Raw genomic sequence first — 59,197 nt, forward strand, 5'->3', positions numbered from 1 at the left:
TATCTTCCCATATCTTCCACTATCTTTATCTTGCTGAGGCTGTACATGGCCGCCTGTCTGGCCAGCTCTCCTGGTCTAGAGGTGTATTATTCATGGACATTTTTCTGTGCTCCGTTGTAATGGCAGCTCACTGCAGCAGTGGTTGTGTCTGACGGAACACAGATGAATAAATAAATGGGGACGGCAGAGCCATTTGGACGTTTGACATTTACTGATGAGACAATTAAGCGAGCGGCGCACAAACAGGAGCGGCGAGGCTGGAAAACACACGCCCACACTTCCACAAACAGGAAAAACACACATACGCGTGTGCGCTGAGCACACATTAAAAACCAAAGCTATAGTTGAGCATATGGAAATGCACAACAGGAAAACAATCCGAAGCATAACAATGCCTACATACACCAAGTATGCAAACATGATAATTGGTTCTTCATAATTTCCCTTTGAGTCTCTTTGAATTCTGGATGACACATGGACTCAAAGAAAACGGGCAAATGCTGGTACAACTCGTGCATTGTATGAAATGCCGTGCTCATGTGTCTCCAGACCAGTTTTTTTCTCTTAAACACATTTTTTTGTAACTTTAATTGATTTCAAGGCTTACGCCATCCAACACAAGACTGGACAAGTCTTTTATGATGCATATGCAGACCTGTGAGGAATTAACATTTAATTATCTCCCCACAAAAGAACACTTTATTGTTCTTATAATAAGACAGTTTATTATGCTCCAACTATTTGAGGATATTAGCCTCCCATAACGCACCATAACAACGAAACCCACATCACTCCCAGATCACTCGAGTGTATCAGACTATTTCTCTAGAATTCTCAAAGTACATAGGTTCTGTACAGTGCTGGCAATTTCTCCATGTCTGAGGCAGCAAAGCGTTCTCAAAACATCTTACTACTTGGCGTGCTTGGGGTCAATTACGTGATGTGCATTGTTTTGATTTCACCAGGCATAAGGAACCCATCCTGTTAAAAAATCTCAATTTTTAAGTCATTGTCCAGTAACCTATCTGGGAGTCACGTTATGATGGCATTAAACGCGTAAATTATTCATCCGCAGATTCTTATTCATTCTATTTCGAAGCACTTGGTTCTATCCGATAGGCAAAATTCTAATAACTCTTGAAAAACGGGGCCTGGATTACAACCTCCAAGCTAAAGAGAAAGCCATCCACGCCCCGCCCACAAAATTCGGAGGATGGAAGAGAAAAAAGGCTAGCAACAATGTGACAGACATCCAGACAACACCGAATGTGCAGCCTTCGCGCATCGGGTTTTACAGCGGCGTGCAACCGGACCAGTGCTCTTCCAGCTCGGCTGACGGGAGTAGAAAACGGACAGTTGCTTACCTCCAGCAAAGACAATGACGACGGGAACAATTTCTAGGTATGGCTTTGTTAACTCACAGCATACGCGGGCAGTTTCTCATTCTTCAGAGCGCTTTGTGCGAACAGCCCGCGAAACGTTGTAGCGTCGAATAGTAACTGGTGGAAAGGAGATATGGCTTGGTTACAATGAGACTTAACCAGCGGACGAATTTTATTTTAATCTATCAGTGAACAAATTAATTACACAATTCTGAAAGACTGTTTTTATACCAAATGAGTACCGTGAACGTTTGTATCCTGTCACGTTCAGAATAATAAAAGAATCATAATAGCCTACTGCACCGAGATGTTTTCTACGCTATCATCACCAGACTACGTTAATGGATTTAGAAGCTTGTTACAGCCTATCTGGGACCATGAAGCATGATGGACAAGCTTGTGTGGAAATATTCCGGACAAGCCACACATTGAAAAGATAGACCGCTTTATAATTCGTCTCCCAGCAATGGAAATGCTTGGTTGTTCACATCAGTCTAATTACATTAGCCTACGCCTTGTGCTTTATTCACTCATTCCTCTGAGTTTAACGCAGTTGCTCGTAAAATAAGAAACTTGAGAAAAAAGAGGCAATTAAATTTTCTTTGCCTTCATGTTCAATTAGTGATATAAGGTGCGGAGTTCAGCAAATTAATCACATATTGTGTGTGTGTTTGTGTGTTGTGACACGCTGTGGCATAAGAATAACATTTGATTACGCAGGAAAAACTCAGCTTGTTTAGGTCAACTGTTAGAATGTTTTCCTCTGCACACAGACACTTTCTTGAAATTGGTTTTACATCCCCAAACAATTAAGGAATATATTAGACCATGGAAAATAAATCCGGTCTAAATGGGCGATTATTTGGCCTTTTGCAAGAGTCAAGGTTGGGAGGGGGGCAGGCAGTCCAGTGGTACCAGTATCTGACCAATAACCGAAATACTGTTAGATCGAATCCCTGAGTCAACAAGGTGGAAAACCTTTAGTTGTGTCCGTTAGTGATTCAGTAAAATCCAATTGCTCCCAGGTGGTTGCTGATAATAAGAATGTGTTGTTACGTTTCCCAGGTGAAAACAAAAAGGATGAGCTTGTCCACTGATGTTAGTCGTTCCCTGCTGTAATGTAGTGAAAGTGTTGTTCTTGATTTGTTTTATCGAGTAGCCTTGATTGTGTGTTAAACCTGTATGACAGACAGTCCCTCCTGACCAGTGACACCGACTCTGGTTAACTCATACATCCCTGTACAGAGTCTGCGTCCTGGACAATGCCGACGGCTCTGCGTTCCCGTCCTGTGGACATTCATCCCATGGTTGTTTTTGGCTCAAGGTCGTGACCAGTGCCAGGAGTTGTCTGATGAGAACTGCTTAGATCACATTGTTATTGACTTCAGCAGCTGCTTGAATCCAACCCAACAGTATCACATTCCAAAAAGCCATTAAACACGGCAATGACGTTTTTTAGACACAGTAATGTTGTTTTTTTAGACATGGTAATGACATTTCTTTAAGACACTGTAATGACGTTTTTTTTTAGAGAAATTATGAGTCGGAAAGGATGCAAATTAGCCCTTTAAGTTAGATAACTGTTGGCTTTTGGGAGAGTCTTTGTCACTTAGATCCCTTTTGAAAGGGCCTGACTTCTTGCTTCTTTGTTTTGGATCAACTGTGTTGTCTAGGTTTGTATCAAATCAGTGAGTAATTTCTATGGCTTCAGTTTGCAAAAGAAAAGTAGGAAGGAAATGCAACTTCTGTGTTACATATATTCAGCAGCACTCACTGTCCCTCTCAGGACAAACTGGGGCTTTTTTCCAAAGGTTATGCGTGATGGATACAAACACAATGACTGGTACAAAACAAAGGTAATGCGTGATGGATACAAACACAATGACTGGTACAAAACAAAGGTTATGCGTGATGGATACAAACACAATGACTGGTACAAAACAAAGGTTATGCGTGATGGATACAAACACAATGACTGGTACAAAACAGTGTGAGTCACAGACTACTATTTTGAAAAGGGGCGAGGTGAACCCTGCAGGCCCAACTGATGGCAGCTGATTGACACCTCGCTTCCTTGCATGTTCTTTGCAGTGTTGTGGCAATAAAATAATTAGCTCTGTGAATTGCTGTGGAGTGTTGTTTTTGACAATGACGTGTGTCATAGTGTGGACAGTATAGTGTTTTTGTGATGGCTGTCCCTCAGCAGTGGAAATAAGTGAGTCATCATGTCATCCATAACATCCCGATATTGGATAGCCCTACAGACACCGTGGTTCGGCATAGAATTGCATTATAAAGTCACATCACCCTGCTTGGTGTCATGATGTGAGTATTGTATTGTGAGGTGCTGGGACCCCAGACCAAGGTTATCTTATGGTTGTGATAAATGCCTGGCCATTGCCGTGTATATCTCACTGGTTGACATTTTCGGGTTTTGACTGGAACAGCGTAGTTGCGCTGACAAACATGGGCACTTAAAAGTAAATGTACACTTTGCCTTTATTCTAACCGAGTGAGGCAATTGGAGAACAAACTCCCTTTTCCAACTTCGACCTAGCCAATGGCATGACGGTTGCCAGACAACACCGGGTTGCACTTAAACACAAACACAGTGTCAGCGACAACGTCAACCAATGTCCGACTGTTTTTCTGTAGCGAATGTTCCTCTTGATGTGCGGTTGCATTGAGGTCGGGCGAAGCAGCGTCACCGTTCAACAACGGGAATATTGCTTGTGAGAATCTTTTCAGACATGGACACTTGTTAATGAGGCTACAATAAGCCTCTATGTCCGGGCGTGTTGGGAAATTCACTCCCGATGGGTGAAGACAATGAAGAAGACTTTACACTGGCCAGGATGAAATTAAATAAACCAATGAGAAGAAACGTGTTAAGGGGCTTCCCAGCCACTTGTCAGCTGGTCCAGTGGTCAGGCCTTGAACCCGGGCTGTGGTTGTCAGTCTGAGGCAGCCGGCAGGTCCGTACTGTATTTGAATTAGGGTGGCATTTTGAAATAGCATTTGTGGTGTCTTCTATATTGTTTCATTCAACTAAATCAACATAGAGCATCTCTTGGTTCATCCACTACATGGAGTGGAGAATAAACCTGTCTGTGGTCGCTGTTTCTTTGGCTTTTCTCCTTGTCTTATCTTTTGCTTCTTATTTTTTTTTCTCTCTCTGTCTCCTAACGGAAGTAGCTCTTGCTCAAATGTCAATTTCCTGTGTGATGTTATCGCACGGTAGACAACGCAGGCTCTGATACAGAATATTTGCTTCTGTGTTTTAGCTCGTTATGGTTTCTTCATTATGGTTGGAGGTTTACATCTTTCTCTCTGTAGCTGGCTGTTTGTATTGTTGAACTGGCCTCCTTCTATCTGGGGATGTACAACACACAGGTGTGTATGGGTAGAACCTTGCCCCTCCACCACACACCAGCAACTACCCCCCCCCCCCCCCCACTGAATTGCCAAACAATTGAATTGAAATTTCTCAGTCACTTGGTGGGTGTGTCAAGTTCTATGATATATAAAAAGTTTCTCAAAATGAAAATAGTAATAAGCAGGGTGGATGCAGGATAATTCAGGCCTGCCATGTGGATGGATGCAGGATAATTCAGGCCTGCCATGTGGATGGATGCAGGATAATTCAGGCCTGCCATGTGGATGGATGCAGGAAAATATAGAGCCTGCCATGTGGATGGATGCAGGATAATTCAGGCCCTCCATGTGGATGGATGCAGGATAATTCAGGCCTGCCATGTGGATGGATGCAGGATAATTCAGGCCCTCCATGTGGATGGATGCAGGATAATTCAGGCCTGCCATGTGGATGGATGCAGGATAATTCAGGTCCCGTCACGTGGATGGATGCAGGATACTTCAGGACCTGTTAGGTGGATGGATGTGGGAAAATGTAGACACTACATGAGTAGACATGATAAAGTCGAAAGGACAGTATTGACTGTGTTACCCGAAGATTCGACCCCTGGTAGACTTAGCGTAGTTCACATGAATTACCATAGCGTTTGAATTTACACCAGCATGGAGGAGAACCAGAGTGTAACTCGTGTGTACTGAACAGAAACCTCACACGGTTTCAACACAATTCTCTTCACACTTGCAATCCTCCGGGTGAAACTGTGGCACACGCTACCTCAGAAGGGGGTGTCTTGAGCTATCGCTATCTGCAAGTTTACACGACAAAATGATCTAGAGTCTTGAGTCTTCTTCGACGTGTGTGTCCTTTATTGGACTGTTAGCCCAGGGTTTAAGAGCAGCAGTTATGAAACCTGCCTTCAAAGGGGGACGGCTGCAGTCATCCAGACCAGCTGTCCCTCCTCCGTCTGTCTGGCTGTGGGACGACGGTGAGGAGTGGAGGGGGAGCTGGGGTGTGACATCAGGAGAAACATGTGGGAGAGATAATGAGCCAGTAATAACAGGTTATAAACACCCTGTGAAGTCTCATGGGGGCTTTAGTGGAATGCTTGTTTAGCTGTTGAGACGTTTCCCTCAGGTGACATGCGGTCTGTTTTTCCGTGGGGTCATATCATTTCATAATTTCACAGGGATCTTGTGTTTTAACAGAAATTAAATGTTGGTAATGCTAATCATATGATTCTTCAGAAACAGTTTTAGAACCATGTACGGGAGTGGGTGGCATTCTGGTCTTGTGCTTTTTGAGGTGCAATAACTGTTTTTGGAAAGGCCCAGTGGAGGCCATGTAACTAGAGCTGGAAAACTCACGTTCAAGATGCAAGTAGATGGCAGAGAGGTCAAGGCTGTTAGGAGAGGTTCACTGGCTGTGTTTAATGGTAGTGAAACCAGATTCCATGACAACCATGTCGCTGTCGGGTCATTTGAATCCTGTTAATGTTTTTCTGCTAAATAATGTTTGTTTAATGTGTGCGTGTGTGTGTGTGCATGTGTGTGTGCGTGTGTCCGTTCACCTCCAGCAATCTCAATGGGGCGATTTTTTTTTTGATTTTTTTTTTATTTGTAAAAAATGTTTATCTCAAAACATATCACCTCAGAATTAGCTTAGTGTAAAAGTTCCCATTTGAAATGCATTAACATGCATATAGCTTGGCCTCAGTCTCTTGTTTCCTTGACGTGTTCTTGTATCCCACCAATAAAAACAGTTACATTGAGACGTCATGCCGTTTTGTCACCACAGGCATATCCCAGCGTCCTGGCAACTGGCCGACCAAATGCAACCCCCCCCCCCCCCCCCCCCCCACCCCAGCACTCAATCACCCTTTCACACCGTCCTCCACCACACCTGGAATTCAAAGCCCCGTCTGACCTGAAATGACCCTATCGCTTGCCATGAAACCAGTGGGCCGGGGGGGTGGGCAAAATTGGTAGCGTCTGCTGTTGTTGACATCAGCCGCGTGGTTGCTTAGCACATTTCATTTGTGATATTTCGCTGAGGTCCAACTGTTTGGCATCTGCTGCAAGCTGTTAAATCCCCCCCACTCGCCTGCCATGTTAAGTTTCCGCCTAATCACCATATCATCAGAGTAGGAAGTTGCCTAGGTTGCCTCTTTTCCTGCCACCCATTCTTAGAAATCTAGAAATCAGAAACCTGCCGCTCAAGGTTTGATGAGAATTGATAAAACACGACCGGGCTTAAAATGTGATGCATTTATTAATATACTGATACAGTTCTAAACTCATAGAGATGTTATCAGAAGTCAGAATTTTAAGTTTCACCAGCGATATGCTACGTGTTTCCGCTATGTGTTCCTGTTGCAGCTTGTTTCGAACAGGTCCCAGTGGAGATGCTTGACAAACTGATCCATTCCTGTGACATCAGCCTGTCTACTGTCCCGGATGTCATGGTGATTCCAAGGATGCAGCCGTCAAAAAAGGAACAATATTCGGTTGTCTATCGGACGGGACTTCACCGGCCTTTCTAATTTGAGTTGAACTATTTAAAGGCAGAGTGCCAAGACAACCCACGCTGGCAAACAGGGTAACTATGGACTTACCTTGGACTTTGATCTCAAAGGCTAGAAACCTGGTGAAGGGTTGTACGATGCGTTTAATATATAATAAAGATTAATTCAACATCCAGGCACGGTTGAACCAACCTCAGAGCCCTGGGACCCACTCTTCTGTAGGCCTTATTGGCCAACCACCTGAGCAGTGTCATGCTACCACCCCATTGAAACACTGTCTGATGCCCTCCAGACACGGGGGGGGGGGCGTGGCTTCCCGTTTGATGTAGCAGACCATTTGTTGACAAGGTCCTGAAATACCAGCCCCTTATTAGTGGTGTGCAGTTGTCCTTTTACCCTCACTCATCCACAACGCCCTGACTGTGTTGATGGAGTTAAATTCTGACTGTCAAATTGCGGAAATTGTTCTGTAACATACAGTTCACGCCTGCATTAACCCAGAGGCTCACTGTCCAGAATGATAACACCATGAGTCTGGACAGTGAGCACATTGTGACTCGTAGACTAAGGCTGTGTCACAGTGTGAGTAAGTATATTTGTCATGTTATCTTATCACTTTGTAAACATGTCTGAAATAAATTCCCATAATAGGAAAGCGCCGGATGAGCTCACAGCGTTATAACCCAGTCATCCTACGTGTGTCTACCTTGTGTAACACCTGAAAGGTCCTGGGTGTCGGAGCAGACCCATGCTTCTGGCATTTAGGAGTCATATCTGTTCTCTCTAGCTCACAGTTGGTGGCCTTCAGATTGTAGTTCAGTCTAACGACAAGGCGAAGCGACTGCTGTTCAGCAGTAGCATGGGCAGCCTGGCATCAAGGGCAGCCTGGCATCAAGGGCAGCCTGGCATCAAGGGCAGCCTGGCATCAAGGCTGCCAGGGCAGCCTGGCATCAAGGGCAGCCTGGCATCAAGGGCAGCCTGGCATCAAGGGCAGCCTGGCATCAAGGGCAGCCTGGCATCATGGATAGCCTGGCATCAAGGGCAGCCTGGCATCAAGGGCAGCCTGGCATCAAGGGCAGCCTGGCATCAAGGGCAGCCTGGCATCAAGGGCAGCCTGGCATCAAGGGCAGCCTGTCACGGGTTGCGGGAGTAACGAACCAGGAGCAGTCCAGCGACAGCGGCGCCGGCCAGTCCTCTGCGGGATCTGGCGGCGGCGAAAGCAGGGCAGCAGGGGGAGCTGGCGGCGTCGGCCACCGGGCAGTGGTGGCAGCAGGGGGCGCTATGTACTACACAGGTCTTACCCTTCGGATGTGCAAGAATTGCGTAGCTCAAGTTAAGTTTTACCTCATAAAACCTTGACTTGTCGCTGAACACACAACCGTCATCGGCTGTGAACTTTGTTGTTGCTTTAGATTTAAAGGTGCCACAGAGACCACAGAGAAAGCAGCCTTGAGGTGAGACTGCTGAGAAAGGCTGTACAGAGCGTTGAGGGACGCTCTTCCTACCTGAAGTCATCATCCCTGGACGACCCTCCAGAGGATGATGGCAGGTTTCCTCTTAGTGTCGCTGCCAAATGCTTCCCCCTCCTACTGATGGGCCATGATGGGAGATTTAGTGTTGTTTTTAAGCTGCGTTTCCTTGGCGGGACCTTGCTCCTGGTCAGGCCACGTCCGAGAACGCTCAGCTCTCCGTGTCCGCAGCCCAAAGGCTGTCATTAAGAGATGTGATTTATCGGCGAGAGGATGCGCCGTGAAGGTTGCCACGTGAACAGACACCGTGCTAGACGCCAAGCTCTGACTGCAGTCTGCTCTTTGGAAGTCATTGATTAATGACGCAAAAAAATAAATAAAGACTAATCCAATTTGGGGTACTACTCTTTCTCCAACTGTCCTGTATTTATACAAGTCCTTGGCAGTTCTTTCTGCTTTGTGGACGTGATGGAGCACTAAACTGCGGGTGTACATTTGATATAAAACAGGGTCTACATGGTTAATGCTTGCTAGATAATGGCTTCTGTGACATTGTACGATCGTTATGGAAGACAAAACACTGCTGGGCTTGGCTGTGATTTCCTCTGTATCTGGGTTAAGCTGTTACAGTTCATCACATCTTGCAGTGTCTCTAGGGCAGTTTCTTGAGAAATACCGATGCCGTTTGGGCAACATCTGAAATGTGTACTGTATTGGCAGTCCAACAGTAATGGAATGTTTGTACTTGCCCATGATGAGAACGTCTCTGGAAGCTTGTTAATTAATCAATGAGTCAATGCTGTGAATCTGTCTGGCGTCTTACCTGGCAAGCAAGACTTCTGACTGACAAATGGCTGAGTGTGTCAGCAAGAGACCACACACACTGCATAATTAACACATTAGTAATATATTTATTAGGGATCAAAGTCTCCCGTTTGTTACTTTCATCTCCATCACCCTCCCTCTCACTCTCTCAGCGTCCCATCTGACTCTCTCAGCCCCCTGTCTCACTCTGTCACACTCCTGTCTCAGCCTCCCTTCTGACACTCTTAGCCTCCCGTCACACCATCCCGTCTCACTCTCTCATCCTCCTGTCTCAGCCTACCGTCTCACCATCCCGTCTCACTCTCTCATCCTCCTGTCTCAGCCTACCGTCTCACCATCCCGTCTCACTCTCTCATCCTCCTGTCTCAGCCTACCGTCTCACCAACCCTTCTCACTCTCCCAAGTCACCAACCCATATCACTGTCTCAATCTCATGTCTCACCAACCCGTCTCACTCTTTCACTCTCCCATATCACCAACCCATCTCACACTCTCACCCTCCTCTCTCAGCCTACCGTCTCACCAACCCGTCTCACTCTCTCACCCTCCCGTCTCACCCTCCCTCCCATCTCTCTCTCCCTCCCTTCCCTTCTGTTCCTCCACCGTTTTTCTAAATGAAACGTCCTTCTCTCTCCTAATTACAGGAGGTCTGTCCCGTTCCCAGGGAGGCAGACGGTCAGTGGTGGGTGGTGGAGGACTAAATTGATGCTGTGGGGTCTGTGTCCAGGTGGCTGTGTGTGTGTGTGTGCATGCGTGTGCGTGGGTGTGTGTGTGTGGTTACATGGTTGCTAAATATACATCCAGTTCCAGAGGGGGGACGGAGGGTGGTGGGTTTTTGGTTGAGATCACTCAGATCATTCAGACACACAAGAGGAGTTTGAAATCAAATGAAACCCAGAAAAACTAGGTGAGGAGACACATGTGCAATAACAGCCGCATGACCTGTGACCCGTTGCCACGGCGAAAGGACAGCTGGCTCGGGGTCTTAGAAGGCAGATTGCCTCAGCACTCTCTGGGGTGTTGAGGGATGCTGGACAGCGCTCCTCTGTGTTGTCTTTCTATAGCGACTCCTAGTGGCAGGTTGGGAGCCTGCAAGCTCAGTCATTGTGTTTGGCCAGAGAATGCGCTTTTCCTTTTGACATCTGGGTTCTGCCAGAATTTTCCGTTGTTTAAGATATGTTTTCAGGCATTTGTAGGGGTCATTTTGATGGACCTTTAACAAACATTTCACATGCCAATTAATTTGAGATGTGTGTTTGGGTAGAGGTGGGTTTTGATATTATTTGTTAAAAGCCTTTTTATCTAACAACCAGATAGAGCTTGAACATTTGGTGTGTGTGTCGGTCTGTCGGTCGGTCACATTAACCTGTTTAGTTTGGGGGAAGAGTGCAGTGGGTGAAGAGGAGAGATGGCTTCTGGCCCGGCCAACCCTCGGAGTTCTGAGTCACGGGTCAGGTGTGAATCCTGTCTAACATATGGGAGGTGATAAAATCACAGGTGGATGTGTGTGTGTCCAGGTGGCTGCTCGCTCCCCAGAGGTACACCGCTCCGTCAGATCTAATGCAAAGTACAGCGCTGGCCTCATGATACGTGTTTTAGAGGACTGTGTTTGGCGATTATGTCAATCGTGAGTTCCTCACGATGCTTTCCGTGGTGTGGTGTGGAAGAACCTCCACTCATACACTAAGACACTTGGTTTGGTAAAGGACTGACCTGGTGGATTGAGATTAGGGGGCTTTTAAGAGAGACTCAGTCTGTATATAGGTCTGAGAGGGCGTGTGCGTGTTTAAATGAGAGAAAGACTAAGCATGCTCTACATACCCACTGTGAATGTGATTAAATGAGAGACTGCTCTGCATATCTACTGATTGTGCGTGTGTGCGCGTGCGTGTGTGTTGCATTAACCCTTCGGTGTGTAGCTTGGGGGAAGAGTGGAGTGGATGAAGAGGAGAGATGAACAGCTTCATCACAGAGATCTGCTGCTCTCCGTCCGTCAGAACCTCTTTATCTTCCTCTTTCATCCTCCTCCTCACGCCTCATCTCTCATTCTCTGTATCACCTCCTCTGTCTCTCCTCTCTGTCCCTGTTGCTGTCCATCTCTCCTTCTCTTCTTGTTCCCGTGTCCCTCCTCTCCTTCTTCCTCTCCCTGTCTTCCTCATTCCTGTCTCCCCCTCTGTTTTGGACAGATCAAGGTGGTTTCCAGGCCGGCCTCGGAGGGCTCGTTGGGTGGAAGCAGGACGTCTCAGAATCCTTGTTCTTCTATTGGTACATTAAGATTTGGACCTGTGTCTTCGGCGCAGTGTGATTGAGTAGAAAGCCCAGTGAACTGTCTTTGTTTCCCTCTTCCTCCCCGTCCTCTTCATCCTACTACCCCTCTTCCTCTGGCGTTGAACCTAGATCCCCTTCAGACAGGCAAACCCCAACCCATTATTAACTGCGGTATTGGATATATTTCCAGAGTAATGTCACTTCGCTGACCCCTAGTGACCCCTGGTGACCCCTGGAGCAGGCTGAACCGGTAGGTGTGAGGCTTTGCAAAGGAACAGATTTAAGAGGGCTCCACTCTTCATGGAATTGGCAGGCAGGATATGATGTCATCAGTTGTTATTATTGTTATCATCATCAGGGTCTTATTCTCTCGTTCATTCTCCTTTATCTCTCCGCCTCTTTCGCGGTTTCATTCCTTTCCCATCTTCCTTAGAAGGGGATTTATTTAACTTTATCCTTTGCTTGCTGTGGTTAGTTAATTGTAATGTTATAACGTCTGTGCAGCTCAGGTGTCTGTTCTGCCGTGAACTATAAAGGAATCGATTCCCTCATAAATGCACACCTTCGGTCAAATCAGCGTCTCCTGTCATCTGAACTCCTGTCATTTGTACCGTTCCTGTATGAGGACCTGCTTTGGTTTCAGCCGCGGCTGTGTCATAGACTGTCCCCTTGTGTCTGGCAAAAACCGAGCACTGTGTCTCCCCTGTGTTCACCCGATGTGAAAGTTCAAGCATGGTTGTTCGTGTGATGTCCCAGGGGTGGTTTGCCTCATTAGGGCCTAGAAGGGATGCCCTGACTGAAGGAATGTAATTTTTTAACACGTCCTCAGGTTTTCTTTTTTCAGTGCAGTGTCTGATAGATGCAATGGTGAATGATGGAGAATGTTTTCCATGGAAGTATTGCCAAAATGCTCATGTTCGGTTTATTTATTAATAGGCTTTGGTTGAAGATCAGAATTTTTTTTATGACAATCCTGTATGAATAATATTTACTTCAGTTTTCCATAATCTTTATTTGGCCCTGTTCTCCCATCTGAATGCACACGTAGTCCCAAAAAAGGGAGTTCAATTATTTTTTAACAGCTTTGTCGAAGTGACAAATAAGCTGATGTGTGTAGAGTATGTGTTGGTTCGGTGTTTCCATTCACAGTTTTAGCTGCTTGAGAATTTATGACTGCATACACCCCTTGCACTTCTTCTCGTTGTTCATCTTTCTCTTTTTGGGTCTCTATTAGTTTCACGTTGAATTTAAGAGGTTGTATTGGCATGAGAAGCATTTGTTGCCATGGAAAAACAAACAAAAATAACAGTCAAATAAAACGGGAAATTAAAAAATGCTAAGTAAACATTACCCATGAGTCCCATGAGACTGTGTAGTCAAAATGTGCAAATAGTGATGAGAAAGCAGAAAATAATATCTCCAAGTCTCTAACTCCCTCTGTCTCCGTGGTTCACTCTTGGTTGCTCAGTCTCATACAATAGTTTCTTTCTGCTTATTTTGCGTCGGTGATTTCTCTCTCTGCGTGTCTCTCCCGTCACCCCATCTCTCAGAGTGTGGCTGTTCTCTGCCGTGTGAAGTCATGACCTCCATCTCCTGCTAACGTTTATCTCACACGTCCTCTGTGATTGATTCTGTATGTATGGAAGAGAATAGAGTAGCTGAGTGCTCACCTACAGGCTTCAGCTGGGATGACGAATGGAGAACTATTTATCACTTATCAGTTATCAGTAATTGCAGGCATGTTGCCAACATTGTTCATAAATTAGGCTCCATTTGTTGTATGAAATGAGTTAAATAGTAGTAGAGATTCATAATCAGACAGTCCCTGGCTACAATCATAAAACTAAGCAGTAATAATTTTAAGTAATTAAAAATACAATTATTGCACATTCATTTTATTAAGGTATGGTTCTATTAAAAGACACTGAAGACTACCTGATTAAGATGACTGGATCGTCTTTGGTCAACAGAAGTGGGCTGTGACAACATGCTTCCTGCATGAACTGTTGATGATGAATATTGGAGAAAGGGTTTATCTCCACTCTGGTACACTCAATAATTTACGACGAATGAAATGCTCAGCCTGAGTTTTAGTTATGGCGTGGGCACGCAGGGGTTTGGTTCCGTCCCGTTTGTATACATGGTGAGACGGTGAAAGTATTTTGGTCCGTCCTCGTCCCCCTACTACCTCTGTAATACGTCATACTGTTCTTTCAACGTCTCTTTTCTGTCTGGTTAAACTTCGTGTTTTTAATGAGAAACACAAATCTCATGGGGTCTAATTATTCTCTCTCTCGCTCACTCATTTCCAAACCAGCACACATCCCTGGTCCTCGTCCCACCCGGCACTGAGAAGCTCCCCACTGAGAGTGGACTGGCAGCGCTCACCGTGAAGAAAGCACTGTAATCCACGGTAGACACTCGGAAAATGGTTTCTGCATTACATGTTTGGGAGCCATTTTAAACAAGCCACGTCCCTCTACAAGGCCTGCATTGATGCTTGCTGAAATGCTTCAGTGTCGTTTGAAATAGTAGTATGTTGCACACATAATGCTCTTGAAATGGAGGGAATATTTTAGGCCAGAATTAGCAACGGCCAATTGTGTAAGTGACTCTAGACAAATGTAACGGTGAATTGTGAATGTTGGCCTTATAATAACTCCATGAACGCCCCCAGAAAAATCGTTCATACGAGTTTGTTAAACGTGTGTCCCATTTTGTCAATTACCTCCCTCCCTTATCTACACACAGCTAAGAGTAAACTGTAGTCTCTTTGTGTTCTAGCATGGTGTGTGTGTGTGTGTGTGTGTGTGTGTGTGTGTGTGTTGCTAGGAAACGGTGATTGTCAGTGGAAGTTCCAATGGAGAAATTGACAGCAATGCGATGCCCACTGTCTCTATTCATTGTGCCGGCCTGCTTGAGCTGCGGCAGCTCTCGGACTCCCACACAACGTGGCAGCCAATGAACAGGTTCTGGCTGAACGGGATAGACGCTTGAGAGGCCTTTCATAAGATATCCCACGGCCTGGACTGACTTCAGATGTACAGAGAGCACATTGTATTGTGTGTGAATGTTGCACCTACTGAAATGTACTTTGGGGGTACAGCGATGTGTCTTCGGTAGAGGTGGGGGAGCGATGGGGGAGCGATGGGGGAGAGGTGGGGGAGCGATGGGGGAGAGGTGGGGGAGCGATGGGGGAGAGTGATTAAGACTGGAACAATGACTTGGATTATTTCCAGAACAGAGACATGGCACATAGCACAACAAACCTAAGCTCAACTTGGCTCATATACTTTGAGTGAAAATGTACTTGTGCATGTTGATGTTTTACCTAGCTGTCTAAATGTATCTGCCAGTGAAAATGTAGTTATCTAAAAGTACTATTGAGGGTGTTTTATTTGTCTCATACCCAAATCTTAACGCTTTTATATGTGGCCAAAAACACGTTTTGTAGAAAACTATTTACACTCAGTTCTCGGTTTAAAAAAAGCTGTAGTGTTTGATATCTTTCTCTTGCGAAGGATGGGCTGGCCTATCAGCTGTCTGTTTTAGTCATTTTAGTCATTTAGAAGACTCTCCTATCCAGAGGAACTTAGATGTGGTGCCTTCATCTTCATTTAGGTAGGTGGGACAAACACACTAGACACTTAGTGCAACTGAAGTTATGTAATCCTTAATACCATAAAAAGCTGTGTTTGCTTTTAACTTGTGTGTGGGAAACAAATGAACTGCTATTGTAAGCAAATGTAGGTAATTCATTTAATCGAAAGCTGTTAGAACTGGCCAGCTGACTTGTCACAATGAAAATGTACTCCTTGTTCCTTTTTTTCTGTTTGGACTAGACCAAATGGACCAGACCAATAAGGTCAGACATTATGAAGTCACCCTGTTAGATTTAATAATCATGAATAGAATCCTCAAGGCCAACAACTAAATGATTCCTTGCAGGTTCCTACTGCACAAGTGTGTGTGTGTGTGTGTGTGTGTGTGTGTGTGTGTGTGTGTAATATTCACTAATACTACCCAGATTGCTGCTAGTTTACAGTAACCTTTATAAACTGCTGCTAGGGTAGTGTTATGTACAATATTGCACTAACATCTTGCTATATTTTTGCTGTGTATAAATTTTTCTCCTTAAATTTTCGCTATGTAGTTGTAGTGTGCTACGCCACCATTCAAAGCTTATTACACTCATATGTATCTATAATATTGAATAACTCTCCCAATTGGTGCTAGTTTACACTGTTATGTATATTGCTGCCATACTTGCCATATCTATTGTTCAATAATACTACCCAGATTGCTGCAAGGTTACAGTACTCTTTTATTTAAACTGCTGGTAGTGTACAGTTTTATGTATATTTTTACATTATTATAATTGTATCTTTTTGCATGGCAATTATTTTTGCTTATATATTGTTCTTAACTACGTAGTTGTCGGGTGTCATGTCACCAGAACTTCATTGTGCCGGATGTCGCTGTGTGGTGGGTGTATTTGACAAATGAACCTTGAAAATGCACTGGAGACCAGTGTTCCTGTTTCTCAAGGTTCAACTGCAGAAATGGGGTTGTGGTATATGCTGGTAATAGATGTGTTGAGTAACCACGAGAATTTGGCTGCAGTATAGCGATGATGTTGCTGTGTGTATATCCTGTATATCCTGGGAGTACATTTGTAGTGCTAATAAGATGTGTAGTGGTAGTTTACACAGAGACTGGCAAGGCAGAGGGGTACATTTTGTGTGTCTCTAACAATGTTTGAGTGCGTTTGTTCGCACAGAACATGTGTATGCTGGCCATAACAATGGGAAAGGGAACTGATTCGCATTAGTGCGTGTGCGCACGTGCGCGTGTCAGGAATGGTCAGCAGAGCTGATGAATTATACAGTAAGTGCCCTGTATTACATGGTTACATAGACCTCACTTCCCCCTCTTTGTCTTCAGCCCCTCAGCTTGGCATCCTCTTCCATCACCTCGACTGTTCAAAGGCTTTGTGTACCTAGAGGACACATTGTACAATAGAAATATAGCTTCTCTCTTGCTAAGCCCCCGCCTCTCCCTCGTACTTTCTCTCTCTCGCACTATCACACTTTCATTCACTCACTATTGACAATAATGACTGGCTGCTATCGTTTGTCTTTTTTTAGATTGTCCCTTCTCATCCCCCTCCAATAATTTTTCAGAGCAACTTACAGTAATAACTGCCTACATTTTTGCTGCAGCCTTATAATCCTACAACAGTACAATCCTACAACAGTACAACAGTACAATCCTACAACAGTACAATCCTACAACAGTACAATCCTACAACAGTACAACCCTACAACAGTACAACCCTACAACAGTACAACCCTACAACAGTACAACTCTGCAACATTACAACCCTACAACTCCTGCGTTTCACCAAGTGAACTATACTACGACTGCTGATTCTGTCACTGTCTTTCACCATCTCTCTCTAGATCTCCAGTACCCATTATCTCACTAAGCCTCCTGTCTGTCGGGATCATTTGCTTCATTAAGTTTTTGTTATGTTGTCGTCTCCATCTCTGAGGTAAATCATATCATCCGTTCTGTCTATCGTCTCCATCTCTGAGGTATATCATATCATCCGTTCTGTCTATCTTCTCCATCTCTGAAGTGAATCATGTCATCCCTTCTGTCACCTCCATCTCTGAGGTAAATCGTATCATCCCTTCTGTCTGCCTTCTCCATCTCTGAGGTAAATCGTATCATCCGTTCTGTCTATCTTCTTCCTCACTGAGGTGAATCATATCATCCCTTCTGTCTGTCTTCTCCATCTCTGAGGTGAATCATATCATCCCTTCTTTCTTCTCCATCTCTGAAGTGAATCATATCATCCCTTCTATCACCTCCATCTTTGAGGTGAATCAGTATAGGATCTATCAGTTTTCTTTTTCCTTCTGCCCTCCTGTTCCCCTCCCCACTCCTCTCCCTCCATCTATCTGTGGCACACATTTCTGCGATTTGACTGGAGTTAATGAAGCAGAACTCGTGATAGCCCCTCTCCAGACGCACGGACGCGAACACGCACGGACGCAAACACGCACGCGGCTGACATTGCCGTTAGGAGCATTTTCATGATGTGTAGTTGGTGGTTTTCATTGTTATTGAAGGATGCAGACGAGCCGCTGTTGCCCCAGGGTCAAATGGCTCAACCCTCGACCTCTGACCTTAGATAGTGTGTGTGACAGTGCTCCCGGCTGATGTGGGCAGGGTTGGGGGGAGATTGGTGGGGGGGTGGGGGGACCACCAGCACAGTCATATAGGAGAGCTGTAACAAGATGCAAATGTCATGTTTTTCTTCCATTGCTCTGTTTTGGAGGGTTTGGGGGCATTGACGTTTAAATGTCTTCTTTCTACGTATATTATTTTCTCTTTTATGTCATTTCCATATTTGTCTTTCCCTGTGTTTATTCTTCCCTGGGCCCCACCCCAGCCTCACCTCTCTCTTGGGTCTGTAGCCTGGGGAAAGGGGTTCTTCCCTGGGCTCATTGTGTAGTCCGTTGCAGGGAGGTCTAGAGGTCTGAAAAACCACAGGGGCCTCCCTGTGACCGCTCCAACCCGGTTTACATCTTCTTCTTTTAGCTTGGCCACCTCTGACTCAGGCCACCATGTTAGACAACCTTTGAATATTCACCCTGGCAATCAAAAAACAATTTCAGAGTACTTCTTGTTTGAGACTTGCAAAATTCCAGAATAATTCAGGAATTTCTGAATGGTCCAAACCTTTGTGACATGAACATCGTCAAACAAACCAAAACATAATTCATTTGTTTACTGTAACACAGCCACTAATTATACCTGCAGGTCATTTGAAAACAGTGTAGCCAGTTTTGTTTTGGCAGGAAACAATTTTTAACTGAGCCAGTGTGGTGTGTTTTCCCGTGTGTCTGGGAGTAGCTAGTGAGCTAGCCTACATAAGTCAGTTAACTTGGGTGCTGTTATCACCTGAATGTTCAGAGAAAATGTGGTCTAGAGTTGGTCTTTTCTGAACACACAGTTTTGTATCCAGCGACATGATCTGGCTGTAAAGACCCTAAACATGTTGATAGAAGTGGTAGAACGTTTCAGCTTCATGCCATTTAATGGTTTCTGTGTGTTCATGTCTCTGCGTGTGTGTGTTTTATGTTCTTGTGAATCACTTGAAGGAACGGTTCTAGTTTCTATCAGCTGCTGACCCTTGACCTTCACTTTAGATGTTGTGTTTGTCTCTCGGATTGTTGTCTGTTAAATGGTGTTAAGCAGCGTCTCTCTATGCAAAGTCACATGTGCATTAAGGGTCCCTTCTAATTGGTCCTTTTTTTCTTTCCCAGGGTCCCGTTCTGCTCTGGAAGGCACACAGACTCAGGGAAATAGGGGCACCTGGTGAGAACAAAAACACCAACATACTCATACACAGGGCTGTCACGATTATGACATTTTAGTTGATGATGGTCACACAAATAATTGCGATTAACAATTGAATTGTTGGTACTGTAAAATATATGCCACTATTATAGTGTAAGCCAAATAATATTGTAGGCCTAAAATTACATTGGTTAAAATTACATGATTCTTCCGATTTGCTGTGTTTTTGCTTTTGAGCGCCACCATTCTGGTGCCAATCCGGCAATTGTCCTCCAGATTATTGGGCTCACCTCTTTCATTCAGCTTAACGCCAAAATGCGCACAGGACGGTGTTGTTGTGTTCGGCTTTGGAACAGTTGTCAATGTTAACAATTGCTCTTCACAAAACGCCAGTGCAAAGCAATGGCTTATTCATGTGCATCGTGCCGTTTCCCGTCTCGCTCTGCTGCAAATATTAAAGCCCAGTTATCTAAATAATCTTCCTTGAGCAGCAAAACGCGTTTCAGCGCTCAGTTAATTCTGTAAAAATTAACAAGGAGTATTCATTTTATTCTCAAACGTTAATATGCAATGGGACAACAGATGTTTCTATCCATGCATTTTAAGGCGCATTTTCTAGTTGGGAAATATGGATGGAAATGACCACGGTCGACATATGATTAGTAAAATATTTGACACACAATTGAGATTTTTTTCTTCTTCTGTCGATCAGATTTAATGCGACAAATCTATTAAATAATAATGTTGCGAAATTACATAACTGTGTATTGGTGCAAAAAAAATCTAAACTACGTTTAAACATACTGAAATGAAGAGGCAGCTAAGTTTCAGTTAATGATCTGCACCTGTAACCTTACACAGAGTTGTCAAACGCTCTAGTGTACCCATGTGCTAGACATCCTAACAGATGGAAACGGACATAATTCACGTGGTATTTGTTGAGATGTTTCTAACCTTGTCTTTAAAATCCCTTATTCATATTGGAAACATGATTTTGGAATCAAAATATTGTGCAAAAAATAATTGAGATTTTCCTCAAATAATCGCGATCAGGCAATTGTGCCTTACACATGCATCTTGTTGAGTTTTCATAACCTCTAGGTCCAACCCCAAACCTGACCTTAAACTTCACTCAAATCTAACCCAGGTTTTTATGTTCAAGTAATGTCAGATCATTTTGTTATAACCTATGTTTCTGTGATATTTTTATATATTTTTTATTCTATGTTTCAAGTATCTTTCAGCCCACATCTGCCAAAACAAAGCCAGGATAATTTTATTTCACCAGTCGTTGAAGTAAAATGGATGTTGATAATTAGAACAATGTTATAAATTAATATAAAGATAGAGGCACGCCATGTGTTGTCGTGGATGGTTTCTTTCAAGTACATCTTTGACCTCTGACCCCTGCAGGCCCTCCGTTTGTCCCCTCTGCCGTGATCAGCCGTCCGAGCCCTGTGTGTGTGAGGAGATGAAGTCCAGCATGCGCCAGTGGAGGAGGCTGGTGTTGATGGGCATGTTGGCGTGGGCCCTGCTCTTCCTGGCTCTGCTGTCCTACTTCCTGGATGCCCGCGTGGACAGCGAGCCCGGTATGTCCGCAGGCTCGTCGCTCGCGCAGCACCCAGACACCCGGCGGCTGTCCTCCATCCAAGGCGCCCAACATCTGCACCGTGGCTCCCTGTCTCAGCCCGCCTACACCGCCTTTAACACATCATACCCCGCCCTGGAGCCCAGCCCTGCCTCTACCAGCCCCCCATCGCCCGGCCTGGAGCTGAGCCAGAGCCCGGACAGTGGCCCATACAGCAGCCGGGAAGGGGATGGGGGCAGCCACCAGAGGGCGGACTACCTGGACCCCCAAGCCCTGGCCGCGTGGTCCTCCGTCGGCACGGAGAACGTTGTCTCCCACTCGGACAGGATGGGGGCCCGCAGCCGCTCGAGAACCGGCCGGGGGCCTGACCGAATAATGCGTCAGCACTCCCGCAACGAGGGCGGGGAGGAGGAGGAGCAGACAAACCACAGCCACAAGAGGAGGACCACAGTGGGCGGGCGTGGCAGGGAGCGTGAGGCGCGGGGGAAAGAGGATTCTTCATTAGAGTACTACTCCTCCAAGTCGTCCTCAGTTCTGCAGCGCTTGTGGCAGGGCAGCATGTCCTCTGGGATGCTCTCCCCACGCCTAAAGCACGCCATGACTAACTACCTGAACGCCAACAAGCACCGGGTGGCTTACAAGGGCAGCCGGCGGCCCGCTCAGACCCGCGAGCAGCTGCTGTGTGAGCTGAAGGACAAGGCCCGGCTCAGGGTGCTGGACGGCTCAGAGCAGCCGTTCATGTCGCTGGGCTGGTCCCACCTGGTGCCCCGCGTCAACCTGGAGGGGACAGAGCGGGGACAGAGCAGGTTCAGAACGTGCGCTGTGGTCACCTCCGCCGGGTCCATTCTGCACTCTGGCCTGGGGAAGGAGATAGGTGAGTGCAGGTTGGGTGGGGGTGGAGGGCAGATTTGTTGTTAACATAGAAACGGGAATGAACTCTGAACCCGTTGAAATGATGCCTATACTCTCATGGCTCCTGGTAATGCAATCATTTTCATTTCATTCAAAATGTTCTTTGCATCTGGGCTCATGCGCCGGAATTCGTGTTGTAATGTCAGCTGCCATCATGGATGGGATTGACGGGTAAATGTCCTGCTTTTTATTTTCTGACTTTGCCGCCTGTTTTACTCCTTTTGTAATGGCTGCCTGTCCGTTTTCCACAGCGGCCACCATGTGTGAAGGACACCAGAACGCTGTTTCTCTGTGACCTGTCATTGTGAGGGGGGAATGATGGTCTTTGTATGATGACATCCGTGGTATTGATCCAATATCATGTAACGTTATCAGCTTCCCCATTTGCCCACGGTGGGTTGTTGGTTCTTTGGCTTGGGCACTGAGCTGTCTCTCATGTCCTCCCTGCAGCTGACACCCGTCTCTCTCTAGCAACTGTGTGTGTGTGTGTGTGTTGTTCTTCAAAAGCCAGTCAGATGTCCAGATGGGTCTTTGGAGATAGTTCTATATACTTTTAGCACACCTTGGCCAACTGTGTTGTTTTACTTGTGTGTGTGTTTTTCACGGTTGTTGGCACCTGCTAAACATGGGGAGAGTGTCAACTCGGACAGATGGCTCCTTTGGACCAGAAAAGAGGTCTGGTGCTGACGAACACAGTTAGTTCACATCACCCACATAGATGAATATGTTCACGATGAAGACATACAGTAGATGTATTGTCTCTCCGACAGGAGGAACAGAATACGAAAGTCTTGGCTGACAAAAGAAGAATCTTGTTTTCTGCAAGATTCTTGGGGTAGTCCAGCAGGGATTTGGGGAAAACAGAGTTACTGTAGTTCACATCCGTCCACCCAAAACAAGTGACCTGGGAGTGTTTTCCACCTGAGGAAGAGTTTTGGGATAAACCCTTCAGTAGTGCACAGTGTCATTGCAGAGCCTTCTGGAGTTAAAAACCCTTGTTTAACTGGAGAAAGACATGTAAATAGTCCTAGTCACCAAGCTAGTATTCAGGTGGAAATATTGTCTTTCTCATTTCCCATTCTTTCCTTCACCGCAAGGTGAGTGTGTGTCTGTAGAGACGTGTGTGTGTGTGTGTGTGTGTGTGTGTGTGTGTGTGTGTGTGTGTGTGTGTGTGTGTGTGTGTGTGTGTGTGTCTGTAGGGGCGTGTGAGTGTGTTTGTCATTACTAGTCTTGAAGCTGCGACACTTTTGAATGGTAGTTGATGTCTACACCAAACTGTAGTGTTTTGCCTCCACCTTGTGGCCGTCTAACAGAATAACACCCTCTACATACGCCTGCTTCCCTCAATGCACATCACTGATGTGCTTTTCTAGCCTTGTTATATGTTTTAAGCCAAATTACTAGAAACATTTCTGTGGACCAGAATGCTGCACCCACAAATTATTGTCTCTTCCAATGTTCACCAAGGAGATTCGTTCAAAAGGGCTCGGCCACTCTTTCTTTACACTCACAGGGTTGTATTGGGCTCCCACGTTCTGGATGGTTCTGTCGTTGTTGTGAGTCAAGAGCACAGTCAGCGCTGACAATCTGTGGACCGCTTTGACCCTTCAGGCTGAACAAGAACCTTCTGAGATGGCAGCCAAGGGATCCAGTAACTCTCGGTAACGGCGTTCAGAGAAATGAATAGTCCCGTCCATCGGCCAGGACTATCCTTCGTCTTGGAGGATGAAAACCTACACTTTGAATGTCCTGTTGGAGCCCTTTGGGGTTTAATTACGCGGTGGTCTACTCAAAGCTAATACAGACACTGATGGGTAACGGTTTACATGTCTGACTTGTAGAGCAGCTTTGCTGCGAAAGCCCATCTGTCAACGGTCGGGTCAAACCTGTCATGTTCCTCTTGGCACACAGGCTAGCAACGAAGTGGACTGACTGCGCATGAACATGACGGCCATCAATCGTTACTTGTGCATGTGAAGGCCAGTAGTATACAGACACTGGATGTGCTAGGCAACCCTTTGAGTTGCACATGTTGACCACTAGAGAGCACTGTTGTGCCTGAGGAGGAAAACGCCATCCAACCGTCCCTGGACCCCTTCTCTGTTGGCTGTCCCTGCAGATATTAATGGATATTAATGGTGTCTGTAAGGGCTAAACAGACCCTTTAGTGGCCCCTTCCAGTGAGTCTTGACCCCCCCCCCCCCACCCCCCCCTAATTCTACGCCCTTGTCCTGAAGGGACATCAAACCTACGCTGATACCCGGGTATCAACATGTGACACGAGTTGGCGGAGCAAGAGGCTGTTTGAGATTCATTCACACTCTCTGTTCTGTGTGAGTGTGTGCGCGTGTGTGCACGTGTGCACTTTTTTGTGTTGAGAAGGGATTTCATGGTTCGCTCCCCCACATCCTGTTTGTTGAAATTACCCAGAGGCAGCATGCAGAACCATCGCTCGGGCCAGCGAAGTCCTAGTATTTTGCCAAAAACCTGTCAAATCCTCTGAGTAGAAGCCTGACTAATGGAGGTCATCAAATGCCGCCTCCTGAAGCTGCCTTGGAAATATGTGTTCAACTATTTATTTTCCTACAGGGGCTCCTGGCCTCAGTGAATGATGGTGAAAGTAGCTTTTCCTTCAGGGGCTCCTGGCCTCAGTGAATGATGAAAGTAGCTTTTCCTACAGGGGCTCCAGGCCTCGGTGAATGATGAAAGTAGCTTTTCCTACAGGGGCTCCTAGCCTCAGTGAATGATGAAAGTAGCTTTTCCTACAGGGCCTCCTGGCCTCAGTGAATGATGAAAGTAGCTTTTCCTACAGGGCCTCCTGGCCTCAGTGAATGATGGTGAAAGTAGCTTTTCCTACAGGGGTTCCTGGCCTCAGTGAATGATGGTGAAAGTAGCTTTTCCTACAGGGGCTCCTGGCCTCAGTGAATGATGAAAGTAGCTTTTCCTACAGGGGCTCCTGGCCTCAGTGAATGATGGTGAAAGTAGCTTTTCCTACAGGGGCTCCTGGCCTCAGTGAATGATGAAAGTAGCTTTTCCTACAGGGGCTCCTGGCCTCAGTGAATGATGAAAGTAGCTTTTCCTACAGGGGCTCCTAGCCTCAGTGAATGATGGTGAAAGTAGCTTTTCCTACAGGGGCTCCTGGCCTCAGTGAATGATGGTGAAAGTAGCTTTTCCTACAGGGGCTCCTGGCCTCAGTGAATGATGAAAGTAGCTTTTCCTACAGGGGCTCCTGGCCTCAGTGAATGATGAAAGTAGCTTTTCCTACAGGGGCTCCTAGCCTCAGTGAATGATGGTGAAAGTAGCTTTTCCTACAGGGCCTCCTGGCCTCAGTGAATGATGGTGAAAGTAGATTTGAAACAGTGGGTGGAGTCAAAGAGCAGGGTGACACCTGTGTTTTCTTAGTACCATTGAGTGACATGTATCGTTCTTAGTTGAATTACATTACATTTTCATAGATTAACCTTAAAGGACTTCCTTTTTTTTAATTTAGTCTTTCTTTGTCTGTCATGCTTCCAGATTCCCATGATGCAGTTCTGCGGTTCAACGCAGCACCTACCGAAGGCTATGAGAGAGATGTGGGGAGCAAGACAACCATCCGAATCATCAATTCACAGGTGTGTTATACAGTTTTGTGTGTGTGTGTGTGTGTGTGTGTCTTGCGGTCAACTAAGAGGCACTACAAACGACCAAAACAGCAGTCCCTTTTAAAAAAAAATCCTTTATTTGGAAACACACCCACATCAAGCCAAACACATTGGCATAGCTTATGAGCGTTTGATTTATTCAAAGCGAGCACACGGACATGTGTGTTTTCATATCGTGTGTGTTTGAGGACTACAGTGTTGCGGCTGGTTACCTGTGTTACTTTTGACCCCCTACAGATTCTGGCTGATCCTAAGCACAGATTCAACACCAGCTCCCTGTATAAGAACATGACTCTGGTGGCCTGGGACCCTGCACCATACGCTGTCAACCTAGACAAGGTCTGCCTGCCTTCCTGTCTTTCTGCCTTCCTGTCTTTCTGCCTGCCTGTCTTTCTGCCTGCCTGTCTTTCTGCCTGCCTTCCTGTCTTTCTGCCTGCCTGCCTGTCTTTCTGCCTGCCTGCCTGTCTTTCTGCCTGCCTTCCTGTCTTTCTGCCTGCCTTCCTGTCTTTCTGCCTGCCTGCCTGTCTTTCTGCCTGCCTGTCTGCATGTTTATCTAAAGGTGATCAGGTAAGACTGGTTTCTCTCTGTAAAGATCGATATGTATTCTCTGTAAAGATCGATATGTATTACTTGTCACCATTTATGCTATATTCACAACAGTCCTGCGCTCTTCATCTCCCGTACTTCCATTAAATCTTATTTTCTTCAGCTTTTTGTTAATAGTTTCATCTGTCTTCACTTCAATTACCATCCCCCTCCTTGCTGTTTTTTGACCTGTTCCTCCTGGTAGCCTAGCGATTGCTAGCCTAGTTGTTGGTAGCCTAGCTGTAAGAGTATCTGAACAGTATCCAGGAAGTTGCTCAATAGAATCCTGAGACGTCAAGGTAAAAGAAAAGCAATTTTTCTGTCCTTGAGTAAGACAATTAACCTTAATTGCCCCAGTAAGTTGCTTTGGGTAAGAGCGTCTGCCAAATTATTTAAAATGTACAGAATATATACATACAGTGGTTATAAAAAGTCTACACACCCATGTTAAAATGCCAGGTTCTTGTGTAAAAGAATCAGACAAAGATAAATCATGTCAGAACTTTTTCCACCTTTAATGTGACCTATAATGTGAGCAATTCAATTGAAAAACAAACTGAAATCTTTGAGGGGGAAAAATAAAAAACTCACAATAACCTGGTTGCATAAGTGTGCACACCCTTAAACTAATACTTTGTTGAAGCACCATTTGATATTATTACAGCACTCAGTCTTTTTGGGTAGGAGTCTATTAGCATGGCACATCTTGACGTGGCAATATTTGTCCACTCTTCTTTGCAGAAGCGCTCCAAATGTGTCAGATTGCGAGGACATCTCCTGTGCACAGCCCTAGTCAGATCACCCCACAGACATTCAATTGGATTCAGGTCTGGGCTCTGGCTGGGCTATTCCAAAACGTTAATCTTCTTCTGGTGAAGCCATGCTTTTGTGGATTTGAATGTGTGCTTTGGGTCCTTGTCGTGCTGAAAGGTGAACTTCCTTTTCAACTTCAGCTTTCTAACGGACGCCTGAAGGTTTTGTGCCAAAATTGCCTGGAATTTGGAACTGTACATAATTCCCTCCATCCTGAGTAAGGCCCCGGTTCCAGTTGAAGAAAAACAGCCTCAAAACATGATGCTGCCACCACCATGCTTCACTGTGGGTATGGTGTTCTTTGGGTGATCTGCAGTGTTGTCTTTGCGCCAAACATACCCTTTTGGAATTATGGCTATAAAGTTCTACCTTGGTTTCATTAGACCTTAACACATTTTCCCACATGCTTTTGGGGGGGCTTGATGTTTGTTTTTGCAAACTTCAGCCGGGCTTGGATGTTTATCTTTGTAAGAAAAGGCTTCCGTCTTGCCACCCTACCCCATTCATATGAAGAATACAGGAGATTGTTGTCAGTACTTGCCAGAAATTAGTGCAGTTCCTTTACTGTTGCTGTAGGCCTCTTGGAAGCCTCCCTGACCAGGTTTCTCGTCATTTCATACATTTTGGAGGGATGTCTAGTTCTTGGTAATGTCTCTGTTGTGCCATATTTTCTCCACTTGATGATGACTGTCTTCACTGTGTTCCACTGTATATCTAATGCTTTGGACATTCTTTTGTACTCTTCTCCTGACTGATATCTTTCAACAATGAGATCCCTCTAATGCTTTGGAAGCTGTCTACGGACCATGGCTTTTGCTCTGAGATGTAATTAAGAAAATGTGTAAGAGGGTGTGCACACTTATGCAACCAGGTTATTGTAAGGTTTGTAGTTTTTATTTTTCCCCCTCGAAGATTTCAGTTTGTATTTCAATTGAAATGTTCACATTATAGGTCACAAAAAAAAGTGGAAAATGTATGACACGATTTATCTTTGTCTCATTCTTTTACATCACAAGAACCTGGCATTTTAACAGGGGTGTGTATACTCTTTATTGAATATATATTGTATATATATTCACAGTTTTCCAGTTTTTATATATCTAACTAATGTATATAAAATATACAAATTTCAATGGGTTTCTGCTTTCAGTCAGACCCCTTTTTTATTTCAACATTACCGTACCAACCAGTCAGCTTCTCTCTGATCCTTTGGTTTTCTTCCTCCCCGTCTTTCCCTCCCTCCCTCTCTCTCTCTGCTCCCCAGCCCCAGGGGGGCGTGTAGTGTGCTTAGCACCACGTCCCAGTGGATAGGACAAGACATCGATGATTATTGTCAGTCCCAGAATGACACCGGAATATAGGACTCATGGGGTCCAGAAGGTTAATTCTTCTGGTGTTGAAGTTGGAAATTGAATCACCTGCTGACCCTCCCTGCTCTCCTCTTTTCTGTTTATCTCTAATTTATTCAGTACCCTATCCCTTTTCTGTTAAGTCATCTCTTAAGAGATATGCTGTTCCTTCTCTCTCTCTGTATTTATATTTGTTTTATATATATATATTTAAAATATAGAGTTTTGTGTTGAGCTGAAGAAAATAAGATTTAATGGAAGTACCGGAGATGAAGTTAAGCGGAGGACTGTGGTGAAATATTGGCAAACATCCATTGCCATGAAATGCCTGAATTGATGCTGTAACCATAATAAACTGGGTAGTTTGGGTCCTGGAATTTGCTTAGCTGAAAGATGTGTTATATCAAACATTGATTTAGAACATTACAATGTGTTCCATTATCAGTGTGTCACGTTTTAATGGGTTGTTACACCCATAGCACGAATGACATCAAGCTGCATTGTACTGTTTAATAAGAATTCATGGGTATTCCATGAAGGGGTTATTCATGGCATGTTGTCTGTGTTTTTATTGGTTGTAGGAGGGGAAAGGGCAGGGTGAAGGAGGTGACAGAGGAAAGGGCAGGGTGAAGGAGGTGACAGAGGAAAGGGCAGGGTGAAGGAGGTGACAGAGGAAAGGATAGGGTGAAGGAGGTGACAGAGGAAAGGGCAGGGTGAAGGAGGTGACAGGGGAAAGGGCAGGGTGAAGGAGGTGACAGGGGAAAGGGCAGGGTGAAGGAGGTGACAGGGGAAAGGGCAGGGTGAAGGAGGTGACAACGGAAAGGGCAGGGTGAAGGAGGTGACAGAGGAAGCTAAATGGGGAGGGGAGGGAGCTTGTGGAAAAGTTTGGGGTAATTTACTTCCATTGTGAAACAGAACTGGTTTTAAACCTGCTGTTATCGCAAGGAGAAACGTCTGCGAAGAAGAGAGTAGTGTTTATTCCTCCTGGAAAATGTAATGTAGCAATGGCAGATTACAAGTTACAGAAACATGTTATAAAAACTATAGGGATGTCACTGCCCGCCTGTCTTCCCGCCTGTCTTCCCGCCTGTCTTCCCGCCTGTCTCCTTCTCGGTGGCTGACCATTGCCCCCTCTCATGCCCTGACAGTGGTACGCCAGCCCGGACTACAACCTGTTCAGTCCGTACGAGGAGCACCGTAAGCACCACCCGGCCCAGCCCTTCTACATCCTCCACCCCAAATACGTGTGGCAGCTCTGGGACATCATCCAGGGGAACACCAAGGAGACCATCCAGCCCAACCCGCCCTCCTCAGGGTTCATAGGTGAGGTGGGTGGGCGGGCGTGGTCGGTTAGCTGAATGGGTGTGGTCGGTGAGAGTGGGCGTGGTTGGGGCGGAGGGAAGATATTCCAATGTGGGTTTTTAAGAGACGTAGGAAGTTGTTACATCTTTAACTGTTACCCAGCCAGTGCCCTTTAAACAGGTTTTACAGTACAGGGGGACATCCATATTGTTTAGGTAATGTAGTGTGGCGGTGTATTACAGGGGGACATCCATATTGTTTAGGTAATCTAGTGCATTACAGGGAGACATTCCATATTGTTTAGGTAATGTGGTGCATTACAGGGAGATATTCCATATTGTTTAGGTAATGTGGTGCATTACAGGGAGACATTCCATATTGTTTAGGTAATGTGGTGCATTACAGGGAGACATTCCATATTGTTTAGGTAATGTGGTGCATTACAGGGAGACATTCCATATTGTTTAGGTAATGTGGTGCATTACAGGGAGACATTCCATATTGTTTAGGTAATGTGGTGCATTACAGGGAGACATTCCATATTGTTTAGGTAATGTGGTGCATTACAGGGAGACATTCCATATTGTTTAGGTAATGTGGTGCATTACAGGGAGACATTCCATATTGTTTAGGTAATGTGGTGCATTACAGGGAGACATTCCATATTGTTTAGGTAATATGGTGCATTACAGGGAGACATTCCATATTGTTTAGGTAATGTGGTGCATTACAGGGAGACATTCCATATTGTTTAGGTAATGTGGTGCATTACAGGGAGACATTCCATATTGTTTAGGTAATGTGGTGCATTACAGGGAGACATTCCATATTGTTTAGGTAATGTGGTGCATTACAGGGAGACATTCCATATTGTTTAGGTAATGTGGTGCATTACAGGGAGACATTCCATTTCTAGTTTAATCTGTCTTTTGGTTTAGCTCACTAGATGTTTGTGAAATTAAACATCACAAACAGAACTCACAGAGACAAAACGTCACATTTTTATTCCCGCATTCTGTGTTGTATATTGGTCTGTATGAGGGGACATGGGGGCAAGGGGGTATCCCAAACATCACACATGAGCATTAAGCCAATTCTCTCAGCAAAAAGAAAGAAAGAAAATGCTGTGAGCTCTGGCCAAACTCCCATTCCCAGTCTGTTCTTATGTAGTCTTGAATCTCTCAGTGTCGACACCAGAGTCTGGAGTAGTAAAGGGTCCGTTTCCCACATTATGAAGTACTAGTTCTCTTGAACCACATGTTTAGTGTTGATCAGCACTTTAGTTTGTGACGTCCCAAATGGAACCTCTTCCCCTTCCTTCCAGAGGATGTGCAGTGCCATACGTTGGGGAGGGGTCATCCCAGAACAGCAATGGGGCCGGCCGATTGGCAGTCACGGTGGGAGGGTGTGTTTGCGGGGTGATGATTGACAGATTTGACCGCGGTACGCCCTTAGGTTATTTACACCCACGGCACACCAAGACGGGCACATAGAGGGAGAACGGACACGACTGGAAACGCGTAGCAACACTCACACACATACCGGAAGAACGCTGTGGTTCAGTACACAAATTGCTGTGTTGGGCAGACAAGACCGTGAGGGGTTGTGTAGATTGGTGTTGGAGAACCACGGCCGTGGCCGTCTTTCTGTAGCTCATGAGCGCTCGCCAGCCGGCATGCGGCAGACATTTTTCTGGATCCCGGTGGAGATCTGGGCGGTGCATGCCACCGTGTTGCTGCAGACGCGGCGGTTGAGCTGGATCCCCGTGGTCCTGGAGGGCACGGAGGAGTGTCCGTTCTCCGCGGAGCGCCGCTCACACCGGAAAAGAATCAGGAAACACCTGTGGAACTGGGACGGGGAGGGGGGCGGTGGGACGGGGAGGGGCAGGGGGGAGTTGGGGCAGGGGGGAGTTGGGGCAGGGGGGAGTTGGGGCAGGGAGGGGGAGGGGCAGGGAGGAGTTGGGACAGGGAGGGGGAGGGGCAGGGGGGAGTTGGGACAGGGAGGGGGAGGGCAGGGGGGAGTTGGGGCAGGGGGGAGTTGGGACAGGGAGGAGTTGGGACAGGGAGGGGGAGGGGCAGGGGGGAGTTGGGGCAGGGAGGGGGAGGGGCAGGGAGGAGTTGGGGCAGGGGGGAGTTGGGACAGGGAGGGGGAGGGGCAGGGGGGATTTGGGACAGGGAGGGGCAGGGGGGAGTTGGGACAGGGAGGGGGAGGGCAGGGGGGAGTTGGGACAGGGAGGGGCAGGGGCAGGGGGGATTTGGGACAGGGTGGGGCAGGGGCAGGGGGGATTTGGGACAGGGAGGGGCAGGGGGGAGTTGGGACAGGGAGGGGCAGGGGCAGGGGGGAGTTGGTACAGGGAGGGGGAGGGCAGGGGGGAGTTGGGACAGGGAGGGGGAGGGCAGGGGGGAGTTGGGACAGGGAGGGCCAGGGGGACAGGACAACAGGGAGGTTTATGGTATTTATAGTCTGCTTTGCTTTGTACTGTCTTAAGTTGGCCAACACATGGAAGGTCCTACTTGATGTTCTCTTTGTGCTGATTGGTCACAAGAACCAATTTCTACATTGGCAGATTTTTGGTGGTTATTGTTGCCAGCGGACAATCCTGTGTGCTCCTTCCTACCCTGTCTTTGGGATGTCTATTACAAGAGCAGTGTGTCGTTTCGTGAGTGGTGTATCATTTGCAAGGTTCCCAAACCACACATCTTTACATCTAAGTGAGACAAACATTAGCACAACACAGGCTGAAAAACCAGGCCTTTTACGAATCGCCTAAACGAAAGGTAGCTACGTGTGTGTTGTGTGTAGAACTTGTTTCAATGTTCATCTTTCGTGAAACGCTTCTAACCTGCGGCCCTGTGCATCTGTTGTTGTCATTCCAGGCATTCTCCTGATGATGGCGCTGTGTGAAAAGGTTCATGTGTATGAGTACATCCCCTCACTGCGGAAGACCGACCTGTGCCACTACTACGAGCACTACTATGATGCGGCGTGTACTCTGGGGGCCTACCACCCACTGCTCTATGAGAAGAGCCTGGTGCAGCGAATGAACGTGGGCCAAGAGCTGGACCTGAAGCAGAAGGGCTGCGTCACCCTGCCCGGGTTCAACTCCGTCAACTGTAACCTGTGAACTGTCCACTTGTGAACTCCGGCCTCCAGAAGACGCCACACACAGAACCATTGTGACCGAATGGGACTGAGGGAAAACGTGCAATAAAAACCCTCCGGACTCATGGAACAGGGGAGAACCCAAGCCATAGCCCTTCTGTGTGGGATCTGACTAGTACGGAACAGGTCTAGTTTAACTACATCGATGTCGGATCTTCTGTAGAACGTAGACGGGTCTAGTCTGACTGCATCTACATCAGGACTTCAACGGAATGTAGACAGGTCTAGTCTAAATACATCTACGTAGGGGATTTCAACAGAACGTAGACTGGCAAACTCCGAGTTTAACGTGCCGAAAACTGCCTGAAGTGACTGTATATTAATGTCTCTGCCACTGCTGAGCCGGAAGAGAAGAGCTGTATGGGGTAGCAATAGATCTGTTTTTATATAGATGGATATGTTCAGATGTTGTGAAACGTGGTTTTATTGACAGCTCTAGTTGCTATTATTTCTTGAAAGGACTTAAGCAAGTCCACTGTTTTTCTGTGTGTTTAAATAGTTGTCATGGGTGGGTTAGATAATATTTTGAGAAGACGAGCAGTGGTCCGCACTGAATGTTGAGCCATGTCCGTACTGAACACATGCACACGTTTGGAACACCGACGAACTTGGCAAACAAAAGCCACACACTCCTGAAAGTTAACAGTTTTGATCAAAATGGACCTCCATACAACTTCAAAAGATCCATCCACAACACACTTTCATACATACAGAGACATGCATCTCAACACAGACAGGCTGGGACAGTACCTGGACAGTACAAAACCACTCTCACCTCTGTCTTGCCTGTCCAAGATGGATGTCATGTTTTTTCTATCATCAGTCTCAACAGTCACGTTTAACTGTATTTGTCAGTCCTCAAATGCCATCATATCGTCTTATTTCAAAGTATTATCAGTTGTTTTTGTTGCTGATTTTGTTCTTGTAATCAGGGTTTTCAATGCTGTTGATGTTTCTGCTGCTGTGCTTTAAGTCCAGTTCACTCACTTCTCCGCTCCCCAAACTGCCCTGGACTTGCCAACTCTTGAACAGATTGTCAACCTCCCCACTTAGCACTTTAAGAACGGCTTCTGACCGACCACCACTCAATAAGCATGTGTGGCTCTGTGTCCGACCAAACCCTGGGAAACCTTTTGGTTGGCCATTCTTGGGCTTAACCCAGTACAGTATAGTCCTGGGCTGTAGGAAACAGGAAGGAGACGACTCCTCAGCCTTACACCTGAATTACCATTTATATCATCACATAAGAGTCTACTTGGCCAAGCAAGGGAGCGTGACGATTGTGGTTAGCGATGAAATTAAACCAATTCTCAGAAAAATATATTCAGGTTGCTTAAAATGTGGTAACTGGCAGCCACCAGGTTTAGACGTGGGATTGCGGTTCACATTAAGTTGTTCACTCGTCCTCTCAAGCTAAATCAGTGGGCAGGGGGTCCGTTTTTATGAATTGGACTGAATGGTAATCATGACTGCATCCGGTTTCACTGTGGATGTACCCAAGGGACAGTGACCTGGGTGATAAAAAATACAAGATTGGACTGCAGCCCTGAAATCAAAGACCAGTGAATTTAAATTGTTTTTAGGCTGGGATTCATTCAAACCCTCCATATGAATGTTCAAGTGCAGCGTATCTTGTAGTGGTTAAAGGTATTCATGCAGGTTTGACTAAATTGATCCCTTGAAGTTGTACAACACTGTATGTCAAAGCGTTGATGGTGGTGGCCGGTGAAATCCCCTGACTGTACAGTGTCCTACACCTTTCTAACCTCTTCTGAAGCAGCTATAGCTAATTTAGTTGTTAGCTACCTGATTACCTACCGCTAATGTATGTCAGATAGGATTTGATGGTCCCTGGGACCTGGATAGGTGTTTTCAGTTCACTTATGTGACCCTGTAAATAAGTGCCACTATTGAATAAAGAGAGAAGTTGTTTTGCGTCTCCCTCAACACTGTTCATTTGGAGGGGAGATTGCTGCAGTCGTAAATGTTTGCTGATCTCTAAAGTAGTTCTGCTTTAAGCCTGTCAATTGCCGGGTCTTTACGTTTTCACTTCCACTGAATCCTCCAGTATTTGGTCTGCATCTTGCCAAGGTGTGATGCCTGGGTCTGCTTGGCGTGGCAGGGATTTGAAGCAGTTTTTATCTCTGGACCATTTTAATGGAGCAGCTATCTCCAGACTCACTTGGTGTCCTGTTTTAATAGCTCGCTTGTTTATGGTGACTGAGCCAGACCTGCCTGCAGGGTTTCAGGTAACTAGTTTCAGTACACGTGAGAATCACAAGTCCCCACATCAATAGTGAAACGGGCAATTTCACTGGTTGCCAAGAGGAAAAATGCTTCAGGTTTTTGGGATTAGAGTCAGGTAAAATTTAGGGTTAGGGATAATTAGATTTTGAATCTGAATACTTTTTGTGTTCCCACAAGAATACAAATTCACCTAAGGCGTTTGTTGCGTGTTTGTCTACAGAATCACAATCTGGCCGTGCTAGATTGGACAGCAGATTTTATGGGACCACTATCTGGCAACCCTAAAATGAACTGCGCTTTCTGTGGATCACTCTCTGCTCCTGCTGGAATGGATAGCCGAGTCTATGTTCCACAAATCCTCTTAAAACTACTAGGCTTCACCTTTTTTCCAGTTTGACCCATTTTCCGTAATGTCCTGCTAGTGACCATCCCCGGTCCAGGGAAACGTGAAGCGGTTGATGAAGACGGTCATAGCAACCTCTAACAACGTATTTAAGTGTTTGAGCTGAAGGTGTGGCTGCTACGAGGTCAATGCTTAACCCGGTTTAACTCGTCCTGTCGTAACCAGGGCGACCACGCAGCCAGGAATTAACAGACAGAACTTCGGAATAAGTTTTTTGACGAAGTTGTAGGTGTTTGAAATGTCCGTTGGTGATTCTGGGCCCAGGTTTTTGTGTGAGAGGGAACTCTGTCTTCTGCAGTGTGGTGATCCAGAGTCCAGAGCCCGGTCCTGCTGGGCTCCCCGTTGGTTCACAACAACTGTTCAGGTATCAGCGCACCAGGCACAATGCACCATGTCGTTAACGCACGGCCAGAAGTTTCCTCACAGTGTCTAACGACGGCCCAAGGCCGACGTGTCACTGACGTGTCCGAGACAAACGCACAACGGCTCCAGGGAAGCCGTGTGGCCACAACCCCAGAGCCACCGTTCCCAATGTATTCACTGAGTTATCTCCACGTGTTACTGACCTTTTCAAATCACTGAATAGACTTGTTTCTCTTGTGATTGTGACACGTTGATGCTGTACAAAATATGAACCACATTTGAAATGGCTTTTGTTTATTACTGTACAGAGCATGCCAATCTATCCGGATCTGTGCTAGAGTCTTCAACTCTCCTTGTAAGTGTACTTTACTGTACTTCATTCTGTTCGACTCAGTCCTCTACTATTCCTGAGTACTTGACTCGGTATGTTACTGTTCTGTTCATGACTACTTGACTGAGTACTTTACTGTTCTTTATGCAGTATTTTATCTGACTACTTGACTGAGTACTTTACTGTTCTTTATGCAGTATTTTATCTGACTACCTGTCTGAGTACTTTACTGTCCTTTATGCAGTACTTTATCTGACTACTTGACTGAGTACTTTACTGTTCTTTATGCAGTACTTTATCTGACTACTTGACTCAGTGCTTTACTTGACTATTTTATACTGTTCATTACTCCGTGGTTTACCCTTTATTTACACAGTAAAGTAAATAAAGTCAGTACATTATTGGACTACTTGATTCTATGCTTTACTGTGCTTTATTTAGTTCTTTACTGTTCATTACCCAGTTCTTTACACTTTACTTTACTGTTCTTGAGTCACTACTTTTCTGTATTTTACTGTGCATGATTCAGGACTTTACTGTTCTTGTCTACTTGAGTCAGTACTTTACTGTACATTTGCTGTTCATGATTCTGCTTGATTCAGTACTTTACTGTTCTTAATGAAGTACTTTACTGTACTTGACTCTGTACTGTACTGTTCTTGAGTCAGGACATTACTGTATTTGACCCTGCACTTGACTTGGTTCTCTACTGTTCATTGCTCAGTACTTTACTGTTCATTGCTCAGTACTTTACTGTCCATAAAGAGCACCAAGAGAAGTAAAACAGACCATGCTGGAAAAACAGACACGTTTTATACGGCCCTTGTGCGAAGTGTTTATGTTGTGTGCATAGGCGAATGTCATTCAGCAGGAAATGAGAGCAGCTATTATTAGTTTCCTGAAAGCATGTCTTGATCAAAGTCATTGCCTTTGGCGACGGCAGTGAAATCTCGCTACTGTGCCAAACGCCTTTTTAAAAATGTTTTTTTTACTGTTTGTGTGATATGATTAGTGGGTAGTGAAAGGGTATGTTGGATTGTGTGCTTGTCTTAGCAGTTGTTTTTAAGGTGCTATATAATCTTGGGGGGGGGGTGTTAGAGAATAAAGTTCAAAATCTTTCGGGATAGTGCTTTGTTCAGTACAGAGACAACAAAGAGACCTTTTAGTTTTTGTAGATCAATACATAACATTCTCATTCCTCCACACTCTTCTCTCTCACACAGTTTTCTGCACAGAAGAGATATATCAACCCTGAACACAGCCCTCAAAATGTAAACATTTTACAGCTAAGTTCAGGTTGTCCTCTGAGCTTTCTGAGAGGGCTTTGAGACATGTCTAAGAGGATTGAGAGTGATGGTGAGAGAGAATGATGGATTCATGGCCAACATTTTAGAAAAGCCAATTTCATTCTCAGCCTTGGGGTCAATATTTTAAACAACCTTGCCGATTTCTTTATTACATTTTAATATTTAAGTTGACTGTATAAAATCCAATTTGTTAATTGTTCTTTTTTTTTTTACCATGTAAATAAAGATGTCGTTCATGTATTCAATCTGTGGAGTTGTTGGTGGTTTAATGTTCATTTCTGATGGAGCTCGGATCTGCAGTGTTTACCGCAAATGCAAACCGGAACGTTGCCATCAATGTTAAGTGGACAGAAAAACACACATACAGAAAGAGAGATGGATCAATGCTGCCTTGCTGCACCTCCACCCGGTCGACCCACCTGTTTGTTCATGAGGATGTAGATGAGTGGGTTGATGACGGTGCTGCTCTTGGCCAGGAGTGACGGCACCACAGCGCCCACCGGGGTGACGATGCCGGGCTGGCCGAACGTGGCCATCATGGCGACCACGCCGTACGGCATCCAGCACAGCAGGTAACACACCACCGTGGTGAGCACCATGAACAGGATGTGGTACTCCCGGCGCCGCGCCGCCGTCTTCCGGATCTTCCCCACCTGGACACACCGGAGAGATGAGAAGACTCCATTCTCTCACCCCAGTATGTCACATTTCATAGCCCTTCATCCAAGCACAATTGCATTTATTCCCAAACACCCACATATATTCTCTGTCACACAACACTGGACTCTTACGTTTGATGATGAATCATACTGGAAGGAAATACTAAGATAAGTAGAGGGGAAATGGCTTGTGTGTGTGTGCAAGGGAGTTTGTGTCTGTAGAGATCAAACAGCCTTGCTGCGATAGAGGTGGGTTTTCATGAATATCCCGATAGACACTGCTGAGTTCAGTCTGCTGTGAGTGTAGATCTGTTACCGTCTCCCCCTCCTCCCCCTCCTCCCCCTCCTCCCCTCCTCACTTCCCCTGATTGGCCATTCTTCTTGTGGTATAGGTTCATTGTTCTGCCGTAGGGCTTTTCTCCTGACTGAGTTGATGCTAACCTCCCCTTTTCAGCCATTACAGGCCTGACGCTCCATCCACATTCTCTCCATCAGCACCAATGATGAAGGGATCCCAGGGAGGGTAACAGAGGTGGAGACAGAAGACGGTGTGGCAGAGGTGGAGACAGAAGACGGAGTGGCAGAGGTGGAGACAGAAGACGGTGTGGCAGAGGTGGAGACAGAAGACGGAGTGGCAGAGGTGGAGACAGAAGACGGTGTGGCAGAGGTGGAGACAGAAGACGGAGTGGCAGAGGTGGAGACAGAAGACGGTGTGGCAGAGGTGGAGACAGAAGACGGAGTGGCAGAGGTGGAGACAGAAGACGGTGTGGCAGAGGTGGAGACAGAAGACGGAGTGGCAGAGGTGGAGACAGAAGACGGTGTGGCAGAGGTGGAGACAGAAGACGGTGTGGCAGAAGTGGAGACAGAAGACGGTGTGGCAGAGGTGGAGACAGAAGACGGTGTGGCAGAGGTGGAGACAGAAGACGGTGTGGCAGAGGTGGAGACAGAAGACGGAGTGGACTCACTCACCGGCCCATTGAGTCCGTGTTCCTTTTCTGATTTAGTCTAGTTTTAGTCATTTGACTAATTCTGTACCTTGAAGGTTCAGGCTTCAGTCACATTTAGGTTCAGGTAACATTGGTGTTATTGTGACTACACATTGTTAAATAGCGTGGTGGTTAGAGACACCAACTGAACCCAGGAGACGGGGTATCAAATCTGAAATCATGTTTTTAACCCACAGAGGATAAACAGTACCGCTTTAATCAAAACCATGTCTGCGGTCAAGTTATGCACCAAATGCCACAGATTTGCGTGTATTTTACGTTATTAAATAAAAACAGAGTGGATCACACTGAAAAGCTCTCTTTTTCCAAAAACCTCCTGTCCAATAACAGTCAAGACTTTACTCACAGAAATTGTTTAGTCTCATTTTAGTCAACAAAAATAAAAGATATTTAGGTTTAGTTACTTTTTCTAAAACCTTGATTTATTTGGTCAGTCAATGTCTTGTCTATTGGCACAGAAATATGGTCATTTCATATCCACATATTTTTCGCCACTTTTTTTTGGGTTGAAAGTAACACCGCATTGAGCCCAGAATGTGTAGAAAAGACATACTTGGTGAAAAAAAAGAGGGAAAAAAACATTCTTCAGAGGCAGGGCCAGAGGGGTCATGGACCCTCCCTAACAGCACGTGTTTTCACAGTAATACATGTCAAAGTGTGTGTGCATATAAGAAACATCTGTGTTCACATAAAAATGCCACTCACAGGGGCGTGGCTTAGGCCAACTGGGATGCCGGGACTCCCATCACAAGCAGATGTATGAGGTAATCCAGCCATTACTCAGTGTTCACATGAGGATGGTAAACACAAACACCCTGGAAAAGGCTGTCAAATTTCTTCTTTTTTTTTTTACCTTTAAATTCACTATTCAATATTTTAAATACTTAAATGACACTGAAAATGTAAATTATGTCTCATGTAATTTGACTGTTGTAACCAATTTTGACTCAAAACATATGGCATTTCATATCAGGACACATTCAAGTCATTCAGTAGACATTCTTATTCTAAGCTTCACCAGCAAAAGGAGTGAGTACGTACGTTTTGATACTTTAGTGTATAGCTTCAAAACTGTTAAACCAGTCTAATACAGACTTGGTTCTAACATTTGTAGCTCTCTGTTTATTTGACGGATGGTAACAATTACCCAGCCCCCCCAGCCCCCCCAGCCCCCCATCCCTCGGATGTTCACCAAAACAAGTGGCGAGGTGAGAGCTTGGCTGTTGGTTCAACTGCACATTGCCTTTTTTAAACCCAACGTCTGCCCATTCTAGTAAGTAAACATTCTCTTAAAAATCAAAAGAAGGTGGCCCAGCGATGTCCCGTGGTTGTCCCAGGGTTGTCCCGTGGTTGTCCCAGGGTTGTCCCGTGGCCTAGGCTGGTGTCCTCAGAGCACATTTATTGCTGCTACATGGGTTTGACTTCTTCCACATCTGTCCCCACTGCATACACTAAACCATACATTAATTCAAATGAATATACTGCATGTATTTATTTATTTATATATACAAATGAAGGGTCAGTTAGGCAACATATTTTTGACTGCGGGCCCGTCACACTTCATTGCTATTTTGGACTCAGGGATTTAACACTAACCAGACTTTTGGGAGTGAACGCGGGTCTGCTTTTGGTTATTCGTCTGAGCAGTAAACTCCCTTGAGCAGCCACCCAGAGTGAAGGCGATTAGAGTGACTTCTCAGGGTAGTTGGCCGAGGAAAGTCCCTTTATCCCAGCCCTAACCCAGATACCTGGACTAGACACTGTGCTTGTGACCGGGTTATTTACACACTTAGATCAGGCAGCATTAAGCCACTGGGAAGGGTTTTAGAACCCAGTCAAAAAGGCTATTCTGTCAGTGAACCTAGAAATCCAATGCAATGGTTAATAAAATGGCAAGGTTGAAATGTCCTTCCCCCGGCCAATTGGTCGGTCTATGGCGGAGACTGAACCCCCAGAATGACATTATTAGTGCAGATTCCATTTTAACTGGATGTCTATCAAACTAGTGCCTGTAAACTGAATCTTAGTAATGTTAACCAAAATACAAACCCCAATGAAGTCTGTTAACGCTTTTCATTCTGACAGTTAGGCTGATGCTGCGGGCGTGCACTTTATCCTCGTTAATACGCGGAACACTTCGCCGTCACGCAAGCACGCGTGGCAGATGTCAAAAAAGCATGTTGTGCCAAGTGTTAGCAAAAGCAGTGAATCCACATGCAGTGCAAAAAGTGGCACAACGTTAAGTAACCTCCCAGATCAGAAGCAGTACTAGAGAACATACACTGAAAAAAATTATAAACGCAACACTTTTGTTTTTGCCCCCATTTATCATGAGATTAACTCAAAGACCTAAGACTTTCTCTATGTACACAAAAAGCCTATTTCTCTCAAATATTGTTCACAAATCTGTCTAAATCTGTGTTAGTGAGCACTTCTCCTTTGCCGAGATAATCCATACACCTCACAGGTGTGGCATATCAAGATGCTGATTAGACAGCATGATTATTGCACAGGTGTGCCTTAGGCTGGCCACAATAAAAGGCCACTCTAAAATGTGCTAAAAATGTGTCAACGACGCAAAAAGAGAGCGAAATACACTGAAGTAGCTTAGAGATTAGCACAAACTATTTACATTAATCAAAATAGCAATGCACTTAAGGTGGTAACATTTTACCTGTCCTACATATGTGTTTACAGACTCTTTAGCACTTACACAAACCACCCCCCCCCCCCACCAACACCACACCCCCTCCCCCCCAACACCACCCCCCCTCCCCACCAACACCACACCCCCCCAGCCACCCACCTGTTTGACGGCCCACAGCAGGCGACAGTAGCAGTAGACCATGATGATGATTGGCAGGCCCAGGCAGAAGATGAACAGGCAGATGATGTAGGCGTGCGACTGGGCCGTCCTCAGTGTCCAGGAGACGGAGCAGCTGGTCCCGGCCCCCTCCAGGTCGTAGCTACTCCACCCCAGCAGGGGGGGTACCGTCCAGAGGATGGAGTAGAGCCAAGAGCCCCCAACGGCCAGCAGGGGCTTGCGGTAGTCGGGTCCTCGCTTGTTGTACACGGTGAGAGTGCTGTAGCGGTCATAGGACAAGACCACCAGAGAGATCAAAGACACGATACCTGGGGGGGAGGCAGAGGGAGGAGGGGGTGGAGGGGGAGAAAACGCAGGTGATAGAGAGGGAGACCAACGGAGTGATGGAAGGTGGGCGGAGGGGTAGAACAGGTGGGGGGGAAAGAATGAGGTAAAGTTGCAAGGAAACAAAGAGAGATACATTTACTGTTTCTTGGCTGACCAAAGGAAAACGTTGAGTCAGTTTCAGAGTCCCACTGTTTCAGAGTCCCACAGTTTCAGACTCCTACAGTTTCAGGGTCCTACAGTTTCAGACTCCTACAGTTTCAGGGTTCTACAGTTTCAGAGTCCTACAGATCGATAGTGGGTGATTAACAAACACTCAAGTAAGGGTTAAGTAATGAATAGCTCCCAGGGGATTCAAGCTGGCCTTCTAAATTAAACCTTTGCTAGTATTCAGACCTTTTGCTTTCAGTTGTGAAACATATGTAATAAAACCAAGAAATCCTTGCATATTAATTTGATAAATTAATCTCTAAATCAAACAGATATGAAAAATGTGAATCCATCAACATGTAATAAATACTTTGTGACACAACACATAGACTTTATGACTGTAGCAGGGGGATTGACACAATTACAGAGAGGTTATTATCTCAAACAGGCAGTGTGGTCCCAGGCAGCTTAAGAAAGTAATCCAAGCCCAGTAAATACCTTCAGTGTGTGTGAACAATGCCCAGGTCTGTCCTCCACGGTGACAGCGTTGCCATCAACCCCAGGCCTCCTCATCCCCTCTAACAACCACAACCGTTGCTAGGCTAACACCAGCAAAAAAAGCCCTTGTAGTGTCAAGTGTACATCACAATGTGCATGAGGCCATCCGCAAACACTCCTGTTATAAATAATGTTACAGTTACTAGTTACAGGTCCAAACACTCGTTATATATAATATGTTACCGTTACTAGCTACCTGTTCAAACACTCTCTCTCGTTATATATAACATGTTACAGTTACTAGCTACAGGTTTTCGCTCTCTCCTTGTACTTGATTGACTAATTGGGTTGCTAATTGGTTAGTTACTACCTTCACCTGGTTGTTTAGGTGTAAACTGTGAACCAATTTATAGGAAAAACCCAAAACCCTGCAGACACAAGACCCTCCGTGGAACGGTTTGGACACCCCTGACCTACACACACCGTTGATAATTGTAGAATTAATACAGAGCTGCATTCCGTTGTCAGGCCCTGGCTGTGGGCCTCTAGGCATCTCTATGCACCTGGGTGCCACAGTCAGGACCTAACCACAGAGAGGACTCTAAGCATCTCTATGCACCTGGGTGCCACAGTCAGGACCTAATCACAGAGGTGACTCTAGGCACTCTAGGCGCTGCAGTTTTGATTGTCCCCAATTAGAGGCAGCTTCCCGGTGTCGCCTCTCATTGGGGACCCAATTTAAGTTGCCCTTGCTTTTCCTTAGTTTGTCGGTCATTGTTTGCGTTATGTGCTTCGGTTGGCCTCACTTTTTGTTGTTTTCTGTTCCAGTTTAGAAAGAAGAACATTAAAAGCATTATTCCCTTAAACTCTGCGCCTGTGTCCTGCTTCCTAAACCGTGACATCCTTGTGAGGTTCTGACGGCTCTGTTACGTTCTCATCTGCTGGTTCTGAATCCACAGGCGTAGCAACAGGTTGACGGAATCTGTGGAGAGCAATATTCCACACAGCGGTCCGGTCTTGTCCAACGTTCCGAATCCAAAACATGTAAGAAACCCAAGGTTTTTGCAATAAGCACACAAACACACACACACACACGATGAGAAACAACTTTCAATGTCAGTTGGAGGTTTTCCTTTATACCAGGTAGTTTCTCCTGTCCTCGACTCACCTCCTAAATCTCTTAGGACAGACGGTCTATATCAAATTTGAACCCTGTTTTGAGTTCATACAGTATTTGTTTGCGCATACTCATTTTTGTACAGCTACAGTGGCTATCTGAAGTCTGTAAGTCAGGGGTTGTTCCTGATCACCAGAGTAGATGTCAGACTCCCCTTAAAACTGCAGTGGAGATATTAATAGGTTTCAACAGTGAATTTAAAAAGGAGATAGACTGTTGATTATCGTGGAGTATTTTCATAGTAGCTCAATTTCAGGTGGTCAAGCTGAGTCACAGTCCTTTTGGTTTGAAACACTTAAGACTGCAGCCAGGGTAACCCCACTCATAGGTGTCTTCATTGCTCAGAGTTAGAAGCGTCTGTGGTGTGATTCATCCTGTAAATAAAGACAATACATAAACATTGCTCTGGCAATTTGACAGAATTCCGGCCTCACACCACAGAAAATGTTGATGCCTGAAAAGAAAAAGAGAAACTCTATGCGAGACATTCTTTCTTGGAGCCTCTATTCATCTTAATTGGACATGTAAAGTTAACTACAAGCAGAAAACGCTCAGTTGGACAATAGAAACAGAAATGAAAAGGAAAATGTCTACGGTTCCAAGGACAATCTTAGAACAGGAAGCATCTGAGGGTCGTAAAAACACGCCAAATGTGTGTGTGATTGACAGCCAGCTGAAGACACAGAGGGAAAATGTCTATCCAAGGGTTCAGCTGCCAAGACAATAGATTTTAGGGGTCAGTGATAATGGTGATGATCACATTTATGATAATAATGGATGCTTCATCAAAATTTTCATAATCAAAATAATCCCAATCGCAGGACCCATTTTAATTTCCACTACTTATGTTCTTTTGTGTACCGCTTTGTCTTGCATTTGAATACCCTCTAGTAAATGAATATCGATGAGAACTTGAAGATGTTTATTACCGTCTGATGCCAGGAACCCCAGATAATGTGTCTCCATTAGCGATGACTATTAATCTGCATGTAAAACAGCTCATTGCTATGTAACACTAGTTTATACTGCAACAGACTGTCTAATACCACAGCAAACCACATCAACGTTTGAAAGAACTGCACACTGCAAGCTTCACTGAACTGCATAGAGCAATGGATATGAATGCATAACAAAGTACAATTAACAGAGTACTTGGTGGTAATGAATGGCTCCAGTCATGTAATAAATGAGGAAGTTCCATTTAGATTGTAGCATAGCGACGATTGACATTCCTTCTCTGTTTATCAATGTGTTTTCTTGTGCTTAGTCGTTGCTGTGTCAATGTTAATGTTAATTTCTCATGTATAATAAATGTCACAGTAGATTGAACTCTTTCTATCTCGATGCTTTCAGACTCCCAGCTCAGCAAATCCTCTAGCGCAGTGGGGTTTTGTTGGGTTATCAGGGATCAAAATGTTCCTTTCATTTAGATTCTATGGGCATTTTAACAGGTTTTCCTGCCTTTGTGCTGGCGATTATATTTACCCTAGCCTGCACCTGACACGCAGTAAAAATCCCCTGAAATAAAACATGGGTCTGAACCACTCTGAAGTTCCACTATTTTCAGTATAACACCCATATTTCCTCTACCTGGTGAGATGACATTACTCCAAATGCACTTTGAAGCAGGATCAGCAAAGGTTTTTCCAGCTGTTTTTTTGATTGAATTCCAGCTACATGGAATCCGAAAGAGATCAATTCCAGACCCAGCTGGACGGACGAGGTTTACTGTCCATTCCTAAGGCAGGAAAACACATTTTATTGGGACTTATTTATTCCCCTGCAGCTGAAATCTCTCTATACTGCAATGATCTGGCCAAAGGATGGCAGACAATATCCCAGCAGCACATGTCTGGCTGTGTGTGGTTTTTAGTGTGTGCTTTAGGGTATGTCTGTGTGCTTCAGATTTGTGTTTCAGTCTGTCACAACACCTCTACCCTACCTGTATCCTGTTACAACCCATCTACCCCCCCCTCCCACCACCAGGTTGTGTACCTGGGTGAAGGTGTTTGGGGGAAGGACTAGTTCAGGCACCAGAACTGGCCAGGTGGGAGCTTGGATACTTACAGTAGTTTTTTATGCAAACCATATGACCACGGCGCAGCTGATTGTTTCACCTGGGTCCTGGCAGGTGTCAGATTGGACATTTTATGTAAGGCTGTTACAACATTCCCATTTTTGCTCAAGTTATCAAATTGTTTTCGGGATAGGCGGGGGCAGCAGATAGAGGACTTTTTGGTAGAGTGGTGGAGGCTGAGTTGTTCGGGCAAACTAGGGGGGGTCTGCGGTCACATGGGGGCTTTTAAGAGCTAGGTTTTCAATGCTGCGACTCCTGAGAGATGGATGTGTCCAGCTCCGGCTTTCCTGGCCTGGAAAAGCCTTTTTTTTATGGCCTGGGAATAAAAAAAAAAAGAATACAGTGTTTATGTGTGGCTGATGGGCGGGAGATGTGGGAGGGACTTCTATTCGGATGTGTTCTGGGGGCTGAACTGTGTGATCCAGCGTGCTCTCCAGTCCCGCCTACTGACCTCCCTACCATCCTCAATGTGACAGAGGCCTGGAATGGACGTCCCTCCATTGAACTGAGGGGTTCTTGGGGTATTCAGGAATGTATTTTCTCTGTCTGTCTCTGTCTGTCTCTGTCTTTCTCTGTCTGTCTCTGTCTTTCTCCCAGTCTCTCTCCGTCTCAGTCTCTCTCTGTCTCTCTCTGTCATTGTCATAAACCTGAAACTCAGCCTCTCTCTCTCTGTCAAGAAAAAAGTTGAGAGAAGAGAGATGGAGAAAGACGAGAGGGCGAAAGAAAAAAGGAGCAAAGAGAAGAAAGCGAGACGAAGAGAGTAAAAAAAAAGGGGATGGTAGTGAGAGTACAGTTAAGAAATTAGGTGAACAGAGATGAGATGAAGAGATACCAGGCCGAGGCAAAAAGATGGAATTAGTAAGAAGAGGTTTCTATTATAAATATAAATCATATAATCACCATTACGCAAAACTTGGTGGAACATTAGTCACTGAGTAGCTGCTGGCTTTATATCAAATAGCTTCACTACTCCATCCTTCAAAAATGTCGGGTAAAGTGCCCCTTCAAACGAAACATTAATATTATGCCCAGGGTAAAGTGCCCCTTCAAACGAAACATTAATATTATGCCCAGGGTAAAGTGCCCCTTCAAACGAAACATTAATATTATGCCCAGTGCCCCTTCAAAGAGAATCAAAATAAGTAACAGACATAACAAGATATAAATATTCCTTCCTGAAGCATTGGGATCAGCCTTCTGACAGAAGGAGTTGGACACTGTCAGGTAAATGGAACATGGAGAGAAACATTTTAACGTCAACTTTTCATAAAGACTTAAACCTTCCTCACTGATGCAACTCCAGCGATGTGTGTGTAGGTGTGTGTGGGTGTGTGTAGGTGTGTGTGGGTGTCTGTGTGTGTAGGTGTGTGTGGGTGTCTGTGTGTGTAGGTGTGTGTGACACAGACTGAACAATAATCAGCTCACTTAATTCCTGCATTTATGAGTATATGCATTAGACTTACTGGTTTATAAGTGTGTGTGTATGTGTGTGTATGTGTGTGTATGTGGTGTCTACTAGAACCCCAAACGCGCACACACACACACACACACTTCACATTGCGGACTAGGCTGGCGCCTGCTCTCAGATACGTCTTCTACTGACCACAAAATGGTTCAGCAGCTTGGATTTCTGTCATATGCATTCAAACACATTCAAGATCGTCAGTTGAGCAAAGTCCTTCTTTGAACCAAACACAGTGATTCAGAGAGTTGGATTTCCCTTTGACGCACCAGTCTGTTTGAAACAGATGTACTGTAACCTGTCTTCTTCTGCAACCCTCCACAGAATGACTGAAGTCGCTACAAAAGCTTTTTCTTTGATAAGCATGTTTGCTATGTTGGAGGCCTCAAAGAAAATGGCTTTATTCCAAAGCCTTATTGAAATTGCAGCCAACATACTGATCCAAGGCTACATTCTAGAGAAATCAAGGCAGGGATTAATTAAAACCAGCCATATTAATATTTATGTTGTTTCTATATTTACAATATTCAAACACACTTCTAAGTCTGAAAAGTGAAAACATACCTGCGAGAGAGGTTGCTATGATAGCAGTTGTAGGTTTTTAATTGTAACGGTCCCTTCCTGAAGGGACCATTCCACTTCGTGTTTTCGGTGTGTCCTTGTCTTGTCCTTGTATGGTCTTTCCTGTTCTTGTTTTAGTTAATTGGTATATTCATTTCACCTGTGTTTTAGCCCCCACCTGTTTCTGTTCTCCTTGTTTGACAGTGTATTTAGTTCAGCCCTTTTCTCCCTGTCATTGTTGGTCATTGTGCGTTTAAGCCCATCATGTTTGTGTGCTCCTGACCCCTTGAACCACTGACCCCTTGAACCACTGACCCCTTGAACCACTGACCCCTTGAACCACTGACCCCTTGAACCACTGACCCCTTGAACCACTGACCCCTTGAACTCTGAGTATTTTTGTAGTGCCCGGCACTCCGTTTAAGTTTTCTTTATTTTTTATTTAATAACAAAGGGGAAACCCTCAAACTTCTGCGCCTGCCTCCGTCTCCAGATCTACAAACCTGACATTAATACAGTAAACAAAACCAGTCTGAGTTAATTTCATAATTGAAAAGTGTAGTAAAAACCTGTAATTAATAGTAAAAACGTTTAGCTATAAAAATCATTTTTTTAAAGTAGGCTACCTGAGCATGTCTGATCCAAAATAACTACAGCATCTAAACAGAAACAGTGAACTGTGCAAGTGGCGAAAGACAAGAACACAACGTTACTGTTCATTAGGTGGTTTAGGAAGAGAGCCCAATGTTCTTGTTCCAAGTCGACTAAACAATTAGTTATAAGGACCCATTCTCCAGAGTGACTTCATTTTAGTCGTTGGCTTGACCTGTTGCTGGACAAAATTCCTCTAAGAGGAGGAAAAACACACTCCTCCAGCTCAGAGTCACTCATCAGACCAGCAACTGTCCATGAAGCATAAAACTGATCATTGTTTGGATGGTGAAAAGGTAATAAGATTTACTGTAAATCTGATCATTGTTTGGATGGTGTGAAAGTCATTCGATTTACCGTAAAACTGATAATTGTTTGGATGGTGAAAAGGTAATTTGATTTACCGTAAAACTGATAATTGTTTGGATGGTGTAAAGGACATTAGATTTAACATAAAACTGATCATTGTTTGGATGGTGAAAAGGTCATTAGATTTACTGTAAAACCTCAATGTTGCATTCCATTTCACTATACTTTCTACACTCTAGGCCTTCATTTTAATTCTATTGCTGGACATGAATGTACTTTTCTTCATTTGAAAGGTCTTCAACAAATCACCCATAATCCATTGCTCATTCTTCTGACCCTAATTGAATAAGGAGACTTCTCCTTGGACATATTTCTATGTGACAATAGGTAAGCTACTATCGTGCAATGTCTCTACTTTGACCTAAGAACGTATATCTTCTAGCATGTTCTAGTCACTAGAATCTAGTGACTCCTTGTGGTGGGTCGGGTGAACATGTTCTCCTCCAAATATGTACACTCACCTAAAGGATTATTAGGAACACCATACTAATACTGTGTTTGACCCCCTTTCGCCTTCAGAACTGCCTTAATTCTACATGGCATTGATTCAACAAGGTGCTGAAAGCATTCTTTAGAAATGTTGGCCCTTATTGATAGGATAGCATCTTGCAGTTGATGGAGATTTGTGGGATGCACATCCAAGGCACGAAGCTCCCGTTCCACCACATCCCAAAGATGCTCTATTGGGTTGAGATCTGGTGACTGTGGGGGCCATTTCAGTACAGTGAACTCATTGTCATGTTCAAGAAACCAATTGGAAATGATTCAAGCTTTGTGACATGGTGCATTATCTTGCTGGAAGTAGCCATCAGAGGATGGGTACATGGTGGTCATAAAGGGATGGACATGGTCAGAAACAATGCTTAGGTAGGCCGTGGCATTTAAACGATGCCCAATTGGCACTAAGGGGCCTAAAGTGTGCCAAGAAAACATCCCCCACACCATTACACCACCACCACCAGCCTGCACAGTGGTAACAAGGCATGATGGATCCATGTTCTCATTCTGTTTACGCCAAATTCTGACTCTACCATCTGAATGTCTCAACAGAAATCAAGACTCATCAGACCAGGCAACATTATTCCAGTCTTCAACTGTCCAATTTTGGTGAGCTTGTGCAAATTGTAGCCTATTTGTGCATGTTGTGGCTTCACAAATGCTTTGCTGCATACCTCGGTTGTAACGAGTGGTTATTTCAGTCAAAGTTGCTCTTCTATCAGCTTGAATCAGTCGGCCCATTCTCCTCTGACCTCTAGCATCAACAAGGCATTTTTGCCCACAGGACTGCCGCATACTGGATGTTTTTCCCTTTTCACACCATTCTTTGTAAACCCTAGAAATGGTTGTACGTGAAAATCCCAGTAACTGAGCAGATTGTGAAATACTCAGACCGGCCCGTCTGGCACCAACAACCAGGCCACGCTCAAAATTGCTTAAATCACCTTTCCCATTCTGACATTCAGTTTGGAGTTCAGGAGATTGTCTTGACCAGGACCACACCCCTAAAACCATTGAAGCAACTGCCATGTGATTGGTTGATTAGATAATTGCATTAATGAGAAATAGGCAATTCAGAGAGGGCCTTCTACGCCCTCAGAGAGGGCCTTCTACACCCTCAGAGAGGGCCTTCTACGCCCTCAGAGAGGGCCTTCTACGCCCTCAGAGAGGGCCTTCTACGCCCTCAGAGAGGGCCTAAGGATAGATACAAATATATATATATATATCTTTATATATAATAATTTGCAACTTTGTCATCATTGATTTTAATATTTTATGTCTTAATCAAGATTATCTTCTTATTGAATTTCTTCAGTTTGTGTTGGAAAAAGAAAGGTTAATATCCAAGAGAAAATATCCAATCAGAATTTTTCGTGGTAGTATCTTGGTAGAAATTATCTAGCTGTGCCCAACACTCATTGGCTACACCCACAGGCTTTGAATACAAGGCACCAGCCACCATCATTGACATTGACTTCCATTAGAGCAGCATTTTGGAATGACAGTAGAATCAACCAATCACAACTTGTCTTTTAACAGGTGGAATGATTGTATGATGCCTCAAGGCCCTCTAGAGCCTATGACTGAAGCGAAAGTCCATAAGACATTGTGTTATTTTTGAGCTTGCCCAATTTCACATGAAATAATGTGCATAATGTTTTTTTTACTGAGGTTTATTTATTCTAAAATGACAGGAGGGATTAGTTAATTAAATGTCATCTTTGTTTTGTCATTGAAATGTGGAACATGAATTGCATTATTCAAGAGTGTACCTACGCTGATTGGTTTATGGAGCCCCTCCCTGCACTCTGAAATAAAGAAATCACCACTAAATGAGCTTTTGTAAAGCACCAGATGCCACTTTGCTTAAATGAGGTCCGACAGCAGCAAGTGCCATGTCAGTGTTCCTTAATAAGGACCAAGTATTTTTATTTATTTCTGTAAGCAATTATAAATTCAGGCTGTTATACAAATGTGGAGAAAGTAAAAGGGTCTGAATACTTTCCAAATGCACTGTATGTACCATATTCATAATAGGCACTATAAGGACTTTGACCATCTATTTAAAGTCCTACAGTAAAAGCGAATATGCAAAAGTGTAATCCCTTCACAGATGTATTTTGTGTTTCACTGATCACAGCTGTATTTTGTGTTTCACCAAAATGTACTGTATGTTCAATACAAAGTGTATGTTAGTAAGGCAGTCAATGTAATTTTTCTGTTTAGCATGTAGACCTATATAGTGAAATTATTTAACAACATTCCAACAGTGTTCAGCATTATCATGTACAAATGTGTAATGTTTCAAATGTGTGTTTTTTAAAAACCTTTTAATCACTTTAAAATGAGTGACTTAATCCACTTGGATTATAACAGAAAACAGTCACGGTAAGTGGGTGCCGATATATTATAGCCTACTGTACCCGTTACTACAACGTGGAAACACCTTGCACACATTCATTTATATGAAATTAATTAATTTATAAATTGAAAAAATATGAATTCGTGTATGAGCACATGCTAAATAGCCTTTAGGTTTGGGGAGGCAACACAAAAAAAGTAGGCTATTTTACTGCAATTAAGTTAAACTATTAAAACCTTTAAGGTAGACTACCATTATTTCGAGCAGCCATAGTTTCTCACGGACAGTGCATGCGGTGAGCCTTTATTGAGGCCAGAAATATCAGACCAACTCACCGAAGCAGGAGTTGATGAAGCCGTACCACAAGCAGCCGTTTCGGCCCAGGATCCACTTTCCCTTTATGCTGGAGGTGAAGCTCAGCGTGGTGCCGAACAAGCATACAAGCATGTCGCTCACGCTGATGTTTAGCAGGAGCATGTTGACCGGAGTACGCAGCGTCTTGAACTTGCAGAAGAGGAGGAGTACGACGAAATTGTTGACAAAGCCAAATGTCATTATCAAGCCGAGGAACACAGAGAGCACGATGAAGCCCGTCCTGGAAAGGGTTTCTTTCGGTGTGTCGCTCCATCCCTGGTCCAGGAAGTTCGCTGGGTCGACGCTAAAGTTGTAAGTGTAGTTCAGGTCAGCCTGACCAGAAAACATCCTGGAAGTTGTTCACTCACCTCATATTACTCTGTTAGGGAGAAGTTTGGCTAAATTGGGGTGGGAAGTGCGCGCGGGATCACCGCATCGTAGCAAGCCAACGGAAGGTCTAGACGTCAGTTTAATTTCACCTGGCAACTTAATCCACGCACCTAATAATCATTGGTTGAATATTCCTTTACGGTAAAATAAACCCACCTGCTGCGGTAGTTGAGTGGAGCTTTGAACGTGTTACAAATATATTTCTTATTGCCACGCTTTACAAGGAAAAGGTCACAAAAGACTGATGCTGTTGTGTCAGGTCTAGTGAGGAGTGGAAGATGTGATGTCTTAACTGCGAGTCGGTAGAGCAAGATATTCCCGGGATGTGCAGCGAGGCTGGACTTCGTGTCCACTGCCGTTACGCGCGGTGCTCGCACCGGTCTCGAGTGTCTTAAATCGGTGCCCAACATGTCACATTTCCCCCATGTTATTAGAAATCACAAAATAATACATTACTAAATCTATAAATGCTAACAGCATATACAAAAGGTGCGTTAACAATCATAGTGATTTAGCGGATATCTTGTCAAATACGCAAATTGAATTTTGTTTTAGCCTACATTATGTTTTTGTTCGAAAGGTTATACAATTTAAATTTTCTCTCTCTTGTCCGTGTGATCTATATCCCAGCTTGAGATCTTGTGTCGCATACCACGCTACAATTTGGTACTGGTCAAGTCAGTGGTCATTAATTGCGCGCGAGCCGAAGTTGACGGTTCCTTTGGCTACTGGCGTGCAGCTTATTATAGCCAGATCCTACGTCACGGGAGAGTGCGAAAGAGGGAAATTGACTTGCCCAAGTAATCGACTGATATCGAACCACAATATAAAAGCAATCGCCCTTCATACAAAATTTTCCCTTGTCAAACATACACCTCATTGACTCCAAATTATTCGTGGTTCCATTCTACAACCACACGTGATCAATGTTTATTCTGTGACAATAATAATAGCCTTGGAGCTTGTGGAATTTGCAATTCACCCTTATGAACAGTATGAAACAAACCGATTTAAAATGTAATATTAATGTGGTTGACTGTTGGACAGGGCTCAAGGACAGTAATATTCCTATTTACAGCACATACTGTTGGTGGTTAGACAGTTTACAAACCTGAAGATGTCGATGCTACATTCACAACCCATATTGCTTGAGTTCTCATCTATTGTGTTTCATTTATATTTAAACCTTTATTTATACAGAGAAAGCTTAGACCCATGTCTCAGGTTACAGCAATAATAGATAGAAATACGTATATTTGAAACACACAAACATTAACAAAAACAATCACAGTGAGCAATGAAAGGGTATCAAATATTAAACATTTGAATTGCCTTATCTAGGCACCAAAACATATAGTTTAATAGGGTTACTCTTAGCAAGATATTTCACGAGTGGGTTGCATAGCAGACAAAAGCAGTTTTACCCAACAAACATTAACAGTCAGGTATACAATCCTTACAGCTGGCTTGCCAGATAGCCTTTTTTCTTTTTAATATTAAATGTCACATCTTTATCAAAACCTTATTTGGATGTCTGGAAATAGTTTTTCTAATTCAAGGTAGTCTTCAACAATAAATTCCACAAATATGTTGTAGAAACTGTACTGGGGTTGATGTGCAATGGTCTCTGTTAAAAGGGCTGGAGTTTCACAGGTGGTTGTGAGCTTTCCTCACAAATCTGACATTCCACAGTATGTTCTCCTTTGCCTACTAATAGGCAGTTCTTCTCTGTGACCAATTCATTTGAACGGTCCTTGTTTCCTTTGCCTATTTGGCCATATTTGGACGTGTTCTGAGGACACACTTGGCTTGGCAGCCTTCAGAGCATCTCGTTGATTCTCATTGAAGCAAGAGAACAGGGAGCTGGTCCTGTCAGGGGCTGTGGTGCCAGACAGTGTTGATGCGGTTACACTTTGAATACGCACCCCCCCAGGTGTTAATATGGGAGTGGGGGTGGGGGAGGGCTGGTTTAGAGATGCTCATCATTGTCCGTTTCTTGGATGACCTCTGACAAGCCAAGAGGCCCACTCTAAGCTTTGATACCCTGTGAAAGACCTGCCCCCTTGGATCAGTATGTGTTTATTACATGGTCAGATTCATGAAAACACAGTTGAATTTCAGATATGTACATTCAAATGTATATGCAATTGTTCCGGGTGAACTCCCTTGTATGTCCGTTTTTCAATCATTTTTGGGGCCAAGAAGCCATCATTCATCATTTCATTTGAACTACAAACGCCACCATTTGGGTGTCATTCTGTCAACAGCTCTCACAGAGGTTTCCAAGTCAGATGGACCATCTCATGACCCTTCCAGAAGCACTTGGAAGCAGACCGGACAGAGTCTGGGCAGACTTGACAGTCTCAGTGGTAATAGTGGCTTTGGATTTGAACAGTTTCTCAGAATCTAAAACTGAAACCTGGATTCCAGTAAAAGTCTTCTCAAACTGCCCTTATAAAACCAAGTGATTTTTTTTCTGATTCTGTTTCTACACGAAGCAGGACCAGACTAGACAGGTCATCTCTCATTCCACTCCGACACGTACTGAGCAAGGCTTTCATGTCAGGAAGGTGTACCGCTTCCCCCCGTGGGAGCAGAGTGCTGCCGTTAAGGTGTTCCTCCGTTTACATCATAAAACAAATGCACCTCACATGCAAATTTGTTCTTCTAGATAAAATCTTAGTGTGTAAAAACACTCTTGCCTGTTTTTCTACCCCTTGAGTTGATGACATCTTAAACCATATGAGATGTTGTAATTAAAACAAGTTTCGTGATGGGCCTGGATTACACCTTTTAAATTGGTGCAAATAAATACAAGTATACCTGAGGGCACATGCATCAACATTGAAAACAAGTGTTTCTTTGTTTAGTCTGATGAGTATGCATGGCTAATGGCTTATACCTATATAAGGACATAGCATGTGGTAATTATCTGGAATTCACAGCTCCTATTTCAATGGTAATAATTAGCATAACAGTCTTGTTCTGCCCGTTTTTCCCCGCCAAAACATATTTCGTCGGTTGATTGAGCCAGCCAGGGGAGAGCAATTATAGCTCTTGAGGCAGACCAGTGGCGTCGTTAGCCCTATGCGCCCGGGGCTATAGCCTCTGATCTAGTCATCTATAATTCTGATCGCGCATTATGACAATGTAGACGTGTAGGCTGATAGCGTGTACATCGAAATCTTCCGCATATACATTGAAAACTCTGTAGTTTCTGTCCCGGGCGGGGCAGGGGGGGGGGGGGGCTAAGCCCCGAATGTACTGTGATCCTAGCGACGCCTCTGTGGCAGGCGTAGGTGGTGACTTCACTTTGGTTGACAGCGTCAATTGCCATGTTCTTTAAAATATCAGAACATCCATCCATCCATCTTCTTCCGCTTATCCGGGGCCGGGTCGCGGGGGCAGCAGTCTAAGCAGGGATGCCCAGACTTCCCTCGCCCCAGACACTTCCTCCAGCACATCTCTAAGGGATCGCCCAGCCACACTGCGGAGAAAGCTCATTTAGGCCGCCTGTATCCGGGATCTTGTCCTTTCGGTCATGACCCAAAGCTCATGACCATAGGTGAGAGTAGGAACGTAGATTGACCGGTAAATCGAGAGCTTCGCCTTGCGGCTCAGCTCTTTCTTCACCACGACAGACCGATACATCGACCGCATTACTGCGGTCAGAACAACCTCAGGCATTCATAATTTTTTACTGGTCCCGGATATCAGAACCCTTGATAGGTTTTTGTAATGGCTCTCTACAGCCCTGTATCCCTGTGGCAGTCAGAGAGGAGTTTCAGCACCACTGCTGACCTCTAACTGTCAGCAGTGAAGGCCGGTGTTTCTCATACATTGGCAACAGGCATGCGCTGGCCACCTGAGGGGCAGGTTTCAGACCCAGGGGACGGAATATCACAATCCATCCAGGAACGCTTCTGAAGCTGCCCTGACAACACCTGACCGGTCAATGGGAGAATGGGAAACTCTGTAATTATTCAAAATGTAGATGTAGATTTCTAAAGTGTAGATGGTAGCGCATTTCTTGAGCCCCTGAGACTATCATTGTGACATCCACCTGAAATACGTTTAAAACACATGGCGTTTGATTCGGTGGTCTACACACATGCACATTTACATGACTGTTAAACCCAAGCTGGCAAACTCAGCCTGTAATTGCTGAAATGGGCTCACTGATTTTCATATGCATCTAACCCCTAACCCCTAACACCTACCCCCCTACCCCTAACCCCTAACCCCTGACCCCTAACCTCCTACCCCTAACCCCCTAACTCCATTTATAAGAACTTGAGTGTCTAGTAAGGGATTTAATGCACCACTTTGAAACATCACGAGAACAAGGTGAATTTTCTGTAGATTTTTTTTTTGCAATCATAATAATGTTGACATTTTTCACAAATGTATTCAAAATGAAATCAACATCCAAGAATCAACACTAGGATTATTTTGATTCCCACTTGCCTGAACTTCAATCCAATGTATTTTGTGACAAGAGTATTTTAAAGAAATCCTTGATGTCACCGTTAACAGAAATGACCGGTTCCCTTTGTAACAATTTGATAATTAATACTTCATGGACCAGGTTTTCCTATATTATTAATTTAAACAGTCTTGTAAGCTCAAATGAAAAGAGCATTTCTCTGACTGTTACCATAGAATACTAGGTCAGCCTGCGTGGTTGAGAAGCTATTTACTTTGGGAGAGACAATTGAGTCTTATCTAAGAAGTTGCTTTTGCTTAAAGTCAAGAAAGTAGGGCCTACTCTGTTGTAAACAAAATTGAGGTAATCAGAAAGAGTTTTATTCCCAAGTAAGTTTCACAGCAAACAAGAAATGTGTTCTTTCCATTGGTGCAACAACATATACAGAAGGAATAAGGGAAATAAATAAGAACAGTGGACTGAGCATAAAAATACTTGACTTTGCATTAATAAATTATAAAAAAAATAACTAAAAGGTATATTTAAGGTTCAAGATTTTGTTAGGTTGAGGGTTGTGTGTGTATGTGGACAGTGGGCTATAGTCAATTTGGTTCCAGGGGCATGTTCATGAGGCCTACTCCAGTAGGAAATAAACTGTTCTCGTGGTGAGAGGTTTTGGTCCTGATAGACCTCAGCCTTCTGCCAGAGGGGAGAGCTCTGAATAGTCTATTTCCAGGGTGAGAGGGATCAGCCCCAATCATTGCCACTTGCCTCTGTGTCCTGGTGGTATGTAGGTCATGTAGAGACGGCAGATTGCAGCTAGTCACCCTCACTGCAGAGTGGATGATGCTCTGTAGCCTGCCCTTGTCTTTGGCACTGGCTGCCAAAGACATAGAGGAAGTCAGGATGGACTCTATGATGCCAGTGTAGAAATGCACCATCATAGTCGTTGGCAGGTTGAACCTTTTCAGCTGCTGCAGGAAGTGCATCCTCTGCTGTGCCTTCTTTGTAAAAGAGGTGATGTTCAGCTCCCACTTGAGGTCCTGGGTGATGGTGGTGCCCAGGAAGCAAGAGGACTCCACAGAGTTGACTGGGGAACCACCCAGGGAGATGGGGGGAAGGGCAGCTGGGCTTCTCCTGAAGTCCACCATCATCTCCACAGTCTTTAGGGCGTTGAGCTCCAAGTTGTTCTGTCTGCACCAGGACACCAGATGGTCAGTCTCCATCAGAAATAAGTCAGACGAGGGTGGTGTCATCCGCAAACCTCCGGAGGTTGACAGAGTGCTGACTGGAAGTGCAGCTGTTTGTGTACAGGGAGAAGAGTAGGGGGACAGGATGCAGTCTTGGGGGGAGCCGGTGCTGATGGTCAGGGGGTCAGACAGGTGCTTCCCCAGCCTCACGTCCTGCCTCCTGTTGGATAGGAAGGCTGTGATCCACCTGCATGTGGACTCGGGTACTCCCAGTTGGGATACCTTGTCTTGGAGCAAAGCGACAATTATGGTGTTCAGTGCGGAACTGAAGTCCACAAACAGGATTCTGGCGTAGGTTCCAGAGGAGTCCAGATGCTGGAAGATTAAGTGAAGAGGCATGTTGACCACATCGTCCACAGACGTTTCTTATAGATGGCCACCAGGTTTGCACACATCTCAGGAGGGATTTTCTCCCACAATGCTGCACATACACATGTGCAAACACACACACTACCAAACTGTTTCTTCAATGTAGCTATGTGGACATGTATGTTTCTCAGCATGTTATTTTGTCTGTCTGTCTGTCTGCATAATGCTACAGAATACCATAACATTACTAATATATAAAACACTACTATTGTTTTTAATGTGGACTGACATCTACATCCTACAGTGTTGTGCTCTCATAAAAAACTGTTCATTTCTATTCAATCAATTCAATTTGTTCCTTAGAGCCAAGCGGAACACCAGCAGTGGGAAAATTAAATCAGACATAAAAACGCACAACATACACACTCAACATCCCAAAGGTGCCGTCTTAAAATTTCCCATCACTCCCTCACCCTATTAGAAACAGAAATAGATCTCATATATTCAAAGTGTATGACCTTTCACATTAGAACATCAATGAGTGAGCTACTGGTTACTAGGCCAGCTCGTTTACAATTTATGGAAATTGTGTTAGTGGGTAATTGTGTGACGTTGGTCACCGTATTCTAAA

At 44.8% G+C, this 59,197-nt stretch overlaps 2 protein-coding genes across 3 annotated transcripts; one reads left to right on the plus strand and one right to left on the minus strand.

Annotated features, from left to right (window-relative positions):
• Positions 1-1,240: 1,240 nt before the first annotated feature.
• Positions 1,241-37,463, plus strand: st6gal2a (ST6 beta-galactosamide alpha-2,6-sialyltranferase 2a). 2 transcript variants are annotated; one of them, XM_020054916.3, is made up of 8 exons: positions 1,241-1,401; positions 7,134-7,353; positions 19,179-19,230; positions 20,626-21,674; positions 25,229-25,326; positions 25,594-25,695; positions 29,252-29,426; positions 32,282-37,463. In XM_020054916.3, exons 4-8 carry the CDS (start codon positions 20,684-20,686, stop codon positions 32,527-32,529), a joined length of 1,614 nt encoding a protein of 537 aa, XP_019910475.2. In that variant the 5' UTR covers positions 1,241-1,401; positions 7,134-7,353; positions 19,179-19,230; positions 20,626-20,683; the 3' UTR covers positions 32,530-37,463. The 2 variants fall into 2 exon arrangements, with proteins under 2 accessions (XP_019910475.2, XP_010878815.2); XM_010880513.5 differs by lacking the exon at positions 7,134-7,353.
• tmtops2b (teleost multiple tissue opsin 2b) lies at positions 29,174-53,274 on the minus strand. The gene is made up of 4 exons (XM_010880512.5): positions 52,173-53,274; positions 41,691-42,016; positions 37,638-37,871; positions 29,174-31,253 (listed from the first exon to the last, which is right to left on the minus strand). Exons 1-4 carry the CDS (start codon positions 52,537-52,539, stop codon positions 31,059-31,061), a joined length of 1,122 nt encoding a protein of 373 aa, XP_010878814.4. The 5' UTR covers positions 52,540-53,274; the 3' UTR covers positions 29,174-31,058.
• Between the last annotated feature and the right edge of the window lie 5,923 nt (positions 53,275-59,197).

The sequence above is a fragment of the Esox lucius genome, chromosome 16 (assembly GCF_011004845.1).
Source record: "Esox lucius isolate fEsoLuc1 chromosome 16, fEsoLuc1.pri, whole genome shotgun sequence".
Classification (NCBI taxonomy): Eukaryota; Metazoa; Chordata; class Actinopteri; order Esociformes; family Esocidae; genus Esox; species Esox lucius.

Excerpts from the sequence above, each read along its gene's own strand:
- tmtops2b (XM_010880512.5), bottom strand. The coding sequence starts at position 52,539 with ATGTTTTCTGGTCAGGCTGACCTGAACTACACTTACAACTTTAGCGTC. Across the intron at positions 42,017-52,172 it reads CTTCATCAACTCCTGCTTCG|GTATCGTGTCTTTGATCTCT; the intron begins GTGAGTTGGTCT and ends CCTCCCCCCCAG. Across the intron at positions 31,254-37,637 it reads ACATCCTCATGAACAAACAG|TTCCACAGGTGTTTCCTGAT; the intron begins GTGGGTCGACCG and ends TCCCCGTCCCAG.
- st6gal2a (XM_020054916.3), top strand. The coding sequence starts at position 20,684 with ATGAAGTCCAGCATGCGCCAGTGGAGGAGGCTGGTGTTGATGGGCATG. Across the intron at positions 25,696-29,251 it reads ACGCTGTCAACCTAGACAAG|TGGTACGCCAGCCCGGACTA; the intron begins GTCTGCCTGCCT and ends ATGCCCTGACAG. Across the intron at positions 29,427-32,281 it reads GCCCTCCTCAGGGTTCATAG|GCATTCTCCTGATGATGGCG; the intron begins GTGAGGTGGGTG and ends TTGTCATTCCAG.